This window comes from Rhinoraja longicauda, unplaced genomic scaffold (assembly GCF_053455715.1).
Source record: "Rhinoraja longicauda isolate Sanriku21f unplaced genomic scaffold, sRhiLon1.1 Scf000172, whole genome shotgun sequence".
Taxonomy (NCBI): domain Eukaryota; kingdom Metazoa; phylum Chordata; class Chondrichthyes; order Rajiformes; family Arhynchobatidae; genus Rhinoraja; species Rhinoraja longicauda.
In genome coordinates, this window is record NW_027601390.1 from 139454 (window position 1) to 204873 (window position 65420).

The 65420-nt window shown below is 48.0% G+C and overlaps 1 long non-coding RNA gene across 1 annotated transcript; it reads left to right on the forward strand.

The window, feature by feature from the left end:
* Positions 1-27699: 27699 nt before the first annotated feature.
* On the forward strand, positions 27700-59036 carry LOC144590383 (uncharacterized). Its single transcript, XR_013546343.1, has 3 exons — positions 27700-27809; positions 29507-29612; positions 57133-59036. It is a non-coding gene; the product is annotated as an uncharacterized LOC144590383 (long non-coding RNA).
* Positions 59037-65420: the final 6384 nt, after the last annotated feature.

Genomic DNA, 65420 nt, shown 5'->3' on the forward strand with positions numbered 1-65420 from the left:
ACTCTATGACTCTAAGTTGCAGAGATGTGGGGAAGGATAGGTTAAAGGAAAAATCAAAGATCCAACAAAGTGTTAAAAGATAAAAGTGTCTACTAAAACAAACACATATTTAAAAATTATGCCTATCAAGAATGGTTGAACAGGCTGGGGTTCTTTTCTCTTCATCCTGTCATTCCTCAACCTCAGGAAATCATCAAAATGATCAAACAGGTAGCTGTAGAGAAGACAACTCTATTTGCTGGAGAGACCACAACTTCAGGCCATTGATAAGTTGCTGATAAATCAAATTGGTAATTCATGACTCAAGAATGTTTCATTGTCATATATATCGGCAATAGAACAATTAAAATTCTTACTTGCTGCAGCTTTACAGGCTGCAGCAACTAAGATGACATATAAGCACACAGTATTCAAGAATATATACATGAATAATCAGTAACATCATGTCACCAAAGCCTGTGCAAAACCACAGTCCATAGTACAACCAAAAAGTCAACAGTGGTAAGTCCTCAGTTGGTGAGGTAGTGGTTGGTGTGCAGTGTTCAAGAGCCTGATGATTGTTCAGGAAGTGTTTTTCAATGCAACAACATGAACCCACTTGCTCAGAAAGAACAATTCTCTAGCTCGCCAGTTACCTGCTTAATTAGATGTGTTGAACATACTTTTATTTTTCACTAAATCACACTGACCCTGTCTTGTTCTATAATGAGGACATTACTGCCACCCACAGCTACTAGTGGCAGCTGCACATTAGGTCCTGCAGATATTTGCAACAGTCAAAATGCTGCCTGGAAGGGGCTGAGAATCAACAGATCAAAGTGTTGGATATCGAAACAGACCATGTTGACAAATGTTTTGTCCAATTCCTCATAAATCAAACTAAGGACTTCCTTTTTTGGATCCAACGAAAGAAGGAAACACCAACAGTGCCATGCAGTCTATCACACACGAAATCTTCACCCCGCATGTTGAAAATCACTGAACATTTATGGCTAGGGCAAGGTTATTCTGCCAACCATGTCTTTGCCAGTAGGGAAAACACGACCCAGTCTAATGCCACATTCTTGCCCTTGACAATACTCCAGCAGGTTATGGATCTAGACAAACGCGCTCATGGGTTTTATGAATTGGCTGGGAGTTTCTGTCTCTGCAACCCCTTCAACTGGGAAATTGTAGGTGTTACCCTCGAGATGAAAAAATGCACCTCCCCCCAATCTTTTCCAACAACAAATCTACTTCTGGTTTCTAACACCTCTGGTGAGGGAAAATAGATCTTTCACATTTAACCTCCCCATAATTCACCTCATCTCAATTCATTCAATCCTCAATCTGCCCAGTTCCAAAGAGAACATTTACAGTTTGTCATGTTTTTCCTTACAGCTAAGGTTTTCCTTTCTGGAAACATCCTAATGGATCTTACTTTTTACTTACTTGTCCTCTTCCTCATAAGGTCATAAGGAATAGGAGTAGGATTAGGCCATTCGGCCCATCGGGTCTACTCTGCCATTCAATCATGGCTGATCTGTCCATCCTAACCCCATTCTCCTGCCTTCGACCCAGAGCCTCTGACACCTGTACTAATCAAGAATCCATCCATCTCTTCCTTAACAATATCCACAGACCAGGTCTCTACAATCTTCCATGGCAGAAAATTCCACAGATTTACCACTCACTGACCAAAGAAATTGCTCCTCATCTACTTTCTTAAAGAACATCCTTTAATTCTGAGGCTATAACCTCTAGTTTTCGACTCTCCCACTAATGGCAACATCCTCGCCACATCCACTCCATCCAAGCCTTTCACTATTCAAGCTTTTCACATAAAATACTTATAAAATATCTTAGCTCCTTTTTCAATGTTACTGCCTCTATAATTTCATGGTTTCTTTGTGCTTTCCCAACTTCCCTCTAATTTCATCCTGGTACTCTCCACGTTCCTTCAGACTTTCAGCAATGTAGAGTTGCCATTGCCTGATATAGACATTTTCCTCTGCGTTATCTCTTCGTCCAACCACGCTGTCTTCCATTAAGAGCTTCCTATTTATGTTTGGGAACAGCCTGCAACCAGGGGGGATTGCAAAGTCCTCATAATTCTTTCCCTTGATTCTTCTAACAGGCCGGGGTGAATTTTATTTGAATGTGAAGTTCAACTGGGTCCAGAGGTTCCAAACACATTAATACCCCCGTCTTACTATGTTCATTCTTTCCAATATTTTTCACTTATTCGCATCAACCCTTCACTCTTATTTTGTAAAGGTAGTGGCAAATTATTCATTTGGAACATTACCCACATTCTCTGCCACTGCGGAATGGACAATTTTTGGTTCCATCGGACCTAACTCTTTTCGATATTTGTCATCTTCTTAATGTACTTGTGAAACATCTTTGCTTTTCTATTAATGTTACGGCCAATATATTTCAACACCGTGCTTTCCTAACTTCTCCCAAATTTCACTCTAAAATGTTCTACATTCATTCAAGCTTTGTGCAATTTTGGAATATCAGTGTCTGACAGAAACTTCCCTCATTGTGTTCCCTCACCCACTATACACCATGCTTCACATTGAATGCCTCCTGCTTGGTTTTGGAACATGTTCAAACTAAACCCAATGAACTTTCTCCTTGACGGTCTACCATTGCTCTGATGTGGATTCACTTTCTGGTCAGTTTCCTGCCCATTTTTACACACTCATGTCTCAGCCCAGTCAATACCGCAGCAAGATTCTGCTCCTTTCCTCCTATTCTATCTTTGTGCTTTTAATGATGATGGAAAGTCTTAGATTCCCACCGCCTCAGATGTTCCTTCCTTTCCCTCGGCTTCTTCCATATCCCTCCACTCGCCCCTCGGACACTTCTTGCACTCAGATCCTCCACATCCCCCTCAAAGCCTCCTTCCCCCTCTCAGGTCCCATCCTGCCCCTCAGTTCCTCCACCATTCCTCTCCATTCAGACTCTCCTCATTTCCCTTCAGAACCTTCTGACCGATATCCTCCTCTCACAACTCAGACCCTCCTCCCCTCGGTCCCTCACAGCTCAGTCGCTCCCTCCCTCCCTCCTCTCTCCTCCACCTTCCGCCCGGCGACTGGACGCCGCCAACCGCCAATGCACGCGCTCTCTCTCCCGCGCGCGGAGCCGGGAGCGTCGCCCTCGCGCGGTGACAGTTGGAAAAGTAGCGCACGCGCAGAGCGGCCCCGCGGCCGGCTGGAGACAGTGCGCCTGCGCACCGCGCCCCACGGCTTCCAACCGTCACCGCGCGAGGGCGATGCTCCCGGCTCTGCGCGCGGGAGAGAGAGCGCGTGCATTGGCGGTTGGGGGCGTCCGGTCACCGGGCGGAGGGTGGAGGAGAGAGGAGGGTGGAGGAGAGAGGAGGGCAGAGGAGAGAGGAAGGCGGAGGAGGGAGGAGGGTGGAGGAGAGAGGAGGGAGGCAGCGACTGAGTTGTGAGGGACCGAGGGGAGGAGGGTCTGAGTTGTGAGGGATTTACAGGAAGAGGGTCTGAGTTGAGTTCTGAGGGGAAGTGAGGAGAGTAAATGGAGAGGAAAGGAGGAGGGGAGGGGAAGGAATGAGGCTTTGATGGGGAGAGAGGAGGGTCTCAGCCTGAGGGGGAGAGAGAGGGAGGTGTTGTGATATTGCAAGGACTACTTTGTTTGCCCATGTAGTAACGTGTATATAAGAGAATGAGGTGATTAGGTGGGCACTCTGGTTCCAGGTGGCCATGGAATAAACAGCCTAGATCTAAGCTCTAGCTTTATAACCTTTTAAACACGTGTACTTGAGGTCCGTCCAGAGTCATAACAAAGGTATAACAGATACCGGACCATGAAGTACAACATGGTGGCAGCGGTTTGGTGATTAGCCTAGAAAGGTGAACCCAAGCAAAAAAGGTTAACAAGTAAAAAAAACAACAATAGAGCCCTGCAGAAGAAAAAGAAGATGAATGCTTTCCAGCTCGGTAAGGGATGCTAGGATTGCTTCTCAACAGGGCCAATATATGTATGTATAATTACCTGATGAGAAGTCAGCGCTGAGTTGCCGACGGGACGCTGCTAGCTGCTGAGGGAGGTGTGTGAAGGCCCAGCACCTGTGCAGGCCCAAGTTTGGAAACCTGAGACTGCTTCTCAGTGAGCCCGACACCCGCGGAGGCGCGGCGACCGGAGAGACCGACCATCCACGGAGGAGTCCGGCAACCGGAGGGACCGACACCCACGGAGGAGTTCAGCGACCGGAGAGACCGACCACCCACGGCGGCGCGACGGCCGGTAAGGCCGAGAGACTGAGTACTCATCCAGGCGCGGAGACTGGAGAGTCGGGGCGGCCCTGGGCCCGAGGTAGCGGCAGCGCGTACCGACAGTGAGCGGTAGCGGCCGGGAGCACCAGTGGGCGGGGCCAGCACGCACCGCAGCCGAGGCCTGATCGCACCGCGGTTACAGCAGCTGGGAGCTGCACAGTGCGAGCCCAGCAGTGCGAGCGAGCCCAGCGTTGCGAGGCAAATCATCGTGGTGGAGTAACAACCTTCACTCATCTAGAGTCTATACTTCGCTGATCTACACAGCAAGTCTGCTTCTTGAAGGGAAGATATGGACTAAAAATTAATAATTTGTGTAATTATCTGTAATATTCTGTGTGTATTACTAAAAGCTTAATGTTTTGCATTGGAAGCTCTGAAATATATATGTATACATATGTGGATTGCATATAGTTTATACAGTAATACTGATAGCAAGTGGTGTATAATCCTGTGATACGGTTGTTTTGGTTCTATATTTAATATTTCTAGTTACTGTGTTTACGCCGTATAGAGCAAGTAACATGCCTCGGTTACCTGAAATGAACTGGCAAGTGCTGGACATTGCCAATGAGTTCTCCCTGTTCAAGCAGAGGATGCAACTGTGCCTGCAAGACTTAGAAATCGCATCGGACTCTAAGCAGGCAACAAAGATAAAACTCGCTTTAGGAGTAGAGGGACTTCGTCGTTTGAATGCGTCAGGTCTGAGTGAAGAGGATCGGAACAAGCCAAAGGACATATGGACATTTTTTGAGGGCCAGCTGAGGCCAAAGGTAAATTTCAGAGTCCACAGGTTGGAGTTGATGCGGTATCGCCAGAAACCGGAAGAATTGCTCGATCAATTTGTGACCCGGTGTCGAGAAAAGAGTCTCCAGTGTAACTTCACTGATCCTGAGCTCAATGAAAGTGTCATGGAGTTGATAATTGCTTCAACGCCCTATGAAGGTCTACAGCGAGAGCTTCTACAGAAGCCTGCAGGATACACCATTCCAGAGGTGCTTACGTTAGGTAGGCAGTATGAGGCCATTGCAGCAGGCAGACAGTGCATTGCAAATTTAGAGCCCAGGTCTAGCCATATTGATGCTGTCAAGACAAGAGGGTCAACGAGGCAAAAGCCGCAAGATGAGAGACAAAACCCTTGTGGCAAATGTGCTTTGTTTCATAAGCCCAGGCAATGCCCAGCGTAACGCGACACATGCAAGAAGTGCGGCAAGAAAGGGCATTGGGCAAGTTGTTGCAGGTCTAAGATGGATCATATACGCCCATCTAAATTGTCAAGTGGCAAATACAAAGGAGTTGACAAGGTACAGCAACAGTCCCATGGAGGTGTTGCATCGTACTGTTACAGTCAAGAGGAAGGATCGAATATGTATTTCAATACCATCGCCATTTCGAGTATGGACAGGATGCCTCCAATAGGCGATGAGGCATTTGCGGTGTTGAACATCATATGCCCGTCAATGAAGGGGCAACATTGACTGAAGGTGAAGATAGACACCGGAGCTGGAGGAAATACCATTCCCCTTCGGGTCATACAAGACGTGTATCCAAATGACAAATATAAACAGCACCTACGACCATGCAAAGTCCGACTGATGGCATATAACGGGACAGAAATCATGTGTGTTGGAACTATATCCATTTCATGCCGATACAAGGGATCGAAGTGGTGTCCTCAAGAATTTTTCATGGTAGACGTGGCAGGATCCGATGTCATAGGCCTCCCAGGTATTGAGCAACTTTAGGTTGTCACGATACATGCTATGGGAACAGAAGAGCACCCATCAGACGCTCGGAAGGAGCAAGAAAGTTTCAACTCGGTGGGAGACCTCATGAAGAGATGGGCTAATCAGTTTTATAGGATTGGCAACTTCAAGGAGCCAGCCACTTTTCATCTCAAGGAGAAGGCCACACCACACATTCTTGCGCCAAGGAAATGTAGTATCCATCTCAAAGACAAATTGCGGGCTGAGTTGGACAAAATGGAGGATGATGGAGTCATCAGAAAAGTAACTCACCATACGGACTAGTGCAGTTCAATAACAACTTCCGCTAAGAAAGATGGATCAATCAGGGTATGCCTAGACCCAAAACGCTTGAATACAAGTCTCAAATGCTGCCCACACAAGATCCAAACACTTGAGGAAATCAATCCAGCTTTTGCCAATGGGAAATTGTTCTCCAAACTGGATGCAAAAGCGGGCTATTGGTCTGTCCGACTTGAGGAGGCAAGCCAGGAACTTACCACATTCCGCACACCTTTTGGCAGGTATTGCTACAGACGGTTACCTTTCTGTTTGTTGGTGAGTCAGGATATATTCCAGCAGCGTATGGACACAATCATAGAACAGGTTCCTGGATGCATCTGCATTGCAGATGATATTGTCATAGTGGGATCCACGGAACAAGAACATGACTGTAATCTGAAGAAACTGTTGGAGACAGCATCCTGGGAAGGACTCGCTTTCAACAGTGCTAAGTACGTAGTGAAGGCTAAGTCCATCAACTTATTCAAAACAATCTATTCAGACACAGGCAGACCAGATCTTGGTAAGGTGAAGGACATTCATATGATGCCAACACCACAAGATGAAGAAGATTTACAACGGTTCCTGGGGATGATGAATTTTTTATCACCCTACATCCCAAACTATGCTGACCTGGTCGTTATCTTGAGGGATTTACTGAAGAAAGATGTCCCATTCTTGTGGCAAGAAGACCACCAGATGGCATTCTGTAACCTGAAGAGCAGCATACAGGAGGACAGTGGGAGACTGTTAAAGAGGAGGTTCAGGGTAAACAATGTTTCCGAGAAGAAACAGGAGGCGCTTTATTGGTAACAAGGTGTCGAGAGGATGAGAGAACCCAAAGAGAATACAGCATTTTGTGCCGGACACTGAGGACTCAGCGGTGCGGAAAGCCTAAAGGAATGTAAAACATATTTGAGTGAAATTAGAGGGAAGCTAGGGGAAGCTTCCTTTTGTTCTCCGCGCTCCTCGGCCAACATGGTTCTTCCTCATCTTCGCCCTTCCCTCCCAGTGTAGCGATCCCTCCTCACTGCCCCTCCCACAGAACAGCATTCCTTCCTCACTGCCCTTCCCACAGAGCAGTAGACCCTCCTCACTGCCCCTCCCACACAGCATTAGACCCCCCTCACTGCTCTCCCACGGAGCAGCATTCCCGCCTCACTGCCCCTCCCACAGAGCAGCATTCCCTGCTCACTGCCCCCCACAGAAAAGCATTCCCTGCTCACTGGACCTCCCACAGAACAGCATTCCCTGCTCACTGCCCCTCCCACAGAAAAGCATTCCCTGCTCCCTGCCCCTCCCACAAAGAAGCATTGCCTGCTCATTGCTCCGCCCACAGAGCAGCATTCCATGCTCACTGCTCTTCCCACAGAACAGCATTCCCTGCCCCTTTGTCCCGCCACCCTGACATCAGTCTGAAGAAGGGTCTCGACCCGAAACGTCACCCATTCCTTCTCTCCCGAGATGCTGCCTGACCTGCTGAGTTACTCCAGCATTTTGTGAATAAAAAAATTCCCTGCTCACTGCTCCTCCCAGAGCAGCATTCCCGCCTCATTGCCCCTCCCACAGAGCAGCATTCACTGCTCATAGCCCTTCCCACGGTCCCACCTGTGGAACAGCGCTCCCTCCACACTGCCCCTCCCATGAAGTGGTGCTTTCTCTTCCTTACAGGTGACGGCATCAATGTTGAGGTCACGGGGCCCCATTGCTGAGTTGACGTGCACCCCGCTCCTGCCTGCAGTTGCTGTGATGACATTACAGAAGCAAGCTGTGTAGGCACTCGTCCCTGCTGTTGATACGGGGCCTGCTGGCCCTTCTGTTGGTTGCCCCGTTTCCGGAGGCAGGACGGGGACGAGGCCAATTACTCAGGCTCGGCCCCCTGCTCCCTGGTTTCCTGTCTCACAACCCGTTCAGCCTGCGCTACCCAGCGATGTCCGAAGCAAAGGAAGGCACAGTTTACTGGCAGTATCTTGGCCTCGCCAATCTCATGCCGAACCCCACACCTTCGCTGTATTCCGAGGCTTGTGGCCCGATGGGTAAACTGGGCAGCCACCACACCCTACAGGGTGGCTCCTTGACTTCATCCCAGGCCCGGACATCTGATTGGGGCATGTACATCTGCAAATCGGGTTTATCCACGCTGTCTGGGTGAGAAAGACGCATCGCTGATTCACGTCTCCCACCGGGAGTTGGGCTCGTCTACGCTGGTGAACAAAAGCCTGAGGTTTTCCCCGGGCTTCATGCTGGGCTCAGGGCGCATCATCCAGCTGCACATCCGCTGGGGAACCTGGCAGGACTGCGACGGGTGCGGGGCGGTGGGAAAAGGGAAAAGGGTGGGCTTCTGTTGCGCCACGTTGCGCGGAGAGGACGAAGAGGATGAGCAGGAGGTGGAAGGAGAAACCTTGCCCTGCAGCCTGATGAAACAGTACTTGGGACAGCCCTTGCCCCGACGCGGCGCTGAGCTTAAGTTTGAGATCTGCCGGCGGGCGTTCGGGATGGAAGGGGCGTTGGAGAGGACGGGCACCGTGGAGATGGCCGAGGATTGGTGATTGGTGGTGGAGACTGCTTTGGACTGGCTGGTGCCTCATTCGCTGTTGCTGGAGTTGGTTCTGCTGAATGTACACGACCATGCCCGTTTGACCTACCCAGGCGCTTGGTGTAGTTCTGGCAACACGACCCTACCTTAATAGGTGACGCTTCGGGTCAAGATCCTTCTTCAGATTTCCTTTTCTATTCCTTTCTTCTAGACATGCGATCGGACCCACGGTAGCGTTATGCCTGGTTGCAGTGGGAAAACACCTGCAATGGCAACACTGAATTCGCTACGCACACAGTAAGCTGCATTGGAAGACCTACACTCCACCTGAGGGACCGAGCTGTGGTAGAACTGACGTATATTTCAAACATTGCATCAGAGATGCAGCGGGGACCATTTAAGATTCCAAATTTGGAATGGGAATGGTAGAAGCTCTCTTTAAAAATTCCCGAGGTGGACATAGAAACATAGAAAATAGGTGCAGGAGTAGGCCATTCGGCCCTTCGAGCCTGCACCGCCATTCAATATGATCATGGCTGATCATCTAGCTCAGTAACCTGTACCTTCCTTCTCTCCATACCCCCTGATCCTTTTAGCCACAAGGGTCACATCTAACTCCCTCTTAAATATAGCCAATGAACTGGCCTCAACTACCTTCTGTGGCAGAGAATTCCACAGACTCACCACTCTCTGTGTGAAGAAATGTTTTCTCATCTCGGTCCTAAAAGACTTCCCCCTTATCCTTAAGCTGTGACCCCTGGTTCTGGACTTCCCCAACATCGGGAACAATCTTCCCACATCTAGCCTCTCCAACCCCTTAAGAATTTTATATGTTTCTATAAGACCCCCCCTCAGTCTTCTAAATTCCAGCGAGTACAAGCCTAGTCTATCCAGTCTTTCCTCATATGAAAGTCCTGCCATCCCAGGGATCAATCTGGTGAACCTTCTCTGTACTCCCTCTAAGGCTAGAATTTCTTTCCTCAGATTAGGAGACCAAAACTTTACACAATACTCCAGGTGCGATCTCACCAAGGCCCTGTACAACTGCAGCAGAACCTCCCTGCTCCTATACTCAAATCCTCTTGCTCTGAATGCCAACATACCATTCGCTTTCTTCACTGCCTGCTGCACCTGCACGCTTGCTTTCAATGACTGGTGCACCATGACACCCAGGACACGTTGCATCTCCCCTTTTCCTAATTGGCCACCATTCAGGTAATACTCTGCTTTCCTGTTCTTGCCGCCAAAGTGGATAACCTCACATTTATCCACATTATATTGCATCTGCCTTGCATTCGCCCACTCAACTAATCTACCCAAGTCACTCTGCAGCCTCCTAGCATCCTCCTCGCAGCTAACACTGCCACCCAGCTTCGTGTCATCCGCAAACTTAGAGATGTTGCATTCAATTCCCTCGTCCAAATCATTAATATATATTGTAAATAACTGGGGTCCCAGCACTGAGCCTTGCGGTACCCCACTAGTCACTGCCTGCCATTCCGAAAAGGACCCGTTTATTCCTACTCTTTGCTTCCTGTCCGCCAACCAATTCTCTATCCACCTCAACACTGAACCCCCAATACCGTGTGCTTTAAGTTTGTACACCAATCTCCTATGTGGGACCTTGTCGAAGACCTTCTGAAAGTCCAGATATAACACATCGACTGGTTCTCCCTTATCCACTATACTAGTTACATCCTCGAAAAATTCTATAAGATTCGTCAGGCATGATTTGCCTTTCATAAATCCATGCTGACTTTGTCCGATGATCTCACCACTTTCCAAATGTGATGCTATCACATCTTTAATAACTGACTCTAGCATTTTCCCCACTACCGATGTTAGGCTAACTGGTCTATAATTCCCCGTTTTCTCTCTCCCTCCCTTTTTAAAAAGTGGGGTTACATTAGCTACCTTCCAATCCTCAGAAACTACTCCAGGATCTAAAGGGTTTTGAAAAATTATCACTAATGCATCCACTATTTCTGAGGCTACTTCCTTAAGCACTCTGGGATGCAGCCTATCTGGCCCTGGGGATTTATCGGCCTTTAACCCATTTAATTTACCTAACACCACTTCCGACTAACCTGGATTACCCTCAGTTCCTTCATCTCGTTAGACCCCTGGTCCCCTGCTATTTCCGGCAGATTGTTTATGTCTTCCTTAGTGAAGACAGAACCAAAGTAGTTGTTCAATTGTTCTGCCATCTCCTTGTTCCCTATGATCAATTCACATGTTTCCGACTGCAAGGGACCTACATTTGTCTTAACTAGTCTTTTTCTCTTCACATATCTATAAAAACTTTTGCAGTCAGTTTTTATGTTCCCTGCCAGTTTTCTCTCATAATCTATTTTCCCTTTCCTAATTAAGCCCTTTGTCCTCCTCTGCTGGACTGAATTTCTCCCAGTCCTCTGGTATGATACTTTTTCTGGCTAATTTATATGCTTCATCTTTTGTTTTAATACTATCCTTGATTTCCCTTGTTAGCCACGGATGCACCACCTTTCCTGGTTTGTTCTTTTGCCAAACTGGGATGAACAATTGTTGTAGTTCATCCATGCAATATTTAAATGCCTTCCATTGCATGTCCACCGTCAACCCTTTAAGTATAAATTGCCAGTCTATCTTGAACAATTCACGTCTCATACCCTCAAAGTTACCTTTCTTTAAGTTCAGAACACTTGTTTCTGAATTGACTTTGTCACTCTCCATCTTTGTACACTATTAATGCTGCGAGACTGCATTAAATGTAAATTGAGCTGAAATGCATTGGCACACAAACTGATTCATTTGCATTGGATGAACTACGGTTAGCTGCATTGTAGGAAGAGAGCAAGGTATGAGACAGCTTTTCTGGACTGGTGGCGACAGGACTACCACTCTGGTGAGTCGCATTGAAGGCAAACTGGTTTAGATTCAGAGTCATGCAGCACGGAAACATGCTCTTGGGCTCAACTCAGCCATGCCAGTCAAGATGCCCCATCTCCCTTCATTCTTTTTGCCCATGTTTGGCCCATATCCCTTCAAACCTTTCCGATCCGTGTACCTGACCAAGTGTCTTTTAAATGTTGTTATAGTACCAGACACAACTACCTCTTTTAGCAGCTTGTTCTCTGAATGAAAAACTTGCTCGTCAGATTCCGATCAAACTGGGTTCTCTCACTTTAACCTATGGGCTCTGGTTTTTTGATTACCCTACTCTGGGTTAAAGGACTGGGCTTTCACCTTATCATCACCTTATCCTCCCTTCTCCGCTTCAAGGAATAAAGTCTTTGCCAACCCAACCTCTCTAGCCCTGGCTACATCCTTAGACATATTCTCTGTATCTTTCCAGATTAATGACGTCCTTCCTAGGGCAGGGTGATTAAGATTGAAAAGTGTACCCCAAAAGTGGCCTCACCAACTGTAACAGTGTCCCATCTTCGGTACTCAATACACTGACTGGTGAAGGTCAATGTACCAAAGGCATTCTTTACCATCCTCTTTACAAAGCTTTTCAGTGTACCTCGGTACACGTGACCATAAAACTAAACTGAAACCAAACTCATTTCAGGTGATCACAGCCGGGATTTAGGGAGGATCCCCTCCCATTTACAGTCTATTGTTTTAGAACCAGATGGGGCAAAGCTCTGGCCGGGACCGGGTAGAATTGTGAAATCTGCCCATTATTGAGACATTGTCCACTTCTTTGCACTTTCCAGGAGATGGAGTGTTGGTGGCGGGAAACGGCTCTCTCGCTCAGACGCCGCGGGATGTACGCCGGGTTGGGTTGGAGCGCGTTGGGGAGGTCCTCTGCTCTCCCAATTGGCCGGCGCCCGGCTGGCGTGGGGTGGGACCTTAGTAACTTGTTACCCTAACTGGCCGTGTCAGATCCTCTTTCTCACCAAAAAGCCAACCTCCTTTATCCATCCCAACAGACCGACCAGTCCCCGTGGCGTGGCTTCGGTCTTCTGTAACACCACAGAGACTAACACCAAGGCGGTAGTTCTCGTTGGAACGGGAGAGGAATCTCTGAAGGAGAACGCGCTGTTCTATCTCCCGGGCCGGTTACATGTTATCCTGGCCGCATCTAGTCATCAGGTCCGCCACCGTTCGGGCCTCAGGCGTCTATCTCTGCAGGTCGGGAAACAGGACTCTCGCTTACCACGAGGCGACATGCAAGATGCGGACAATATCCATATCTCGGACAAATCCATCGGCGTCTCCTCGCTTCCCAGTTGCTTCTTAGAAGTCGGAGACCAGCACTTGGAGTATTCACGGTCTGGAACACTTGGGAGGACTGCGACCGGCGCGGAGAGAAAGACGTTTGGGATTCTGTTACGCTAGTCCAGTCCTGGGCGACCAGAAACCCATGGCATCTGGTCTTTGGCGAAGCGGCAGTAACTTCCAGGACGGCCTCCCGAGATGGGATTGGAACCGTGCATCGTTCCCCACGTGACCGAATCCCCTTTGCAACTGTCCGGCGTTCCTCCTGATCGATACTCACTTGGTCAACGTCAACGGAACGGTAGCTTTAAGTGTCCCGGCGCCTCAGTCTGCACTCCGGTGACCTGGCGGAGAAATTCCAACGAGGTTTCGCGGGCATATCTCTCCCGACGACGAGGGAGCACTCAAACGTTGGACGATGTGACACTATAAGAGGAACTGGCCGGTGCCTTCCACCTGAGGGTGCTGGAACATAACGGAACAATGGCGGCGGCGGGCGGAAAGCAGGGCGCGCTTGGTTTGGTACATCTTGGCTGCCATTGCCTTCGTGTCTGTTTTGCTCATTTTCCTGTATTTTCTATTGCCTACTGCGCCCAGGTGCGGCTCACCAGGCCGTGCACTGGTAACGTCCACACGTTACAAATACACCTTCATATGCACTAATATCCCAGCAGGCCAATCAGCCCATTCAGATTATGCAGGTTCTGTTTGCCATCCCATTCCTTTCCCCTTTATTCTTTTTCCAAACATCCCCCCATTACATAAATTCATATGTCAGCATAATTAGGCCATTGGGCCCATCAAGTCTACTCCGCCATGCCATCATGGCTGATCTATCTTCCCTCTCAACCGCATTCTCCTGTTTTCTCTCCGTAACCCATGACACCTGTACTTGTCAACTAATTAAGCCCTTCTTATTCCCATTACCACTGCGGTGCGCACCCACTAACTGACAATCGAGCACACAGATCACCGCAGAACTCAGCATGTCTCGGACCTCCAGCCAGAATATATCCCTGCCCCCCACAACTCGCTGTCTTCGATGAATAAGCTAGTTCTGAATCCATCCGACTAAGTCACCGTGAATCCCGGACAATCCGTTGAATGTTCTGCTCTGGAAGCTGAGCGGCACTCTGTTGAGATGCATTGGAAACACATATTTGCTGCGTTGCATTAAAATGACACCGCACCAATGCAGTCAGGCTGGAGAAACAACAGCTGGCACTGGACCAAAGCGGACTAAGATGCACTGAATAGACTACATTCAGCTGCGTTGGTGGGAGAGAGTTCCAATCAAGCTGCTGGGCGGTATTAGAAGCACTGAGATTGAACCACAGGCGGCACGAAGTCCAGTGGTAGGACCAATGCATTAAAGCTGCCGATGCCACAGCGAATTAGTTGCATTGACAAAACCACATTTTGCTGCGTTGGTCTGCAGCACACAATCACCATTATGAACCACGGGATGGAAACGTTGCTGAGACATTCCTGATTGACTTGCAATGGAGAAGCTTCCATTGGCGTCTGCATCAAATAATTTATCGTGGAATTGTCTGGTGGGATTGAGTTGAGTTGAGTTGGAAACCCCTTGAACAACCAGGAGAGAGCTCCCATGGATCTGCACAGCCAACCGTGGGTACCAGGGCAGATTTGTTCTCAACAAAGGGGCTGCTTTGTGGTGGGGTAAATTTAAAAGATTAAGAATATATATTGGCATTCATGTATAAATGTAAGCAACTTTTCTGTATTATTGATGGAAGGCAGTGTGGCGGGGGCTGTGGCTGAGGGCGCATGTTGTGATGGTGGCAACTAATATAACGTAACTCCGATAATCCAGCATCCACCGGTCATAGAAATCCCGATTTATTCAAGAACTTGAGCCGGGAATGTGGAGCGTACGAACGGAGCCGGATTTTGGACTCTAGCCTCCCATTCTAACCAAACTAGCCCTTCTACAGCTAGTCCCATTTGCCTGCGTTTGACCCCTATCCCTCTCCACCCTTCCTTGCCATATACCTGTTCGAATGTATTTTCAATGCTTAGTAGTACTTCCATATCCCCAGCACTCAGTGAGTGATAAAGTTGCTCCTCAAGCTCCTTTTTAATCTTTATCACCTCAACGTATACCTTTGTCCTCTGGTTCTTGATTCCCCTACGCTGGGTAAAAACATGCTGTGCATTCACCTTATCTACAGTAAACCCTGGTGTTTCATTCCACGGCCTTCAATGCGACGAGGACCCTAATTTGTGTCGTTGTTTCAAAGCTCTGTGGAAACTGGCATCGGTAGTTTCCTCATCAACTGTGATTTCACAAAATTTGGGTTCAGTCACATTTTAAGTTTGCGTGCAGTTTTGTTTGGTTTCGTTTAGTTTGGCGTAGTTTAAAGATACAGCGTGGAAACAGGTCCTTCGGCCCACCGTGTCCGCTCCAATGAATTATTCCCCCTTACACTTGCACTGTCCGACACACCTTGGACAATTTACAATTTTTACCAAAGCCAATTTACCGTCAAAATCTGTACGTGTTTGGAGTGTGGGAGGAAACGGGAGGTCCCGGGGAGACCCACGCGGTTACGGAGAGAACGTTCAATGCCCGTACAGCAGCCGAGATCAGGACCGAACCCGGGTCTCTGGCGCGGTAAGGCAGCAATTTTACCGTCGCGCCAGCTTGCCGTCCATCCTGAGAAGCCTATTACAGGAAGGATGTGGAGGATTTGGAGGGACTTTAAGAGAAAGTCATCAGAATACTACCAGGGAAGGGTGTAGGGGTCAGAGAGGGTTACAGAGAGCCGGGGGGGGGGGGGGGGGGAGGGGGTTACAGAAGCAAGAAGGGGTGTAGGAAGGTATTGCTGAAACAGGAAAGGGTGTAGGAGTTGGAGGGGGTTACAAAAACAGGAAGTGGTATAGGGGTTGGATGGGGTTCGTAGACAGAGAGGAGTGTATGGGGTCACAGTGAGTTACATACGTAGGGGTTTAGAGGCAGCTGCAACGTTATATTCTGCCCTGTTTCCATTCTCTATTGTAAAACATGTTGCACACAGGCATGGTATTATTCGCCTCGATAGCACGCAACACAACGTTTTCCCTGTACACTTGACAGTAAAAAAAGCAGAAACAAACTAAGATAGGGAGAGATGAAGTAGCCGGTGAAGGTTGGAGACGGATAGGTTTGTAGGGTCTGGGTGTGGTTAAAGAGACAGACAGGGCTTTAAGTGCCATGGGGGATACAGAGACCAGGAATGGTGTCGGAGCCAGAATACTTTTGCATAAACCGCCTGTCTATTTGTGTTGTGACTTTGGACAGAGTTCGATCACAGCAATACTGTGTGGGGTGAAATACTGCTCTTTGAGCCCTGGACCCAAGGTGCACAACAACAGGCCCTTCGGCCCACCACGTCCATGGCGACATTTGTTGCACATCTATTGGTACAGATTTATATTTACCATGTGCACCAAGATATAGTGTTTGCATGCTGCCCAGGCGAATCGTACACTATGTGCGTACACCAGGCTGTGCAAAGTGATAAAATCTGCAGTGAAGAACATAGTTAGCGTCTTACAGAGCAAATGTCCACAGTCCTCTTGATGTAGGTTGGAACATCGGCTATATTCCTGGCCGTTGGAAGGATCGTTCAGCAGTCTGATAACAGGAAGGATGAAGCTGTTCCTGAATCTGGTGATTCGTGTTTTCTATGTTTTGTATCTTTTTCCCAATGGGGAGGGTACGAGAGTAAAGGGAGAGGGGATGAATGGTCCTTGATTATATTGTCTGCATTCCAGAGGCAGCGTGAAGTGTAAATGGAGCTGAGGGTGAGGGTGTGGGGTGGGTGGGGGGGATTGGGAAGCCGCTCTCTGTAATGCATTGGGCGACATTCACAACTCTCAGCAATTTATTGCTGTCTTGGGCAGAGTTGGTGCAAAACTAAGATGTGTTGCAATCTGTTAGTGTGCAGAAGTTGGTGAGAGACACTGGGGACATTTCGAACTTCCTTTCTCTTCTGCGGAAGACGAGGCATTGCTGTGCTTTCGCGGCCGGGATTTCAATGTGATTGTTCCGGACATGTTGTTGGTGTCACAGTAAACTCTCGCTCTAGCGGACCACACGTGGGAGATGTTTTCTGTTGTTACCGATTGTCCGAATAAGGGGGGTTAATATGCACAGTGCTAATGCCAATAAGAATACACTCCACAATAAACAGTAAAGGACCCAAGATACACAATACCTTGGGGCGGCATAGCGCCGAACCAACTCCGAGTAAGGGTATCGCAGTCTGCAAACTCTGATCACCCCAGATTCACTTAGTTTCTCAATAACAATAGGGCTTTTGACCACGACAAACACGGACTAAACGACGGGCTACGAAATGCCTTGGTTACACTTGAGACTTCGAGCTTTGAATTGACCCTAATAGATTTGAACCATCATTTGTTCATTATGTGTTTACAGATGTGTTTACAGATGTGTTATGCTGCTACAGATGTGTTATGCTGTACAAACAATTATTGCGTTTTCACTACATACGACAATTAAGATTTGTTTTAGATTTGGAGATAGAGCGCAGAAACAGGCCCTTCGGCCCACCGGGTCCGCGCCGCCCAGCCATCCCCGCACATTAACACTATCCTACACCCACTAGGGACAATTTTTAAAAAACATTTGCCCAGACAATTAACCTACAAACCAGTACGTCTTTGGAGTGTGGGAGGAAACCTAAGTTCTCGGAGAAAACCCACGCAGGTCACGGGGAGAACGTACAAACTCTGTACAGTACCTCTAGAATTTTTTCGAGGATGTAACTTGTAGAGTGGATAAGGGAGAACCAGTCGATGTGTTATATCTGGACTTTCAGAAGGCCTTCGACAAGGTCCCACACAGGAGATTGGTGTACAAACTTAAAGCACACGGTATTGAGGGTTCAGTTTTGAGGTGGATAGAAAATTGGTTGGCGGACAGGAAGCAAAGAGTAGGAATAAACGGGTCCTTTTCGGAATGGCAGGCAGTGACTAGTGGGGTACCGCAAGGCTCAGTGCTGGGACCCCAGTTATTTACAGTGTATATTAATGATTTGGACGAGGGAATTGAATGCAACATCTCTAAGTTTGCGGATGACACGAAGCTGGGTGGCAATGTTAGCTGCGAGGAGGATGCTAGGAGGCTGCAGAGTGACTTGGATAGATTAGGCGAGTGGGCAAATGCATGGCCGATGCAATATAATGTGGATAAATGTGAGGTTATCCACTTTGGCGGCAACAACAGGATAGCAGAGTATTACCTGAATGGTGACCGATTGGGAGAAGGGGAGATGCAACGTGACCTGGGTGTCATGATGCACCAGTCATTGAAAGCAAGCATGCAGGTGCAGCAGGCAGTGAAGAAAGCGAATGGTATGTTGGCATTCATAGCAAGAGGATTTGAGTTTAGGAGCAGGGAGGTTCTGCTGCAGTTGTACAGGGCCTTGGTGAGACCGCACCTGGAGTATTGAGTGCAGTTTTGGTCTCCTAACCTGAGGAAAGACGTTCTTGCCTTAGAGGGAGTACAGAGAAGGTTCACCAGATTAATCCCTGGGATGGCGGGACTTGCATATGAGGAAAGACTGGAAAGACTGGGCTTGTACTCGCTGGAATTTAGAAGACTGAGGGGGGGTCTTATAGAAACATATAAAATTCTTAAGGGGTTGGAGAGGCTAGATGCGGGAAGATTGTTCCCGATGTTGGGGGAGTCCAGAACCAGGGGTCACAGCTTAAGGATAAGGGGGAAGTCTTTTAGGACCGAGATGAGAAAACATTTCTTCACACAGAGTGGTGTGTCTGTGGAATTCTCTGCCACAGAAGGTAGTTGAGGCCAGTTCATTGGCTATATTTAAGAGGGAGTTAGATGTGGCCCTTTTTGCTAAAGGGATCAGGGGGTATGGAGAGAAGGCAGGTACAGGCTACTGAGCTGGATGATCAGCCGTGATCATATTGAATGGCGGTGCAGGCTCGAAGGGCCGAATGGCCTACTCCTGCACCTATTTTCTATGTTTCTATGTTTCTATGTTTCTCCTGTCTTGTTCGTCTGCTGCATTGAGCCCTTTGCCGAATCCATCAGGAAGGATGCGAGCATAAGAGCAGTGACATTGCCAGGCAGCGGGGGCACTCAGGTCAAGGCCTCCCTGTACATGGACGATGTCGCCGTCTTCTGCTCGGATCCAGGGTCGGTCCGCAGACTGATCAGCGTCTGCGACCAGTTTGAGTTGGCCACGGGGGCCAGGGTAAACCGCAGGAAGAGCGAGGCCATGCTCTTTGGCATCTGGCCGACCGATCTTCCATCCCCTTCACCATCAAGCCCGACTTCTTGAAGGTGCTGGGGATCTGGTTGGGGAAGGCTGAGGCGTGTAACAAGAATAGGCTGGAGCAGATAGCCAGGGTGGGGAAGAAGCTGGAGCTGTGTAAGCAGCGCTCCCTCTCCATCACGGGGAAAAATCTGGTGTGAGGTGCTCTCGGGGCTGCTGTACTTGGCACAAGTGTGGACCGTTCCTCCTTCCTACGCCACGGGGATCACCACTTCCACTTCATCTGGAGGTCGGCGATGGACCGGGTGCAACGAGCCACAATGCACAAGTCGGCAGAAAACGGGGGTAAAAGCGTGCCCAACGTCGCCCTCATCCTGATGGCCACCTTCGTGTGTGGCTGCATCAGGCGGAGCGTAGAGCCAAGGCACATGGGCACCAAGTGCCACTACCTGCTGAGGTTCTACCTGTCCCCGGTGTTGCGAAGGATGGGCCTGGCGCAGATGCCACTCAATGTGCCAGTCAGCTGGACATTGCCGAACCATCTGTCATTCGTGGAAAGGTTCTTCCGGACCAACACCTATGACCACAAGTCCATCGGGCAGTGGTCAGCACGGAACGTCCTGCAGGCACTGCAGGGGAATGACTCAATAGACAATAGACAATAGACAATAGGTGCAGGAGTAGGCCATTCAGCCCTTCGAGCCAGCACCGCCATTCAATGCGATCATGGCTGATCACTATCAATCAGTACCCCGTTCCTGCCTTCTCCCCATACCCCCTCACTCCGCTATCCTTAAGAGCTCTATCCAGCTCTCTCTTGAAAGCATCCAACGAACTGGCCTCCACTGCCTTCTGAGGCAGAGAATTCCACACCTTCACCACCCTCTGACTGAAAAAGTTCTTCCTCATCTCCGTTCTAAATGGCCTACCCCTTATTCTCAAACTGTGGCCCCTTGTTCTGGACTCCCCCAACATTGGGAACATGTTATCTGCCTCTAATGTGTCCAATCCCCTAATTATCTTATATGTTTCAATAAGATCCCCCCTCATCCTTCTAAATTCCAGTGTATACAAGCCCAATCGCTCCAGCCTTTCAACATACGACAGTCCCGCCATTCCGGGAATTAATCTAGTGAACCTACGCTGCACGCCCTCCATAGCAAGAATATCCTTCCTCAAATTTGGAGACCAAAACTGCACACAGTACTCCAGGTGCGGTCTCACCAGGGCCCGGTACAACTGTAGAAGGACCTCTTTGCTCCTATACTCAACTCCTCTTGTTACAAAGGCCAACATTCCATTGGCTTTCTTCACTGCCTGCTGAACCTGCATGCTTCCTTTCATTGACTGATGCACTAGGACACCCAGATCTCGTTGAACTCCCCCTCCTCCTAACTTGACACCATTCAGATAATAATCTGCCTTTCTATTCTTACTTCCAAAGTGAATAACCTCACACTTATCTACATTAAACTGCATCTGCCATGTATCCGCCCACTCACACAACCTGTCCAGGTCACCCTGCAGCCTTATTGCATCTTCCTCACAATTCACACTACCCCCCAACTTAGTATCATCTGCAAATTTGCTAATGGTACTTTTAATGCCTTCGTCTAAGTCATTAATGTATATCGTAAATAGCTGGGGTCCCAGCACCGAACCTTGCGGTACCCCACTGGTCACTGCCTGCCATTCCGAAAGGGACCCATTTATCCCCACTCTTTGCTTTCTGTCTGTTAACCAATTTTCTATCCATGTCAGTACCCTACCCCCAATACCATGTGCCCTAATTTTGCCCACTAATCTCCTATGTGGGACCTTGTCGAAGGCTTTCTGAAAGTCGAGGTACACCACATCCACTGACTCTCCCTTGTCAATTTTCCTAGTTACATCCTCAAAAAATTCCAGTAGATTTGTCAAGCATGATTTCCCCTTCGTAAATCCATGCTGACTCGGAACGATCCCGTTACTGCTATCCAAATGCTCAGCAATTTCGTCTTTTATAATTGACTCCAGCATTTTCCCCACCACTGATGTCAGACTAACTGGTCTATAATTACCCGTTTTCTCTCTCCCTCCTTTCTTAAAAAGTGGGATAACATTTGCTATTCTCCAATCCACAGGAACTGATCCTGAATCTATAGAACATTGAAAAATGATCTCCAATGCTTCCACTATTTCTAGAGCCACCTCCTTAAGTACTCTGGGATGCAGACCATCAGGCCCTGGGGATTTATCAGCCTTCAGTCCCATCAGTCTACCCAAAACCATTTCCTGCCTAATGTGGATTTCCTTCAGTTCCTCCATCACCCTAGGTTCTCCAGCCCCTAGAACATTTGGGAGATTGTGTGTATCTTCCTCAGTGAAGACAGATCCAAAGTAACGGTTTAACTCGTCTGCCATTTCTTTGTTCCCCATAATAAATTCCCCTGCTTCTGTCTTCAAGGGACCCACATTTGCCTTGACTATTTTTTTCCTCTTCACGTACCTAAAAAAACTTTTGCTATCCTCCTTTATATTATTGGCTAGTTTACCCTCGTACCTCATCTTTTCTCCTCGTATTGCCTTTTTAGTTAACTTTTGTTGCTCTTTAAAAGAGTCCCAATCCTCTGTCTTCCCACTCTTCTTTGCTATGTTATACTTCCTCTCCTTAATTTTTATGCTGTCCCTGACTCCCCTTGTCAGCCACAAGTGTCTCTTACTCCCCTTAGAGTCTTTCCACCTCTTTGGAATAAATTGATCCTGCAACCTCTGCATTATTCCCAGGAATACCTGCCATTGCTGTTCTACCGTCTTCCCTGCTAGGGCCTCCTTCCAATCAATTTTGGCCAGCTCCCGCCTCATGCCTCTGTAATCCCCTTTGCTATACTGTAATACCGACACTTCCGATTTTCCCTTCTGCCTTTCCATTTGCAGAGTAAAACTTATCATGTTGTGATCACTGCCTCTTAATGGCTCTTTTACCTCTAGTCCCCTTATCAGATCAGGATCATTACACAACACTAAATCCAGAATTGCCTTCTCCCTGGTAGGCTCCAGTACAAGCTGTTCTAAGAATCCATCTCGAAGGCACTCTACAAACTCTCTTTCCTGGGGTCCATTTCCAACCTGATTTTCCCAGTCTACCTGCATGTTGAAATCTCCCATAACCACCGTAGCATTACATTTTTGACACGCCAATTTTATCTCCTGATTTAACTTGCACCCTAAGTCGAGGCTACTGTTTGGGGGCCTATAGATAACTCCCATTAGGGTCTTTTTACCCTTACAATTTCTCATTTCTATCCATACTGATTCAACATCTCCTGATTCTATGTCACCCCTTGCAAGGGAATGAATATCATTCCTTACCATCAGAGCAACCCCACCCCCTCTGCCCACCTGTCTGTCTTTTTTATATGTTGTGTACCCCTGAATATTCAGTTCCCAGCCCTGGTCCTCTTGTAGCCATGTCTCAGTGATCCCTACAACATCATACTTGCCCATGACTAACTGAGCCTCAAGCTCATCCACTTTATTTTTTATACTACGCGCATTTAAGTACAACACTTTAACTTCTGTATTTACCTCCCCTCTCACATCGTTCACAATTGGCCCTGCCCTTAATTTCTTTTCCGCTCTAGAACTTATGTTCCCATTCTTCCGAGAGTCTTTTGCAATATCCCCTGTATTCCCTTTTACCTCATCTTCATATTCACAATTTGTTAACCCCTCCCCCCCACTACTTAGTTTAAAGCCACAGGTGTCACACTAGCAAACCTGCCTGCCAGAATGTTTGTCCCCCTGCTGTTAAGATGCAACCCGTCCCTTTTGTACAAGTCACCCCTAGCCCAGAAGAGATCCCAGTGGTCCAGAAATCTAAATCCCTGCTCTCTGCACCAGTCCCTCAGCCATAAATTCATACCCTCTATCTCTCTGTTCCTGGCCTCACCAGCACGAGGTACCGGTAGCAGTCCAGAGATAACTACCTTCGACGTCCTACTTCTCAGCGTTTTTCCCAACTCTCTAAACTCCCGCTGTAGCACCTCCTTCCTCTTCCGCCCGACGTCATTCGTGCCCACGTGCACAATGACTTCAGGTTGATCGCCTTCCCTCGCTAGGATTTTCTGAAGCCGGTCTGTGATGTGTTGAACCCTGGCACCAGGGAGGCAACAGACCATCCTCAAGTCCCTCCTGCTGCCACAGAATCTTCTGTCCGTCCCTCGGACTATGGAGTCACCGACCACTACGGCTCTTCCAGACTTCGGTCTCCCCTGTCGAGTATCCTTGCCAACAGGTCCGCCACTCGGACTGGAAACGTCTTCTGCCCCGACAGTTCCCAAGAGGGTATACCTATTTGCAATAGGCACAGCCACTGGGGTCTCCTGTAGTCCACGTCCACTCCCCCCGGAAACAGTCTCCCACCTTCGCTCGACCTGGACCCTTGGCGTGACAGCCTCACAATAGGTCCTGTCGAGGAAACTCTCGCATTCCCGGATGGCCCTGAGGTCATCCAACTGCCTCTCCAACTCCACCACACGTCCCTTCAGGAGCTGCACCTGGACACAGTTCTTGCAGGTGTATCCTGTGGCGTGGCTCCCAGAGCAGACTGCCCAGCTTGTCTGGCAAAATGCCTCATCGCCAGAACTCACCAACAAGCACCAAGACCTGGCTTGGCTGGCGGTGAGGGGAGCCCTCTCAGTCAGATCCTTCCTGCACCGCCGGAACCTCACTACCGGCGCATGCTGTCTTCGGGACGGTTGCTACGGAGAGGAGACGGTGGCCCACCTCTTCACAGAGTGTGGATTTGCAAAGAGAGTCTGGAGAGGTCTGCAAGGGTCCCTGTCACGATTCATTCCGAGCAGCTCCGTCACAGAGGACTCTGTGATCTACGGACTGTTCCCAGGGACGCATTCGGAGACTGACATCGAGTGCTGCTGGAAGGTCATCAACTCGGTGAAAGACGCTCTTTGGTCTGCCCGAGCTTTGTTGGCCTCCCGGCAGAGCGAGATGTCCGTCAAGGAACGTTGCCGACTGGCCCGCTGCAGACTGCAGGAGTACGTGCTGAGGGACGCACTGCAGCTTGGTGCAGCCAACGCCAAGGCCCTGTGGGGGAGGACAACAGTCTAGGGTCCTTCCGCTGCTGGACATGGGGGGCAGGGTGTGGTGGAGAGAGACGCCCCTCCAAATAAGGGATACTGGGTTAGTGTCTGTAAATGTAAGTAAATGTATGTAAATTTGGAAGTAAATGCCTGTATTGAATGTGTAACCTCCGGAAATGTCGGATGGGCTTGTTAAAAAAAGATGTTTTGTAAGTGATATTTATAACAGTATAACAGTATAACAGAGCTTTATTTGTCGTTCGGTACCGAAGTACCGAACGAAACTACATAGCAGTCATAGAAGAAAAAAAAGAACACAAGACACATAACCCCAACACAAACGTCCATCACAGTGACTCCAAACACCCCCTCACTGTGATGGAGGCAACAAAACTTCCACCCTCTTCCCCACGCCCACGGACAGACAGCTCGTCCCCGACCGACCCGCACAGTCCCCGCACAGTCCCCGCACCGGGCGCTGAAACGTCTCGCGGCCGAACCGGGCGATGAAAGGCCCGCGACCAAGCCTTGCGCAGCTAAGTCCCGTGGTCGAGCTGCACCGGGCTTGAATAAAGGATTTTTTGATATAAAAAAAAAAGAAAGAAAAAAAGGACCGAGCGCAGGTGTTCAGCGAAGCGATCGCCGAGCCTGCTCTTGGTTTCGCCGATGTAAATAAGTTGACATCTAGAGCAGCGGATGCAATAGATGAGGTTGGAGGAGGTGCAGGTGAACCTTTGTCACACCTGGAAAGACTGTTTGGGTCCTTGGATGGAGTTGAGGGGGGAGGTAAAGGGACAGGTGTTGCATCTTGTGCGGTTGCAGGGGAAAGTGCCCGGGGTTGGGGTGGTTTGGGTAGGAAGGGACGAGTGGACCAGGGAGTTACGGAGGGAACGGTCTCTGCGGAATGCAGAGAGGGGAGGGGATGGGAAGATATGGCCAGTGGTGGGGTCCCGTTGTAGGTGACGGAAATGTTGGTGGATGATATGTTGGATCCGCTGGCTGGTGGGGTGGAAGGTGAGAACGAGGGGGATTCTGTCCTTGTTGCGAGTGGGCGGAGGGGGAGCAAGAGCGGAGCTGCGGGATGTAGAAGGGACCCTAGTGAGAGCCTCATCTATAATGGAGGAGGGGAAGCCCCGTTTCCTGAAGAACGAGGACATCTTGGAAGCCCTAGTGTGATACACCTCATCCTGGGCGCAGATGCGGCGTAGACGGAGGAATTGGGAGTAGGGGATAGACTTTTTGCAGGGGACCGGGTGGAAAGAAGTGTAGTCCAGATAGCTGTGCGAGTCAGTGGGTTTATAGTAAATGTCCGTCACTAGTCTGTCTCCTGTGATGGAGATGGTGAGGTCCAGAAACGTGAGGGAGATGTCGGAGATAGTCCAGGTATATTTAAGGGCAGGATGGAAATTGGAGGTGAAGTGTATGAAGTCAGTGAGTTCTGCATGGGTGCAAGAGGTAGCACCAATGCAGTCATGGATGTAGCGGAGGTGGAGTTCGGGGATGGGGCCGGTGTACGTCCGGAACAGGGATTGTTCGACGTACCCGACAAAGAGGCAGGCGTAGCTGGGGCCCATGCGAGTGCCCATAGCTACGCCTCTGGTTTGGAGGAAGTGGGAGGAGTCAAAGGAGAAGTTGTTGAGGGTAAGAACCAGCTCTGCTAGGCGGAGAGTGTTGGTCGATGGGGATTGGCTGGTTCTACGGTCGAGGAAGAAACGGAGGTCTTTGAGACCATCCTTGTGGGGGATGGAAGTGTAGAGTGATTGGACATCCATGGTGAAGATGAGGGAGTGGGGGCCTGGGAACCGGAAGTTATCGAGGAGATGGAGAGCGTGTGAGGTGTCTTGGACGTAGGTGGGGAGGGATTTAACCAGGGGGGATAGGATGCATATGTTTTACCATCCGGACCGTCTGCCCAGGGGGCTGTGCTGTATGCCCTGGCTCATGCCTGCATATAGATATTGCCTAATATCCATACCGATTCTGCTCTGCGTTTGGGGTTGAACTTTGGGCAGTTATGGAAAAATAAAGCATTGATTACATCAACAGTCCTCAGGGATGGTAGAAAGAGCAAATGGGGAAATAAGTATGCCAAAGTTGGCCAAAGTATGTCCTTAAAGTAGGTTGTTGTGGCCAGACGCCATGCCCATAGTGAAGTATGCCCTAACAAATCAGAAAAATAGGAACACGGGCCTAACATCTCACCCGATTTTGATGGGGCGACCCAAAAACCACAGGGAACAGACCTCCGATGACTCCAGAGAAGGTAGCCCTGATATGGAATGATGAAAAATCCTTAAGATATGTTCAACTCATGTGTGGTCTCCAAATTTGAGGAAGGATATTCTTGCTGTGGAGGGTGTGCAGCTAGGTTCACTAGGTTAATTCCCGGAATGGTGGGACTGTCGTATGTTGAAAGACTGGAGCGACGGAGGCTTGTACATGCTGGAATTTAGAAGGATGAGAGGGGATCTTATTGAAACATATAAGATTATTAAGGGATTGGACACATTAGAGGCAGGAAACATGTTCCCAATGTTGGGGGAAGTCCAGAACCAGGGCCCACAGTTTAAGAAGAAGGGGTAGAAAATATAGAACGGAGATGAGGAAAAACTTTTTCAGTCAGAGAGCTGCAAATCTGTGGAATTCTCTGCCTCAGAAGGCAGTGGAGGACAATTCTCTGGATGTTTTCAAGAGAGAGCTAGATAGAGCTCTTAAAGATAGCGGAGCCAGGGGGTACGGGGAGAAGGCAGGAACGGGGTACTGATTGTGAATGATCAGCCATGATCACATTGAATGGTGGTGCTGGCTCGAAGGGCCGAATGGCCTACTCCTGCACCTATTGTCTAATGAACGGTTGGTAAAATCTGAGAAAGTTAAGCAGGCACAGGTCCTCCTGCAGAAGGAAATATGCGCCCGTTTAAGCCAGGAAACCATTTTGTTCCTCTGGTATCTTTGATTCGGACCAGGATCCACCTTCACCCGCTGCCCCGCGCTCCCCGCGGAATTCCATCTACGTCACAGGGCAGGTCGGCCAGGGGATTCCCATGACGTAACGCCGTCAGTTGGTCCCGACCTCCCCCTTACGTCACGCCGCCAGGTTGCCCGCAGGTTTTCTTTGTGTCACGCCGTCACGTGGTCCTGAGCCGCGCCGTATGTCATTACGTCAGGTGGCCCTCAAGCCCCGCCCTACGTCACCACGTCAGGCGGACCTCAAGCCCCACCCTACGTCACGCCGTCAGTTGGACCTCCAGCCCCGCCCTACGTCCACACGTCAAGCGGACCTTCAGCCCCGCCCTACGTCACGCCGTCAGGGAGACCGCGCGCCCCGCGATGATGGCGGTTTAACGGTCGGAGAGCGAGGGAGCGCCCGAGGGGACGGAGGATGGAGCGGGGAGAGACGACAGGTGGGGCCGGGTGGCTCAGGGTGGGTTAGAGAAGGGGAGGATGGGGGCGGGGAAGGGGGTGGGAGAGAAAGGGGATGTGGGGGGAGAGAAGGGGGTGGGAAGGAAAGGTGAGGGGGAAGGGAGTGAGAAGCGGGATGGGGATGGGGAGGGGGAGGGTGTGGGGAGAGAAGGTGAGGGTGTAGGGGGAGGGTGAGGGGTGTTGGGGGAGGGGGGAGGGAGAGGGGTGAGGGTGAAGGGTGAGGGGAGTGGGGGAGGGGGAGGGTGTGGGGAGAGGGGAGTGGGGGAGGGGGAGGGTGTGGGGAGAGGGGAGTGGGGGAGGGGGAGGGTGTGGGGAGAGGGGGAGGGTGTGGGGAGAGGGGAGTGGGGGAGGGGGAGGGTGTGGGGAGAGGGGAGTGGGGGAGGGGGAGGGTGTGGGGAGAGGGGGAGGGTGAGGGGAGTGGGGGAGGGAGAGGGTGAGGGGAGAGGATGAGGGGGGGGGTGAGGGGAGAGGGTGAGGGAGAGGGGTGAGGGGAGTGGGGGAGGGAGAGGGTGTGGGGAGAGGGTGAGGGGAGTGGGGGAGGGAGAGGGTGTGGGGAGAGGGTGAGGGTGAGGGGAGTGGGGGAGGGAGAGGGTGAGGGGGGAGGGTGAGGGGAGAGGGTGAGGGGAGAGGGGAGTGGGGGAGGGGGAGGGAGTGGGTGTGGGGAGAGGGGGAGGGAGAGGGTGAGGGGAGAGGATGAGGGGGGGGTGAGGGGAGAGGGTGAGGGAGAGGGGTGAGGGGAGTGGGGGAGGGAGAGGGTGTGGGGAGAGGGTGAGGGGAGTGGGGGAGGGAGAGGGTGTGGGGAGAGGGTGAGGGGTGAGGGAGAGGATGAGGGGAGAGGGTGAGTGGGGGGAGGGTAAGCGGTGTAGGGGGAGAGTGAGGCGTATAGGGGGAGGGTGTGGGGAGAGGGGGAGGGTGTGGGGATAGAAGGTGAGGGGTGTGGGGAGAGTGGGGTGGGAGGAGGATGGGCAGTGAGGGGCGTAGGCAGGGTGGGAGGGAGGACATGGGGCTGAAGGGGACGATGGTTGGGCAGGGACAGCAAGGAGGATGGAGAGGAGATAGCAAGGGTTATGGGAGTCAAGGGTGAGGAGGGGCAGAGGGGATGGTGAGGGTTTAGGACATGTGAGGCAGACACAGGGGGATTGATATTTGAACTGGGGAGGGGGACATTAGCAGGAGGGAGACACGGAGGGGGTTGGAGATGGAGCCTGGCCAGGGAGGTATAGGGAATGCAGACAGCCCCAGAGGTAATCTGTCTCTAGATCTGTTCTGCAGCATCCTGTCTCAATGTGCAAGACGTTAGGGAGACCACACCCGCTATGATATGTACAGTTCCAGTCACCCTGCTACAGGAAGGGTGTTAGTAAACTGGAAAAGATGCAACATAGATCGATTGATTACCTGGATTGGAGGGTTTGAGTGAGAAGGAGGAGCTGGATAGGCTGGGATTGATTTCCATGGAGCAAAGAAACTTAAGGAGATGACATACAGGTTTATAAAATCACGTGTGCACAGACCGGGTGAAGGTCTGAAACTAGGGTTTATAGGTTCAGTGTGAGAGGGGAAAATTTAAAGGGGATGTGGTGCTGCATGACTCTTTGTATTCCAACATTCATTAAAGTTCTAGCAGTCAGATTTTATTTCCCTGTCGCGCCCCTGACTGATGTCGCATTTGTTTCAGGAAGCGGATAGAGCGAGAACAATGGGCTCTACATGTCAGAAACAGAGGCAAGGTCTGGTGAAAGGCCGCAGGGAACAGTTGAGCAACAGACACAAGAAAGGCTGAGGTGAGGGAGCTGGGACTGGAAGATGGGTGTGTGTTTTGTTTTGCCTTACTCCTCATTATGATCGCACCTCCTCATTTATCTCTTTAGAAACATAGAAAATAGGTGCAGGAGTAGGCCATTCGGCCCTTCGAGCCTGCACCGCCATTCAATATGATCATGGCTGATCATCCAACTCAGTATCCTGTACCTGCCTTCTCTCCATACCCCCTGATCCCTTTAGCCACAAGGGCCACATCTAACTCCCTCTTAAATATAGCCAATGAACTGGCTTCAACTACCTTCTGTGGCAGAGAATTCCACAGATTCACCACTCTGTGTGAAAAAAACCATTCTCATCTCGGTCCTAAAATACTTCCCCCTTATCCTTAAACTGTGACCCCTTGTTCTGGACTTCCCCAACATCGGGAACAATCTTCCTGCATCTAGCCTGTCCAACCCCTTAAGAATTTTGTAAGTTTCTATAAGATCCCCCCTCAATCTTCTAAATTCCAGCGAGTACAAGCCGAGTCTATCCAGTCTTTCTTCATATGAAAATCCTGCCATCCCAGGAATCAATCTGGTGAACCTTCTCTGTACTCCCTCTATGGCAAGAATGTCTTTCCTCAGATTAGGAGACCAAAACTGTACGCAATACTCCAGGTGTGGTCTCACCAATGCCCTGTACAACTGCAGCAGAACCTCCCTGCTCCTATACTCAAATCCCCTTGCTATGAATGCCAACATACCATTCGCTTTCTTCACTGCCTTCTGCACCTGCATGCCTACTTTCAATGACTGGTGTACCACGACACTGAGGTCTCGTTGCATCTCCCCTTCTCCTAATCGGCCACCATTCAGATAATAGTCTGCTTTCCTGTTCTTGCCACCAAAGTGGATAACCTCACATTTATCCACATTATACTGCATCTGCCATGCATTTGCCTACACACCTAACCTATCCAAGTCACGTTGCAGCCTCCTAGCATCCTCCTCACAGCTAACACTGCCCCCCAGCTTCGTGTCATCTGCAAACTTGGAGATGTTGCATTCAATTCCCTCGTCCAAATCATTAATATATATTGTAAATAGCTGGGGTCCCAGCACTGAGCCTTGCGGTACCCCACTAGTCACTGCCTGCCATTCTGAAAAGGACCCGTTTATTCCTACTCTTTGCTTCCTGTCTGCCAGCCAGTTCTCTATCCACATCAATACTGAACCCACAATACCGTGTGCTTTAAGTTTGCATACTAATCTCTTATGTGGGACCTTGTCGAAAGCCTTCTGGAAGTCCAGATATAACACATCCACTGGTTCTCCCTTATCCACTCTACTAGTTACATCCTCGAAAAATTCTATAAGATTCGTCAGACATGATTTACCTTTCATAAATCCATGCTGACTGTCCAATGATTTCACCACTTTCCAAATGTGCTGCTATCCCATCATTAATAACTGACTCTAGCATATTCCCCACTACCGATGTTAGACTAACTGGTCTGTAATTCCCCATTTTCTCTCTCCCTCCCTTTTTGAAAAGTGGGGTTACATTAGCTACCCTCCAATCCTCAGGAACTACTCCAGAATCTAAAAAAAATTGAAAAATTATCACTAATGCATCCACTATTTCTGGGGCTACCTCCTTAAGCACTCTGGGATGCAGCCTATCTGGCCCTGGGGATTTATTGGCCTTTAATCCATTCAATTTACCTAACACCACTTCCCGACTAACCTGGATTTCACTCAGTTCCTCCATTTCATTTGACCCCCGGTCCCCTGCTATTTCCGGCAGATTATTTATGTCTTCCTTAGTGAAGACAGAACCAAAGTAGTTATTCAATTGGTCTGCCATGTCCTTGTTCCCCATGATCAATTCACCTGTTACTGACTGCAAGGGACCTACATTTGTTTTAACTAATCTTTTTCTCTTCACATATCTATAAAAGCTTTTGCAGTCAGTTTTTATGTTCCCTGCCAGTTTTCTTTCATAATCTATTTTCCCTTTCCTAATTAAGTCCTTTGTCCTCCTCTGCTGGACTCTGAATTTCTCCCAGTACTCTGGTAAGCTGCTTTTTCTTGCTAATTTGTACGCTTCATCTTTTGTTTTGATACTATCCCTAATCTCCTTTGTTAGCCACGGATACACTACCTTCCCTGATTTATTCTTTTGCCAAACTGGGATGAACAATTGTTGTAGTTCATCCATGCGGTCTTTAAATGCCTTCCATTGCATATCCACCGTCAACCCTTTAAGAATCAATTGCCAGTCTATCTTGGCCAATTCACGTCTCATGCCCTCAAAGTTTCCTTTCTTTAAGTTCAGAACCGTTGTTTCTGAATTAACTATGTCACTCTCCATCCTAATGAAGAACTCAACCATATTATGGTCACTCTTATGGTCAACCATATTATGGCCCAAGGGGCCACGCACATCAAGACTGCTAACTAACCTTTCCTCATTACTCAATACCCAGTCTAGAATAGCCTGCTCTCTCGTTGGTTCCTCTGCATGTTGGTTTAGAAAACTATCCCGCATACATTCCAAGAAATCCTCTTCCTCAGCACCTCTGCCAATTTGATTCACCCAATCTATATGTAGATTGAAGTCACCCATTATAACTGTTTTACCTTTGTTGCATGCATTTCTAATTTCCTGTTTGATGCCATCCCCAACTCTACTACGACTGTTAGGTGGCCTGTACACAACTCCCACTAGCGTTTTCTGCCCCTTAGTGTTTCGCAGCTCTACCCATATCGATACCACATCCTCCAAGCTAATGTCCTTCCTTTCTATTGCGTTAATCTCCTCTCTAACCAGCAACGCTACCCCACCTCCTTTTCCTTTCTGTCTATCCCTCCTGAATATTGAATATCCCTGGATGTTCAGCTCCCAGCCCTGGTCACCCTGGAGCCATGTCTCCGTAATCCCAACTATATCATATTCATTAATAACTATCTGCACATTCCACTCATCCACCTTATTACAAATGCTCCTTGCATTGAGACACAAAGCCTTCAGGCTTGTTTTTACAACCCTTATACAATTATGTTGAAAAGTGGCCCTTTTTGATTTTTGCCCTGGATTTGTCTGCCTGCCACTTTTCACCTTGCTACCTATTGCTTCTACCCTCATTTTACACCCCTCTGTCTCTCTGTTCATGCTCCCATCCCCCTGCTACATTAGTTTAAATCCTCCCCGACAGCACTAGCAAACACTCCCCCAAGGAAATTGGTTCCATTCCAGCTCAGGTGCAGACCGTCCTGTTTGTACTAGTCCCACCTCCCCCAGAACTGGTTCCAATGTCCTAGAAATTTGAATCCCTCCCCCTTGCACCATTTTTCAAGCCACGTATTCATCTGAAATATCCTCCTATTTCTACTCTGACTAGCACGTGGCACTGGTAGTAATCCAGAGATTATTACCTTTGAGGTCCTACTTTTAAATTTATCTCCTAGCTTCCTAAATTCACCTTGTAGGACCACATCTCGTTTTTTACCTATATCGTTGGTGCCAATGTGCACCACGACAACTGGCTGTTCACCCTCCCCCTCCAGAATGTTCTGCAGCCGCTCAGAGACATCCCTGACCCTTGCACCAGGGAGGCAACATACCATCCTGGAGTCTCGTTTGCGGCCGCAGAAACGCCTATCTATTCCCCTTACAATTGAATCCCCTATTACTATAGCCCTTCCACTCTTTTTCCTCCCCTCTTTTGCCACAGCGCCACCCACGGTGCCATGAACTTGGCTGCTGCTGCCTTCCCCTGGTGAGCAATCTCCCCCAACAGTATCCAAAATGGTATATCTGTTTAGGAGGGAGATGACCGCAGGAGACTCCTGCACTACCTGCCTACTGCTACGCTGGCTAGTGGCCACCTGTTCCCTTTCTGTCCGCTTGTCGTTTACCTGCGGTGTGGCCAACTCACTGTACGTGCTATTCACGACCTTCTCAGCATCTTGGATGCTCCAGTATGAATCCAACCGCAGCTCCAACCGTTCAATGCGGTCTGCCAGGAGCTGCAGCTGGACACACTTCCTGCACACGTAGTCATCAGGGACACCGACAATATCCCTGATCTTCCACATGTTGCAGGATGAGCACTCCACGGGGCCGATCTCAACTGAATTTAGATCATCCAGACATGGCTGATTAGACCCCCTGCCCAAGAATCACCTCCCAAAGCACTCTACGCTTTTGCACCACTACACGAAAGGGACAGAAGTGAGAGTGGGCCACTTGTCTCCTCAAACATGCCCCATAATTTAATGTGACCAGAGCCAATTTGCTCCACACCTCAACTCCTCTCCTGTGCCAACTGCACATAGCTTTGCATTCCATGATCTTTGAAAAACTGATCTGTGACCTCCATCGTCAACAATCTAACCTCCAGGGTGGAGAATTCCAGCGTCACCATGCTCTCCCTGAATGTGACTGAACAATTATGGTGTAATAATTACCATAATTTACAAATTCACGTACAAATTTAACTACACTGTCATCCAGATTGTTAATGTGGATAACAAACAACAGTGGACACAGCACTGACCTCTGCATCACTCCACTGGTCACAGGCCTCCAATGAGAAAAACAGTGCTCTAAAACTAACCATTGACTCTTTCATCCAAGCCACCTTGAATCGAATTGTCTAGCTCGCCTTGGATTCCATGTGATCTAACCTTCCACACTAGCCTACCATATGGCAACTTGTCAGTGGTGTTCTGAAGTCTGAAACTGTCCTGCTCACTGTCCTGGCCTCATCTTCGAAATATACTTGTTAGGTTTGTGAGATAGGATTTCCCATTGCCAAAGCAATGCTGACTATCTCTAAACTGACCTGGAGTCATACTGCACAGAAGCAGGCTCTTCTGTTCAATGAGCAGGCTCTTCTTCCTTCAGTCTACGCTAGTCCCACCTGCCAGAATGTGGCCCATAACCCTCTAAACCTTTCCTATCCAAGTACCTGTCCAAATGTTTTTAAATGTTTTTACAGCACCCGCCTTAACTACCTCCTCTGGCAGCTACTTCTATTTACCCACCCCCTGTTTGAAACTATCCTATGACTAAAGAAGTTGCTCCTTACCTCGTTTCTGAAAGAGCGCCCTTTCATTCTGTGGCTATAACTTCTGGTCCGAAACTCTCCCACCAGTGGAAACATGCTTTCCACATCCACTCTACAGCATTCCATTGTTCTGTAATTTTCAATGAGGATCCCCCCTCAACTTTCTAAACTTTGGCGAGTCGAGGCCCGGTGCTGTCAAACGTTCAGACGACATAGACAATAATATATACACCTTATGATCACCGCTTAGCCTCCTGAGCTCAAAGGAATAAAGCCCTAGCTTGCCCAACTCCCCCTTGTTAAAGAAAACGTTAAAACACAACACAAAGATCTGGCAAGACAAGCAAGAGTTTATTCCAAAGCGCCAAACACAGTGATCACTGGGAGCAATCGTAGGAGATTGCTCAACGAACAAAGATTCACCTGTTCCTTAAGTACAGGCTTTCCTTTTGATGTTTGGTTTGCCATAGCAAACACTTTAGAGGTTTTCCTTCCTCCAAATGATCTTATACAAATATACATTGTGCACCTCTCAAAGCGCAGCAGAGTAAACACAGCCATTACAGATAAGCAAATGTCCTGTTACCCTTTCAACTGTATTTTATTGTTTTATGATTGCCATTTGTCCTTTGAGAACAGAATCTGACTAAAGTAAACTGCAGTGAGTGTCAGCTGCAGATGCCCAGTTTCAACCTAATTTAAAACACAGACTTATTATCATGCATGAAGAGGACTTTAAACATTTTAAGCACACCAGGGCAGCGTAGATGGGGCATGTTGGTCGGCATAGGCAAGTTAGACCAAAAAGTCTGTTCCCACGCTGTGTAACTCTCTGACTCTAATCAGCCCATGTCTAACCAAATGCATGTATATCTCATCTCAGAATCCTCTCCAGTAATTTGCCTACCACAGATGTTAGGCTCACTGGTCTATAGTTCCCAGGTTTTTCCTTGCAGCCTTTCTCAAATAGAGGCGCAACATTAGCCACCCTCCACTCTTGCGGCAGCTCACCCGTGCCTAATGATGATTCATATATCTTAGCCAGGGATCCTGCAATTCTTCTCAAGCTACCTACAGTATTCTTGGATATGTCTGATCAGGCCCAGGAGATTTATGTACTTCCAATAACCTTAGGACATCCAGTACCTCTTCGACCATATTACAGACTTTCCTAACTGAGGACCTTGCCCGTCTCCTGCAGCATTTAGAGATAGCCATTTTGGTTTCTGGAGAACCCTATTCTCTCTCTATTTACCGTCTTTATCTTAATGTACATAAAATCTCTCTGGATTTTCCTTAATATTATTTCCCTATTTTATGCCCTCCTGATTTTCCCGAAACTTCTCCAGCGTTACACTTGATCCCAGCTGCCTACACAAGTTCTATGCCTCCTTTTTCCAGACCAGAGGCTCAATTTCTCTGATCATGCAGGCTTCCTTACTCCCACCTGCCTTGCCCTTTGCTCGAATTGGAACATGCATGTTCTGAGCACATGCCATCACACTTTTAAAGGCATCCCGCTTTCCGGATGTTTCTTTGCCTGCAAAGAACCTACTCCAATCAACTTGAGCAAGTTCCTGTCTCATACCATCAAAGTTACACGAGTCCCAATTTAGAATTTTAACTTGTGAGCCCACCCTCTCTTTAACATATAACATATAACATATAACAACTACAGCATGGAAACAGGCCTGTCCGGCCCTACCAGTCCACGCCGACTATTCTCCCTGACCTAGTCTCATCTACCTGCACTCAGACCATAACCCTCCAATCCCCTCCTATCCATATACCTATCCAATTTACTCTTAAATAATAAAATCGAGCCAGCCTCCACCACTTCCACCGGAAGCCCATTCCATACAGCCACAACCCTCTGAGTAAAGAAGTTCCCCCTCATGTTACCCCTAAACCTTTGTCCCTCAATTCTGAAGCTATGTCCCCTTGTTGGAATCTTCCCCACTCTCAAAGGGAAAAGCCTACCCACGTCAACTCTGTCCGTCCCTCTCAAAATTTTAAAAACCTCTATCAAGTCCCCCCTCAACCTTCTACGCTCCAAAGAATAAAGACCCAACCTATTCAACCTCTCTCTGTAGCCTAAGTGCTGAAACCCAGGCAACATTCTAGTAAATCTCCTCTGTACCCTCTCCATTTTGTCGACATCCTTCCTATAATTTGGCGACCAGAACTGCACACCATACTCCAGATTCGGCCTCACCAATGCCCTGTACAATTTCAACATTACATCCCAACTTCTATACTCGATGCTCTGATTTATAAAGGCAAGCATACCAAACGCCTTCTTCACCACCCTATCCACATGAGATTCCACCTTCAGGGAACAATGCACAGTTATTCCCAGATCCCTCTGTTCCACTGCATTCCTCAATTCCCTACCATTTACCCTGTACGTCCTATTTTGATTTGTCCTACCAAAATGCAACACCTCACACTTATCAGCATTAAACTCCATCTGCCATCTTTCAGCCCACCCTTCCAAAAGGCCCAAGTCTCTCTGTAGACTTTGAAAATCTACCTCACTATCAACTACTCCACCTATCTTAGTATCATCTGCATATTTACTAATCCAATTTGCCACACCATCATCCAGATCATTAATGTAAATGACAAACAACAGTGGACCCAACACAGATCCTTGGGGCACTCCACTAGACACTGGCCTCCAACCTGACATACAATTGTCAACCATTACCCTCTGGTATCTCCCATTCAGCCATTGTTGAATCCATCTTGCAACCTCACTATTAATACCCAACGATTTAACCTTCTTAATCAACCTTCCATGTGGAACCTTGTCAAATGCCTTACTGAAGTCCATATAGACAACATCCACAGCCTTGCCCTTATCAATTTCCCTGGTAACCTCTTCAAAAAATTCAAGAAGATTAGTCAAACATGACCTTCCAGGCACAAATCCATGTTGACTGTTTCTAATCAGGCCTTGATTATCCAAATAATTATATATATTGTCCCTAAGTATCTTTTCCATTAATTTTCCCACCACAGACGTCAAACTAATAGGTCTATAATTGCTAGGTTTACTTTTAGAACCTTTTTTAAACAAAGGCACAACATGCGCAATGCGCCAATCTTCCGGCACCATCCCTGTTTCTAATGACGTTTGAAATATTTCCGTCATAGCCCCTGCTATTTCTGCACTAACTTCCCTCAATGTCCTAGGGAATATCCTATCAGGACCTGGAGACTTATCCACTTTTATATTCTTCAAAAGTGTCCGTACCTCCTCTTCTTTAATCCTCCTAATTTCCATCACTACTCTACTTGCTTCGCTTACCTCACATAATTCAATATCCTTCTCCTCGGTAAATACCGAAGAAAATAAATTGTTTAATATCTCCCCCATTTCTTCCGGCTCAGCACATAGCTGTCCACTCTGACTCTCTAATGGACCAATTTTATCCCTCACTATCCTTTTGCTATTGACATATCTGTAGAACCCCTTGGGGTTTACTTTTACATTACTTGCCAAAGCAGCCTCATATCTTTTTTTCGCTTTTCTAATTTCCTTTTTAAGATTCCTTTTACATTCTTTATATTCCTCAAAAACCTCATTTACTCCCTGCCGCTTATATTTATTGTATATCTCCCTCTTTTTCCGAACCAAGTGTCCAATTTCCCTGGAAAACCACGGCTCTTTCAAATTATTATTCTTTCCTTTCCACCGAACAGGGACATAAAGACTCTGTACTCTCAAAATTTCACCTTTAAATATCCTCCATTTCTCTATTATATCCTTTTCATAAAACAACAATTTCCATTTCACTCCTTTTAAATCCTTTCTCATCTCCTCAAAATTAGCCTTTCTCCAATCCAAAATCTCAACCATGACTATTTTAAAGCTAATAGAACTGTGGTCACTCCTCCTAAAACGCTGGTATCACAAAATGCTGGAGTAACTCAGCGGGTCAGGCAGCATATCAGGAGAGAAGGAATGGGTGACGTTTCGTCCTCACCTTCCACCCCATCAGCCAGCGTATCCAACAAATCATCCTCCAACATTTCCATCACCTCCAACGGGACCCCCACCACTGGCCATATCTTCCCATCTCCTCCCCTTTCTGCGTTCCGTAGAGACCGTTCCATCCGTAACTCCCTGGTCCACTCGTCCCTTCCTACCCAAACCACCCCCTCCCCGGGCACTTTCCCCTGCAACCGCACGAGATGCAACACATGTTCCTTTACCTCCCCCATCAACTCCATCCAAGGACCCAAATCGTCTTTCCAGGTGAGACAGAGGTTCACCTGCACCTCCTCCAACATCATCTATTGTATCCGCTGTTCTAGATGTCAACTTCTCTACATCGGCGAGACCAAACGCAGGCTCGGTGATCGTTTCGCTCAACACCTTTGTTCAGTCCGCCTTAACCAACCTGATCTCTCGGTGGCTAAGCACTTCAACTCCCCCTCCCATTCCCAGTCTGACCTTTACTGTCATGGGCCTCCTCCAGTGCTATGGTGAGGCCCACCGGAAATTCGAGGAACTGCACCTCATATTTTGCTTGGTCATCTTGCAGCCCAGCGGTATGAACATTGACTTCTCCAACTTTAGATAGTTCCTCTGTCTCCCTCTTCCCCTCCCCCTTCCCAGTTCTCCCTGTGTCTTCCTGTCTCCACCTATATCCTTTCTTTGTCCCGCCCCCTGACATCAGTCTGAAGAATGGTCTCGACCCTGAAACGTCACCCATTCTTTCTCTCCTGAGATGCTGCCTGACCTGCTGAATTATTTCAGCATTTTGTGACACCTTCGATTTGTACCAGCATCTGCAGTTATTTTCCAACACCTCCTAAAACGCCCATCCACTGACATTTCAGGCACTTGCCTGCCCCAATTTCTAAAGAGAAGATCGAGCTTTGCTCTCTCCCATAGTGGCCTCTAATTATTGCCTGAGGAAACTTTCCTGAACTCATTTGACAAATTCCATGCCATCTCAGCCCTTGACACTCTGGCTGTCCCAGTCTATATTGGGAGAGTTAAAATCCCTGATGATGGTAACCCTATTAGTCGGCTGTCTGAAATTTCCTCGCACATTTGTTCTTATAATTCCCGTTGGCTATTTAAGGGCCTGTAGTACACTCCCAACAAGCTGATCATCCGTTTTTTAATTTCTGAGCTCCACTGATACAACCTCACTACAAGACCCATCAGAAATGTCATCTGATTACTGCTGTGACATTCTCTTTAATCAATCGAGCAACAACCTCTCCTCTTTTACCCCCATCTCTTGTACCTCTAGCACCTGTACCCTGGATCATTAAACTGCCAGTTCTGTACCTCTCTTAGCCATGTTTTTGTAATTTTTAAAATGTCCTAGTCGCATGTACCTATCCAAGTCTTACCCATCAGGCCTCTCGCATTAAATAGACGCTATTCAATAGAAACATAGAAACAGAAAATAGGTGCAGGAGGAGTTGGCCATTCGTCCCTTTGAGCCAGCACCGCCATTCATTGTGATCAAGGCTGATCATCCACAATCAGTCACCTGTGCCTGCCTTCTCCCATACCCTTTGATTTCGCTATGCCCAAGAGCTCTATCTAACTCTCTTTTAAATCCATCCAGTGAATTGGCCTCCACTGCCTTCCGTGGCAGAGAATTCCACAAATTCTCAGCTCTCTGGGTGATTCCACAAATTCACAACTGTGGGTGATTCCACAAAATCACAACAGTCCTACGTCACGTCCTGCTGTGCTATCCGGCCTAGTGAGCTTTCTTTATCATCCTCCATACCTAGTTCCAGCCTCTCACCTGCCTCAGTTCTCTCAGTTCTGCAGTGAACACCCCCCCCCCCCAACCAGCAAAGTTAATTTAAACCCACCCGACTACCAGCAGTAAACTTTCCGGCCAGGATATTGGTTGGTCTCCAGATCAAGTGTAACCCATCCTCCTTGTATGGATCAACTCTGCCCCAGAAGAGATTCTAATGGTTCAAAAATCCAAATCCCTACCCCCTGCAACAACTCCTCAGCCACACATTTATCTGTCCAAATTTCTTGTACCTACCCTCATTAGCACGTGGTACTGGAGTTCATGCTTTTGAACCTTTTGCCTAACTATGTATATTCATTTTGTGGGACCTCTTTCTTTTTCCTAAACTCATTTGTGCCAACATGCACAGCACTCACCCTCCCCTTGAGAATGTCCATGCCTATCGAAATGCTGGTAGATCCAGTCCCTCCAACTTCCCTCAAATAACCTTTGCGCCACTGATGTCAGGCTCGCTGTTCTGTAGCTTCCTAATTTATTCTTGCTGCCCTTTTCAATAATTCACTTCTTAAATAGCTTTGTTCAAAACTTCTCACAGTGGTGCAGCTCGTAGAGCTGCTGCCTCGGTTCTCCCATCATCTGGCTTCGAATGTGACCTCGGGTGCTGACTGTATGCAATTTACACATTCTCCCTTTCACCTTGTGGGTTTCCTCTCAGCTCCCAAAACATCAATGATGGTACTTTATTTTAATTCTATCTTTTACATTGTTCTGTGTTGTGAATGGAGCAATCTGGGTGGGCAGAATGGGAAGAGGAAGTGGGAAAGGGGGAGGGGGGTGAGGATGGGGGGATGGGAGAAGGGAGAGATTGAAACATATTTACCGAAACGGTGCAATGAAATTGTTATTTACAGCAGCCTAATACCTCTATAAAAGATAACATAAACACAAATAATGTTTTAGTTCATTAATAAAAACAATGTTGGTGAGAAACAAAGCAAGCCCAAAGATAAAATGGGGGAGAATAACTTAGTTGAGGTTTGGATTTTTTTTAATGGATGGTTGGTGTGGAGTCAAAGGTCCTGTTTCCATGCTGTTTGTCTCTGACTCTGTCCCACCATCTAGCCTGTTATATACATACATAGATATCTGCTGCCTTGGGCTCGTGTGTGGCTCATCCCTCATTTATCCCTTATCCTTGTCAACTCCAAACAACACAAACCAACATTTTTAGACATTTGTGATAATATAAAAGCGTTATCCCTGAAATTAGGTGAGTTAATCTCTTCTGGGCTATCTTCAATGCAAATATACTCTTAAATAACGAGACCAATACCACACATAGTATTTCAGGTTGAATTTAAACTCTGCAGTATCATCTCCAACCCCGCTTGCAATAAATCCCAATGTGCTGCTTATCTTCCTGATGTTTGTCACACCTTCATGTCGACTGTCAGGTGTCTCATGCACAAGAACACCTCGATCTGTCTGCACTCCACCATTTTCAATTTCCTCTGCCTTTTCATACTTCACACAAGTGCGTGACCTCACATTGCTCTTAATTAAGTTCCATTCACCAGGTTCAAACCCATTCTCTTGATCTGTGTCTGTCTGTGATGCCTTGACTTGAGGGGAGCACAGCTGAGTAAGGGAGGAGAGGGGGTGGGGGCTGGTGCACAGTGAGCAGAGATGGTGAATCAGAGGACAGACGTGTGAGAGAGGCATCATCTGCAGGATAATTTCCTCCCACACCAGCAGTGAGCTAATGTTGGCCCTCTGTTGTGTACTGGGATTTTATACTGAGAATGGATTGGATAATAAACATCTAGAAAATAGACACATCCCTCCCCAGGATAGCTCACTATTAATGTTGAACACTGAGCTTTGAATGTGTTGTAAAGTACGCAATGTTAGGAATGATGTTAGTTTAGACAGGAACAAAATTGCATGATTGCAGCAAGCGGGGATGGGCACATGGCATGGCTGTGATTTTAGCCTGAATTGGACATTCCTGCGTGGTAACATTTAATGTCTTCACAGCTGGCATAGATTTGAACAGCATGGAAACATGCACTTTGGCCCAACACGTCCGTGGTTTGCCCATGTCCCTGAGCAAGTGTTCCTCCAAGTGTTGGAGCAACACAACTGGACAGATAGCATCTGTGGAGGGAATGGACAGATGGTGTTCGGAGTCTGACGAGGGAGCCTGACCTGAAACATTGCCTGTCCATTCCCTCCACAGATGCTGCTTGACCTGCTGAGCTCTTCCAGCACTTGGAGATTTGTTCAAAATTGCAGAATATGCAGTTTGTTGTATCTCTCCCGACATCTTTATTGTCCAAGTGCCTCTTCAAATTTCTTTGAAACATGATAGTTGTACGTGCCTCAACCACTTGCTCTGGCTGCTCATTCCATATACTCACCATGCTCTGAAAAATGTGTCCCTCCTTAAACCTATGACTTTTATCATGAGAAAGAGATTGTGACTATACAGCTTACTTAGGAAAAAAAACTGCAGATGCTGGTTTCAATGGAAGGTAGACACAGTAACTCAGTGGGTCAGGTAGCGACTCGAAAAGTCACCCATTCCTTCTCTCCCAAGATGCTGCCTGACCCGCTGAGTTACTCCAGCATTTTGTGTCTGCATACAGCTTACTTACATTCCACATAAATTTATAAACCTCCATAAAGACACCGCTCAGGTTTTACCTTTGCTCCAGGGAAAATAGACAGCTTATCCATTCTCTCCCTTTAAACTCATTTAAAATCCGAACAACATTTTCTAGTCTTGGCTGTTTTGCAGGTGCCAAGGCTGTCCGCTCATCATAGTTCTCGAGCACTGACACCAATGTGGATGTTCCATTTCCAGTCCTCTCTGTTACTGTAGTCCCACCGCACAGCTGAGTGTCCAGAGCTGCCACGTTAGAGGAGGTTGACGTGGAATGTAAAACATGTCATGGAGCTGCTGGGCAGAATGGCGTGTTTCTGTGCAGAGACATAAACAATTCATTTTCTCTTCTGTGGCCATTGCAGGTCAAATGGAAACCCATGTCCTGGTCAATTCTGCCCTCTTCGACTATACCTGGCAAAATGAGAGCAAGATTCAGGTACTACAATTACTGGAATCTTGAACAAAATGCTGGAGTAATATAACGGCTCAGGCAGAGTTTGCAGAAGGAATGGAAAGCAGTTTGGATTCAATAGTCAATAGTAAATGGTCGTTTATTTGTCACATACACATAAAAGTGTAGTGAAATGAAACATTACCCGCAGTTGAAACACTAAGACCAATAAGAATAATCAATAAAAATGCAATAACACATACATTCATACACTAACACCAAACAAAAGAAACATCCATCACAGTGAGTCTCCTCCAGTCCTTTCTCACTGTGATGGAAGGCCAAAATGTCTTTTCTCTTCCCTGCCGTCTTCTCCCGAGGTCAGGCTGTTGAACTTGCCACGTCGGGGCGGTCGGGGCTCCCGACATTGGAGCGCCGCGCCGGACGGTGAAAGGTCCACGGCCAATTCCAGGCCGCGCCGGACGGTGAAAGGTCCGCGGCGGGCCGACCCAAGCCCCGCGATTCGGGGTGGGCGAACACGCTGCCTCTGCCGCTGCCGGTGCTCCCGATGTCGGCCCCCACCCAGGGGCCTGCGGGCTTCCGACATCCACGCGGCCCGCGCCGGAGCCTCCGGAGACGAGTCGCAGCCGCTCCCGCAGCATCCGAAGGCGGCCAGCGCCGCAGGTGGTGAGTCCGGGCCGCGGGCTCTGCGAACCGGAGCCCCAGGTGGTCCCAGGTGCATGGCCGGTGGTAGGCCGCAACGGGAACGGAGACACGACACAGAAACAAAGGTCGCGTCTCCGTTCGGGAGAGAGAATTTTTTTTACAGTTCCCGTTCCCTCCCACCCCCCCCCCCACATAACATACAAACACTACACCATATTAAAACTACAATTCATACAAAAACAACAAAAAACACAAAAGACCCTTCATCAGACTGAATAAAGTGCGAACAAGCAACTTTCAATATCAGGAGCGCAGGTAACATTGGTGAACGGAAGGCTGCAAACTGAGCAAAATTTGACACAAGGAATCAAGGGGACAGTTGGTGAAATGGGGACTGGAATATGAGGGAACACGAGAGAACGACGAGTGGGTGGACAGACTGAGAAACAGTATCCTTGGAAGCTTGAGTGAATAACTGATGATCCTTGTTTTCCAGTTTGTGCCATCTTATTCCACTATTTCCTCTGTGTTGAGCTCAGTCATGATGTTCTCATGCTGATTTTCAAACCGTTTAGTGGTCCTATCTGTTACCCTCTTTGCAGTACTCTCCATAATTTTTAATGGTCCAAGATATATGGCTGCTTCCAATTCAGTTCTTTCGATAAACTGATGTAATTTTTAGTGAGCGAGGAATGATTGTGTGAGATGCAAATGTGAGTGCTCACAATCACGATGCTCGAGACAATCTTGAGAAACAAGAATAGTTTATTTGCAAGTCTGCAGAGTTCGGTGCCTCCCCTCTCGAGGCACACCGAGGTCGGGAAAATCCCTTCTTTTTATTCACTTCAATTTACAATTGTTACACCTTTAATTCCTCCCCTTCGGGCTCCTTCCAATCGGAGCACTGAGGTGCACAATCTACCGTCACCGCCCCTGTTGCCTCCCACATCATACATCGCATGCGCATTTAAATGAGACATCTTGTCATGCTGGGCGTTTTTGTAATATTCATTTATCTCATTAGGCAAGCGCAGTACAGAGTAGTTCATGCCCTTCCTCTCCCCTAGTTCTCTGATTATTTTGCCCTTCCTCCTAGTTCTCTGATTATCTTCTAACACTTGTCCTTGGACTGTCACCATTTGTCCTTGCGGTTTTTTTTCTAGCCGAGCACGGTCGGGTCAGCTATTTCTCAGGGTCCCTTTTTTTTTCTAGCCGAGCACGGTCGGGTCAGCTATTTCTCAGGGTCCCGAGTCTAAATCAATTATCCCTTTTTTTTTTACCTCTCACAATCCACCCTTTTTCTTATGGCACGCTACTTTGATTTATACTATTTCTTCCTTTTCTAGTGCTAGCAGCAGAGTCTTTGCCTCTCTATATTCCTCCTGCTGGTCATGCTGTGTTCTAAAGGCCATCATGGCGATGTCGTTCTTTGTCAGAGCTGTCTCTATCAATCGCTGAGACAACCCCCGTATGCAGGGAATGATGCAACATCCGAATAGACACAGCAACCCCATCATAACTATCACTGATGTTAGGGCTGATGTAAAGATGTGCTTCCATTTCCCAAACCAGGAGTCTAGAAACCCGGTCCCGGTCTACTCCTGAGTTCTCGGCCAATTCGATAGACAGGGAGGTGAGACTCGCTAGGGCCCTTGACACGGACCCATCAGGAGCAGTGTTGTTGGGGATGAAGGTGCAACATTGTTCCCCAAACATTACGCACACCTCCCCTTTTTCAGCCAGCAGCATGTCCAAGGCCATGCGATTTTGCCAGGCCATTAGGCTGGTAGCTGTCAGTTCCGCTAATCCTTCAACCGCATCTCGAGTGTAATTTATAAAGCTTTGTTGATTGTAGTATAGGTAGTTGATCCAGTCCACATTTTTATTAATTGTGGACCACCAGAAGAGTATGGACTCAAAGCCAGCAGCTATCTGGTTTCTGGCTTTGAATTCATCGGGTATCCCTCTTGGCACCCCTATTGCATCTATTTGGATGTGTGTGTCGATCCTCTCACCTCTCTCCTTTGTCGTCGGCCTCCTTCATTGAGTTCGACCGCATGCTCTACTGCTATGGTGAAGGGCATCATCAGTTGTGTAAGGGTACAGGTTCCCGTCCATGACCCTGGTAGCCGGGGCCACAGGGTATCCTCTCCGCACCACCACCAGACATCGGCTCTACTGACTATCTGCTTTCTCAGCCAGGAGCTACTGAACAGTGACCCCTGTTCCTCAGCTGTTATGTTATACGTCTGATTGCAGTATAGCACCTCCCCCATTTCCTGTCCATCTGGGTTATATCTTGTATAGCACTCAAATCCCTCCTCCCCGAGGGGAATGGTGAATGGGGGAGGTCGAGGGTCTTTCCTTCAGCCCTTCGTGTTGTTGTTGCTAGCCGGGAATAAGTAATGGTAGCTCTGGCAGGTCTCATTCTTTGGTAGTATGGGATTCGTCAATAGTTGTAGTATACATGACATAGCCCCAGGTGTCCTATTCCAATTCAGGGGAAATGGTACTGGGACCAGCTGAGGCTTAGCTCCGGCACAGGCGTAGCAATTGGTTTGTTGCATACTTCTGGCCGTGTACATCATCCAGGTAAGCCAGGTGTTGGTTCCCTTTCCCCTGTTGGTATTCCCTCCCCATACAATTGCATTAATTCTATTTCTCCTGTTACTATCATTATCTTCAAATCCTTAGGCTCATATTCCGTGGTGACATTGCTGACTACCGGTGGTGCTGGGGTTGCCCAGGGATCCCTACTCTGACTGTCATCTATCCGGAACATTTCCCCCTTATCCTCATATTTTACTATATATCCGTCCCGTTCTACCTCTATTTCAAACCTCAGGCATGCGTCCTTCCCTGTTCTATCTGCACATATCCAATACCTACCACTTTCCTTTATTTGAACCCTCCTGAACCCTCTGTATGCTTACATATACACGTCCTGGCAATCCCTTGTTTGGGTTTTGATATACTCTCCACCTATCAGTTTGATAGGTGGACTTATGCCACCCTTCTCTGGATGAAGTGAATACCTCGCGCCAATTTTTACAGGGATGGGTGCATACATACATTCTATAACCACACCACCATTTTCCTTTATATACATCAAATGGGATGGTGGTGGCCCTTCTATTCTGTGGTATAGTGATTTTTATACATGCTACATTACTCACAAGCTGGGTAACCACCCAGCACCCGATCCACCAGCACGAAGTCTTCATTTTCCGTGCGGGGTTTTGGTGAATACCAAAGTCAATGGCTCCTTTCCTCCACGTACCGTCCACGGGCTGGTATTGTCTGGTGGGGCCTCCACGGGACCCTTAAATCGACTTGCGTGTGTCCACCCTTTTTCTTTTGTTCGTACTGCTGTCTCGGTGGTTAATAACACAAGGTAGGGTCCAGTCCACCTAGGTTGCAACTTTTCTTCCTTCCACGTTTTTATTAGTACCCAGTCTCCAGCCTTGACTGAGTGAATCGGAAAATCCAGTGGCGGGCTCTGGGCCAGTAATCCTTTAGTTTTTAGTTCTGCAAGAGATTGGGATACTGCCAGTAAATAGTTTCTTAGGAACACGTCGTTCCCTGGTATTGTTGGGACCCCTTCTATCTTTCCTAAGTACGGGAGCCCGAATAACATCTCATATGGTGATACCCCTATGTCTTTCCGAGGTGCCGTTCGGATTCTTAACAAGGCTATCGGAAGGCACTTAGTCCAGGGGAGTCTCGTTTCCTCTATTAACTTGGTGATTTGGGTCTTCAAGGTGCCATTCATTCTTTCCACCTTTCCGGAACTCTGGGGATGCCATGGTGTATGCAATTTCCATTCAATTCCTAATGCTTCACATATCATTTTATGTGTTTTGGAGGCAAAATGGGTCCCTCTATCTGAGTCTATTGTTTCCACAATCCCATATCTGGGTATAATTTGCTCCAATAATACCCTGGCTACCGACTGTGAGGTGGCAGTTGCTGTAGGGAATGCCTCTACCCATCTAGTGAAATGGTCTACTACCACTAACAGGTATTTCCATCTCTATCCGGGGCAACTCGGTGAAGTCTATCTGTATTCTTTGGAAGGGCCTTATTGCCAATCGTTGTCCTCCTCCTGGGACTGCTCTCATGATTTTTTTGTTGATTTGCTGACATATCACAACCCCCTATGACTTGTTTCGCCATGGTATACATCCCACGGCAAGCGTAGGTCCTGAGGAAGGTATCACAGAGGGCTTGGGTTCCCCAATGGCTTTGCCCGTGCAGCCTCCCTAATAACTCCCTTATAATTTCTTTGTTCAATAGCTGCTTTCCATCCGGTGTCCACCATTTCCCATTTGGGGTACGCCGGGCTCCCATTTCTCTCATGTGTTCCTGCTCTTTTTCACCAAAGATAGGTATCTTTTCCTCGGGTTCCTTTAAAGGTATCAATGACATAATTTCTACCGTCTGATCTGTGGCTGCTCTCTTTGCCACCTCATCCGCTGCCCTATTTCCTCGGGCTTCCAGGGCGTTACCCTTCTGATGCCCTGCCACATGTGCTATGGCTACCCGTTCTGGTTTCTGCAAGGCCTCCAATGTCTGTCCTATCAATTGCTCATGCGCTAATTCTTTCCCCCGAGCTGTTATCATTCCTCGCTCTTTCCAGATCTTCCCAAAGGTGTTTACTACCGCAAAGGCGTATTTTGAGTCGGTATACACTGTTCCTTCCTTTCCCTCCAATAGTTCCAAAGCTCTCATTAATGCATATAATTCACAAGATTGGGCTGACCAACCACCAGGCAGCCTGCCGCTTTCAATTTCCTCCATAGTTTCCCCATTCACTATACCGTATCCACTATGTCTTTTTCCATCTATACATCTGGAGGACCCGTCTATAAACCACCGGCTGCCCTCAGCCAGAGGTTGTTCTTCCAAGTCTTCTCTACTTTTTGTCTGTAAATCTATTATATTACTACAGCAGTGTTCTGGCTTCCCTGTCTCGTTTTCTCTTTCTTCGGGCGGGTACAGAAACTGAGATGGGTTTAAATTTTTGTCTGTAATCATGGTCAAATCGTCCTTTTCCATCAGGATAGCTTCATATTTTAAAATTCTAGAGTCCGTTAACCATCTGTTGGATTTCTGAGCCAATATTGTTCTCACCGTATGTGGGGTGGAGACCACCAAAACCCCCCCCGAAGGTCAATTTCCTGCTCTCCTCTACTAGGACCGCTGTGGCTGCCACTGCCTGTATACAGACAGGCCATTCTCGTGACACTGGGTCCAATATTTTTGATAAAAATGCCACGGGCTGCCGGTTTCCCCCCCTCCTTTGAGTCAATACCCCGAAGGCTATCCCATTTTCCGCATTTACAAACAGATGTTGGGCAAGGCGTTTCTCAGCCCCTCTAGGTCTCGGGTCGCCCAAGGAATATACTGGGTTTGTCCTGCCTTTTTCAAAAGTAATGGCATCATTCTCCCCCTCAGCTCCTGTCTCTCGTTCACCATCTCCTGTTGTGGTTCTATCCGTATACTTTCCCACCTCATTCTTCTCTGGGCGTACCCCTGGCTTTCCTTTCTTTTCTTTCCATATCTTTTTCCATCTCCCTTATCTCTATCTCTAAGCGCTTTATGGATGCCTCTATTTCCTTTCTACACTCCCTTGTTCTTTCCCCATCACTTTCTAATTCTGCTTCATTCTCACAGTTTTGCCTTCTCTCTGATGCCTGCTGATTACTCGCCTGTGTTTCTGTGTTGCTGTCTCCCTCATACTCCTCATTTGCTGCCTGACGGGTCCCATAAATCTTTCTGTCCCTGAGGTCCTGCAGCCTTTTGATGTCTGCTTCTAGTTCCCGTGCTTCTTGCTTCATCCTTTCCTTTTCTCGCTGCCCCCTTCTCTGTCTATATTCCTTTATGTCTTGCTCATCGTTCCAAGTTGTGACTTCTCCCTCTATCTCCACTATTCCCTTTTACCAAAGGGCAACAACAACGAAGAGCACATTACGAAACTTAAAAATCTAAGAGTGCTAAGAGAAATAAGAGAATTTCTCGAGCCTGCCCAATCAAGTAACAACGAGGAGGCGGGTCTCTATACCATACGGGAAGAGGAGGAGAGTATACCCGGTACCCCACTGGACATAAGACTGCGAAACATACAGGGAATTGAAGGAAACGCCAAGCCTGTGAACAAATATGCGGGATGGCGACAATGGGAGTTCGAGAAATGGACTAAGCTTTCGGCCCAGGGCCCCGGCATTCATTATTATAAAAACGATAAAACAGCAAATTCATGGCTTAACGGATTCCATTAAATGAAACAATCACAATTCATTAAAAGTGTACTGCTGAGGTGCAATCTATACCCAACTAGATGTACCCTTTCATACAGCCGCCCCAACATGGCCAAACTGTGCAGGAGGTGCGGACTGGCGAACGAAACATTGGCACACATCTCCGGACAATGTCCCGCGGTCAAGAACGCACGCATCAAACGCCACAACAAGATCGTGGAGAAACTTCAAGCACATGTTGGAAAGTACGGATGGTGTGTCCACATCGAACCAAGGTTTAGAACGGAGGACGGAAAACTATGGAAGCCCGACTTGATTTTTGTCAAAGGGCAGGACGTAGCGGTGGTCGATGTGACAGTGCGATACGAGAGCAATAACATGGAACTGGAGCGTGCAAGGACGGAAAAGACCAAGAAGTACGAGCATCTGAGGGGACAGGTTGCGGAAATGACCGAGGGGACATCGGTCCAATTCTTTGGATTCGTAATGGGTGCTCGTGGGAAATGGCATGAATTGAACGACACCCTAATGCAATACCTGAAGATCGAAAGGAACAAATCCTTCTCGAAAAAGCTGTCAGATCTGACAATAGCCCTAACATTGGACATATTGCAGATCTTTAACGATCAATAAAAATGGGCATGCAAAAAAAAAAAAAAAAGCACATCAAATGATGAAGAAGGGACTAAAACTAGCTACACGACGCGATGGCTCAGCTCCATCTCCCCGGCGAGGGTGAACTCCTTTGCTTGGCGATCAGAGAGCCGTCCTATGAAATCCATACTGAAATTCAAAGATCAAGACAATCCTCCCGACCACCTGGAACCAGGCCCTCCTTGGACCTGTGGTTTCTCGCTGGATATGACCACCGTGGACGAGCCACGTAAAGACTCAAAAAATACACTCATTTAATGGGATGCCTCCCAAGAGTGTTCTCAAATAGCCAAATGCCTCGTCATCTAATTAGTGACGCGCATGAATGGATGAACGAGATTCCCACTGTCCCTACCTACTATCTAGCGAAACCACAGCCAAGGGAACGGGCTTGGCAGAATCAGCGGGGAAAGAAGACCCTGTTGAGCTTGACTCTAGTCTGGCACTGTGAAGAGACATGAGAGGTGTAGAATAAGTGGGAAGCCCTCCGGGGCTGCCGGTGAAATACCACTACTCTGATCGTTTTTTCACTTACCCGGGGAGGCGAGCCCCGAGGGGCTCTCGCTTCTGGTCGTAAACGCCCGGGCGGCCGGGTGCGACCCACTCCGGAGACAGTAGCAGGTGGGGAGTTTGACTGGGGCGGTACACCTGTCACACCGTAACGCAGGTGTCCTAAGGCGAGCTCAGGGAGCAGAAACCTCCCGTGGAGCAGAAGGGCAAAAGCTCGCTTGATCTTGATTTTCAGTATGAATACGGACCGTGAAAGCGGGGCCTCACGATCCTTCTGACCTTTTGGGTTTTGCTTTGTTCCGTCCTGGCCGGAATAGGGAGGGGGATACCCAGGGTCCCATAGGCTGGGGTACAGAGTTGATTTTTTCTCCTGAAGCTCCTGACTTTCATGCTGTTTTGGGGGTCTCACCCTTGTTTGGGGTGGTATTCTTTTCCTGCTATGCTTTCCTCAGCCTTTCTCCTTCTATTCTAAACAATTTAAGTACGTCTAGTTCTTTTTCCTTTTTCGTTACTCGGGTTTCTGATTTATCCTTAGGCTTATGGTTCTTAATTAACACTCCCATTTCATCACACATGTTTATATCAAAATATAAATATATCAAAATTTATATCAAAATTTATATCATAATAATATCATTCCGTGGGCCATTTCGTAACCAATTTTTTCGTCCTTTTTTTTTTCTCCATTTCTCAGTGTTTTTTTAATATCCTCTTTGGATACGGGGAACTTCCTACTTAGTAGTTCAACTGCAGTTATTTTATTCATTGTATTCGTCTTATGTTATGTTAGTGCACTTGGTCAGTCAGTTTAAATGCAGTCCTTGTTCTCACTCCGTTCCGTCTCTATAGTCACTATGCTACCTATTACGCTATTTCTATCTTCTATAGTTCTACTATATTCCTTTAATATTTATTCCGAGGCATCGGCAAGCCTGTGATTCCTGTGATTCTTTCAGGATTTATTCTTCGCTTTCCCCTTACAAGCATAACAACTTTCCTCCAGATTAGGGGAAGCTTTTGAATTAACAAACACATTTAATGCCTGCCGTACTCAATCCTCATCGGAGCCCAGTCGTGGCCACCAGACTGAACTCCCTTTGATCGGGTATTTCTGCCACTCAAAATAACAGAGTTGAATCATTTTTGTCTTCTCCAGTCCCTGGGTTTTTCCCTGCCCCCAATGGCCCAGCATTCGCCCCAACGGACTATCAGGCGGAATGCGGGGGTTGGGCTTACCGCCCTTCCCCTCCCTTTTGGGCTTTCCGTTTTCACTGCCCATCCTCCCGATCGGAATTCCCCTCCGATCTTTTATCCTCCCGATTGGAATTCCCCTCCGATCTTTTATCCTCCCGATCGGAATTCCCCTCCGATCTTAGCTGTAATTGCCCGAGTAGTACTTAATAGTCAGTTTTCTTACCCGGGTCCTGTGCACAAGAATCACTCGATTTAGCTCCTCGCGATTTCCTGCTACTCCCACTTGTTTCTCGAGTCTCTGGTCCAGGTATCACTCGCTCAAACCGCTGATGGCAAGCAAGGAGTCTGAGACCGCTGAACTCAGCGGGGTGCACCGTCCCTTCTTCCGTATACTCCCGTCAGCCGGCTGGATTGGCGATCCCGGACGAGCCCCCAAGCTTGTGAGATGCAAATGTGTGTGCTCACAATCACGATGCTCGAGACAATCTAGAGAAACAAGAATAGTTTATTTGCAAGTCTGCAAAGTTGGGTGCCTCCCCTTTCAAGACACACCGAGGTCGGGAAAATCCCTTCTTTTTATTCACTTCAATTTACAATTGTCACACCTTTAAGTCCTCCCCTTCGGGCTCCTTCCAATCGGAGCACTGAGGTGCACAATCTACCGTCACCGCCCCTGTTGCCTCCCACATCATACATCGCATGCACATTTAAATGAGACATCTTGTCATGCTGGGCGTCTTTGTAATATTCATTTATCTCATTAGGCAAGCGCAGTACAGAGTAGTTCATGCCCTTCCTCTCCCCTAGTTCTCTGATTATTTTGCCCTTCCTCCTAGTTCTCTGATTATCTTCTAACACTTGTCCTTGGACTGTCACCATTTGTTCTTGCGGGTTTTTTTCTAGCCGAGCACGGTCGGGTCAGCTATTTCTCAGGGTCCCTTTTTTTTTCTAGCCGAGCACGGTCGGGTCAGCTATTTCTCAGGGTCCCTAGTCTAAATCAATTATCCCTTTTTTTTTTACCTCTCTCTCACAATTGTGTGGATGTTCCTTGTCCAGTCCCCTCTGTTCACTGCAGTCCCACGACACAGCTGAGTGCACAGTGCTTCCATATTGTAGGATGTTGGTGTGCAGTATAAAACAAGTCAATGTCGTTGGGCCGAATGGCCTGTTCCTCTGCAGTAACTTCCACACGAAACACCCTTGTTTTGGCAACCACTACATTACTAATGAGTTAACTCTGCCCTGCTCTATCATCCCTGTTTTTAACAGGAAATACATTGACTGAGAACAAGGGACTTTTCACACCAAGGAATCAGGTAACCATTGATGAATGGGCTCAGATGCAAATTGAGCAATAAGGAAACAGGAGAATTTATGGAAAAGGAGAGTGGCAGAGTGGTGGGAATAGAAGGAGGAACGGACAGATAGAGGCAGTTTTCATAGGAGTTTGAGTGGAGGGCTTCTGTATACCAAATTGAAATCTGCCATCATAACATTTCCAATGGAAACTCTGCAGATTAATTTGCATCCATTCCCACAATCCTGTTTGTAACAAGAAACACCTGGACGGAAAATAAAGTACTTTTCATATCAGGCACAGGTAACATTTTGTGAAAGGCCTCAGATGCAAATTAAGCCACAAATGACAAAGGGAGAGTTAGTGGAGTGGGGGGAGAGGGAGGCAAAGAGAGTTTTCAATGCAGTTTGAAATATTGGACTGTGCAGGAAGGAACTGTAGATGCTGGTTTAAACGGAAGATATACACAAAAAGCTGGAGCAAATCATTGGGACAGGCAGCATCTCTGGGGAAAAGGATTGGGTCGAGACCCGAAACGTCACCCATTCCTTCTCTGCAGAGATGCTGTCTGTCCCCTGAGTTACTCAGGCTTTTTGTGTCCATCTTTGAATTATTTTACTGGGTGGCCTGTTTCCGTGCAGTATCTTAATAATTCACTCTCACATATCTGGACATTGCAGTTCCAATGGAAATGCTCCACTGTTCAATTCTACCCTGTTCTGTTATCATATTTATAATGGCAGTTCAATGAGAACAAGGCATCTTGCACTTCAGGATCCCAGGTAACTGGCCAAATGTCACAGTGGCAAACTGAGCAAAGGTTGGAAATGTGGAACGAGAGAGGGATTGTCCAATGGAGAAGGTGAGGGGAGAAGGCATGAAAGAGACAATAGTTGGAGAGACACAGAGTGAGAGAGACAAACTAATGAATGGATGGGCATGAGAAGGAGGTGTTTGAGTTGCAGTGTTCGGGGGCAGTGAAAGGGGAGAGAAATGGAAAGTTTATTAGTTTGAAAGCAAAGGCAGAATTTTACCTATCATCATTTCCCTATTGCACCAATCTCATTCACCCGTTACTGCTGATCCCGGTCATAAAATTCATAACCTGGTTTTAAATGCCTTCCATGGCCTTGCCCCTTCCCAGCACATATGCCCCACCATTACCTTCAGTGGTTGTTTCTCTCAGCCACTCTAATTCTGACCTGTTATCCACAAATTTAACAGGTTCACAATTAATGTCTTTGTCTTCAGCTGCCCAGGCCCTGTGTGCCGTTAGCCCATTACTGATCCCGAACGCAGTGACCAATGTCTGGCACAGCGATTGTCCTATGGAAGTTTCCTATCCAATGCTCTATGTACATTGCATATCCACTGGCACGGTTCTTGTGTGTGCAAGTATTCAAAGGCAGGTTGGGTAACTAAATGGGGACTGCAACAGAAGCTCAGTGTGCTGGGATTAGATGAAGAAGGGTGGGAGGAGCTGGTGTCATTTTTAAGCATGGAATTGGTGGTGTTGGTTGGATTGGAGGATTCTGTGGTGGGCAGTTCGATTATAATTGTCCATTAAAATTATAGAAGATGCATTGCATTGCCCGTGGTGTTGTATGGATGTGTCCAGTAGATGTTCTTCCTCTGTCCATTTAAGATTCAATAGTTAGAACCCTCTGTCCAATGATGCTTCTTAGTATTTAGGAAGCTCACTGACTGAGAACAATGGACTCTCCATGTCTGAGGCAGAGAAAACAGCTGAGGAAAAATCACAGGAACAATCAGCAACGGTTGGAAGCAAAGCTGATGTGAGAGAGGGAGCCCGGACTGGGAGAGTCATAGATTCATACAGTGTGGAAACAAGCCTTTTGGCCCAACATGTCCACACCGACCATCATGCCCCATCTACATGAGTCCCATCTGCCTGAGTTTAGCCCTATCCCACTAAACCTAGTTTACACTCCTGAGCCATGTTATTTACAGTTTACACTCCTGGGCCCTGTCATTTATAGTGTTACTCTCCTGTGTCCTGTCATTTACAGTGTAACTCTCCTGGACCATGTTATTTACAGTGTTACTTACATTCCTGGGCCCTGTCATTTACAGTGTTACACTCCTGAGCCCTGTCATTTACAGTGTTATTTTCCTGGGCCCTGTCATTTACAGTGTTACACTCCTAGGCCCTGTCATTTACAGTGTTACTTACACCACTCCTTGACCCTGTCATTTAGTGTTATTAACTCTCGTGGGCCCTGTCACTTACAGTGTAACTAACTCAAAACGTTTCTTGTCTATATACCTTTCCAAATGTGTTTTACATGTTATCGTACCTACCTCAAGTATCTCCTCTGGCAGCTCATTCCAAATATCACTGTGAAAATGTTGCCAACCTGCCCTTGTAGCTCATGTCCTCAAATCCTGGCAACATTCTCATAAATCCTCTCTGCGCTCTTTGCAGCTTTGCACCACTTTCAGGGAACCTGGGGGGATCTCTTGAATATGATACTTTGGGTAGACAAAGTGGTGAAGACGGCATATGGCGTCGTTGCCTTCATTGGACAGGACATTGAGTCAAGAGTTAGGACATCACATTACATCTGGATAGAACATTGGTGAGACTATACCTCGAGTATCATGTGCATTTCTGGTCACCATGGTATTGGAAGTCTGTGATTGAGCTAGAGAGGCTGCAGAAGGAAGTTGCCGGGACAGAAATGCTCAAGATGTGAGGAGAGCCTGGGTGCGTGGGGGCTGTTTCTTTTTTGGAGTGAAGGAGGCCGAGGGGTGACCTTGCAGAGGTTTCATTAAATCACGAGGAGCATAGATGAGATTGATGGTTGCATTCATTTTACCAAGGCAGAGGTTGGAGGCCTCTTGGCTGACTAAAGCTGGAGGCAATGGGTTTAATGTCTGCCTGGATTATGGGCTATTACTTGTTGTGATATTGCTGGGACTACTTTGTGTATCCAAGAACTACTTTGTATGGCTGTGTATATAAGTGATGGGTGTGATTAGGCGGACACTCTGGATGCAGGTGGCCACGGAATAAACAGCCTGGAGTTGAGCTCCAGCAAAGTAACCTTTTAAACATGTGTACTCGTGGTCCTTCCAGAGTCACAACAAAGGTACAACAACTACCGGACCACGAAGTACAACATGGTGGCAGCGGCTTGGTGTTTCGCCTAGGGAGGGAATGAAGCATGCCCGAGCTGAAAACATTAAAAAGAAGAAAAAAAAGAAGAAGAAAAAAAGAAAAAAAAGCCCTGAAGGGAAACAAAACAAAAGAAAAGTTTCCAGCTCGGTACGGGACGTTTGGAGTGCATCCCGACAGGGCCAGTGTGAGTTGGTATAGTTACCTGCTCAGTAGTTGGCGCCAGTTGCCGACGTGACGCTGCAAGCTGCTGAGGGCGGTGCGTGTAGGCCCACGTCGCGCCACAGCACTTGTGTAGGCCCGAGATTAGAAGCCTGCGACTGCTTCGCGGGGGAGAGACCGGGAGACCCGACACACACGGAGATGTGCGGTGACCGGGGAAGACCGGGAGACCCGACACACACGGAGATGTGCGGTGACCGGGGAAGACCGGGAGACCCGACACCCACGGAGGTGTGCGGTGACCGGGGAAGACCGACACCCGCGGAGGTGTGCGGCGGCCGGGAGAGCCCCGGAGGAGACCGACACCCACGGAGGTGTGCGGCGACCGGGAGAGCTCCGGAGGAGACCGACACCCACGGAGGTGTGCGGCGACCGGGAGAGCCCCGGAGGAGACCGACACCCACGGAGGTGTGCGGCGACCGGGAGAGCCCCGGAGGAGACCGACACCCACGGAGGTGTGCGGCGACCGGAGGGACCGACCACCCGCGGAGGTGCGGCGGCCGGTAAGGCCGAGGCACTAAATACTTACCCAGGCGCGTCGACTAGAGTCGGGACGGCCCTGGGCCCGAGGCAGCGGCAGCGCGTTGGAATTGCGCGGCAGCTGCCGGGAGCACCTGTGGGCGGGGCCTGGAGCACCTGTGGGCGGGGCCGGGAGCACCTGTGGGCGGGGCCAGCGGCAGCGCGTTCGAAAAGTTGAACGGCAGCTGCCGGGGAGCACCTGTGGGCGGGGCCAGTGCGCACTGCAGCGGAGGCGCGATCGCACCGCGATTCCAGCAGTGGGAGCCCAGCAGTGGGAGCCCAGCAGTGCCAGCCCAGCAGTGAGAACCCAGCAGTGCCAACCCAGCAGTGGGAGCCCAGCAGTGCCAACCCAGCAGTGGGAGCCCAGCAGTGGGAGCCCAGCAGTGCCAACCCAGCAGTGGGAGTCCAGCAGTGCCAGCCCAGCAGTGGGAACCCAGCAGTGGGAGCCCAGCAGTGGGAGCCCAGCAGTGCCAGCCCAGCAGTGGGAGGCCAGCAGTGGCAGGCAAATCATGGTGGTGGAGCATCTAGAGCCTACACTGCATTTGATCTACACAGCACGTCTTCTTGAGGGGAAGATATGGAACAAAATGAATATTTTGTGTTTAATGACCTGTGTAGTGATCTGTGTACTGAAAGCTTAATGTATTATATTTGATGCTTTTGTATAAATGTATATATCTGTGGAGTGACCACACGGAGTGAGTGACCACCCGGAGATTAGTAACCACCCGGAGATGAGTGACCACCCGGAGATGAGTGACCACCCGGAGATGAGTGACCACCCGGCGATGAGTGAAATTCCGCAGAGGAGTGACCACCATGATGGCGAAAAAAGCAATTGTGTTTAGTTGTGTTATTGGTTTTGTTTGCAAATAGCAATGGTGTTTTGGTTTTGTTTGTTAAATATATTTTAGCCCTCGAATGGTAAAGAAAACAATTTTATATAAGACAAGGGGGATGTTGTAATATATAAGACAAGGGGGATGTTGTGATATTGCTGGGACTACTTTGTGTATCCAAGAACTACTTTGTATGGCTGTGTATATAAGTGATGGGTGTGATTAGGCGGACACTCTGGATGCAGGTGGCCACGGAATAAACAGCCTGGAGTTGAGCTCCAGCAATGTAACCTTTTACTTGTGGTCCGTCCAGAGTCACTAAAGGTACAACAGGTACCGGACCACGAAGTACAACATTACTTACAAGGAGAGGATAGCTGATAGAAGTATATAAAGTTACGAGAGGTATAGAGAGACTAGTCAGTTAGACCTTCTTTCCCAATGTGAAATTGACAAACACTAGAGGGAATAGCTTTAAGGTGAGAGAGACAAAGTTTAAAGGAGATGTGTAGGTCTAGTTTTTTTTACACAGGGTGATGGGTGCCTGGAACATCCTGCCATGGGTGGTGAGCAAGCAGATACAATAGTGGCATCGGAGAGGCTTTTAGATAAGCTCATGGAGCTGCAAGGAATGGAGGGATATAGACCATGTGTAGTCATGCAGCAGGGAAAAAACCCATTGGCCCAATTCATTCATGTCGGCTAAGGTATTCCCATTTGCCCGGGCTTGGCCCATTTCCTTCTAAACCTTTCCATGTACCTCTTTTTAATACCGTTATAGTCCTGCTTCAACTACATCCACTGGCAGCATGTTCCATTTACCCACCATCCTCTGAGTGAAAAAATTGCTCCCAGGTTCCTGTTAATTTTGTTCCCCTCTTACCTTAAACCTATGTCGTCTGGTTCTTGAATCCCCAACACTTGGGAAAAGACCATGCACGTTTACCCTTCTTATTGCCCTGATGATTTTTTCACCTCTATAATATCATATGCAAAGAGATATGATTAATGTTATCGTGCTGCATTCGACATAGACCTTGTGGATGATTCTGTGATGTGCTATTCTATGTCATAATGTGAGCAGGGAAAGATTTAAATAGGACATGAAAGACAGATTTTTTTCACACTGAGGGTGTTGGATGTGTGGAATGAATTGCCAGAAGTGGGAAAGGCAGGGACAATTATGACATTTAAATGCCTTTTGAACAGGTTCATGGATCGGAAAGGATTAGAGGGATAATTATGGTCAGGCAGAGGCAAACGGTAGTTGGGCCAAAGAGCCTGTTTGCAGGCCATAGTTGTGCTTCAGCTGCCAATGTCGTGTTTACAGTCTGCCTTTTCTGGGACCGGAGCACAGACACCAATATCTGATGCGACATGTTTTAGTACAACAGGAATGATCCTGCCAGTTTCTTTTTGCAGCCCTCTCTGTTCACTGTGAATCCACCACACAGCTCAATGCTGCCATGTGGGATGCTCCTGGAGTGGATGATAAATCAGATAAAATTCTCTGCAATTTCCTCTCTTTTCCAGTGCCCATATACACAGCTCAGTGTCACATACTGACCCAGTACTAATGTGGCTGGGATTTATTCTGGGGCTACATCCTCTCTAGCCCGCACTGTCCATTACATTTCCAATACACAGCCCACTGACAGTGTTAATAATACGACTACTCCGCCTGCTAACACCCTCTCCTCCCCCACTCCCTCCTCATCTCCCTCCTCCCCCTCCTCCCCACCCTCCCTCCTCCCCCCCACTCCATCCCCCTCACTCCCTTATCCTCCCTTTCTCCCACCTCCCTTTCTCCCCCCTCTCTCCCTAGGAGATAGATTTAAACTCTAAAATGTAAATAAGTTAAAAAATATAACACCAATTTCAATGAAACTTCTTCCATTAGCACCAAAGGGATGACGGTGAGTTAGGTGGGCCTAAAATTGTCGTGCTCTCGTGTACCGTTTTGGCTGTAGTTCAGGAACAAGCAAACAAGAGTTTTAGTATATAGATAGATGTTACAGCTTACACCCATCGTTGTAACAGAAAATTGGATCTATTCTCAACTAAATTGGATTTGTGGATAATCATTTTATCCTGTAATCCTAGTTTGTTATTGTCGGAGGGAACTTTGTGTTTTTTTTGTGCTGTATCCTATATCTGGCTTTACTCAGAAAGACAGAAAAACAAAATAAAACAACTCGTAGATTAGTGGTGAGTCAATCGAACAAGTCGCACTGGGAAACACTCGAGAGAACCCAAAAATGCACAGCACCTACTGGGATTGTTGCTTGAGGATTTGAAATAAGTCGTCATTAATCAATGCGTCTCGAACCCTTCATCTTTGTCTGTCCCTAAAGTGATCTATAACTTATGTTTCCTGTAATTTAGTGTGCCACTCTCTCCATTTGTACCAAAAATGTAATTATCCCTGTATGCAGAATTGATGGGGTCAGATGATTAAAAAAAGACTATTAATAGCTGGGTTCAGTGACAGAGCAGCTGTAATCTGAAATGTGCAACAGATAAGAACCTAAACAGAACTGCGGACAACTACCCCCACATAGATAAGCAAGCCTGCTTTTGAGCAGAGTGTATTAGTTTTCGCTATTATAACTAAGCTGTGCTGTGAAAGCTAAAAACATTTAAATAGCTATTTATTTCCTTCCTAAATTCCTCTGTTGACCATTTTTCCTATCATCCTTCCCCATTATGTCAATTCTGGGATTAAATAGACTATAACCTTATAATTTCCAATGATCTAATTAAGTATTTCTGTCACCTCCAACATGTAATCAACGTAGTTTGTCACCTAATTAAGTCTTTCTGTCACCTTCATTCTGTAATCAAGACCTAATTTAACTGTTAATCAGGTTTCAGTGTAATCTTGTTTGCGGAGAATATAAAAGCTGTACCAAAGTCGCGCTCAGGTCAGTTTTGTCTGGTCTCCTGGTGTGTACCAGTTTAAATAAGTTGCCAGTTACTTCGAACACCAACTCCAAGTGGCTTTTCAATGTACTCTCCAGCGTGTTTAAATGACTACCGACCGGTGGCCCTCACCTCGGTTGTCATGAAATGCTTGGAGAGGCTAGTCAAGAAGCACATCTGCGCCCTCCTTCCTCGCAACATGGACCCACTACAGTTCGCATACCGTCCGAACAGGTCCACGGATGATGCGGTCTCCCAGGTTCTAAACACCGCTCTCTCTCATCTGGACAGCCAGGGGGGCTATGTGAGGATGCTGTTCATTGACTTTAGTTCAGCATTCAACACAATAGTCCCCAGCAGACTGGTTGAGAAGCTGCTGGAACTGGGGCTTAGCACCCCTCTGTGTGCCTGGGTCCTGGACTTTCTCACTGCCAGGCCCCAAGTGGTCAGGATGGGGGAACACACATCTAGCTCCCTCACCCTGAACATAGGATCCCCCCAGGGCTGTGTCCTTAGCCCCCTACTGTACTCCCTGTACACACATGACTGTAGGGCCAGGTTCAGCTCAAACTCCATCATCAAGTTTGCTGATGACACTGGTGGTGGGCCGGATCTCCAACAACGATGAGAAGGCCTACCGGGAGGAGGTGGCTGATCTGGCACTCTGGTGTCAGGACAATAGCCTCCTCTTGAATGTCACTAAAACAAAGGAGCTGATTGTGGACTTCAGAAGGGCTAAACATCCAAGGACGTACACGCCACTGGAGATAAATGGGTCTATTGTGGATAGGGTGAGCAGTTTCAAATACTTGGGAGTCCGCATCTCAGAGGATCTGACGTGGGCAACGCACATTGCCGCACTGGTGGGTAAGGCTAAGCAGCGCCTTTACCACCTTAGACAACTGAGGAAATTCAGAGTGTCGCTGAGGATCCTTCATTGCTTCTACTCTGGGGCTGTAGAGAGCATCCTGTCCGGCAACATTACAGTCTGGTTTGGGAACAGCTCTGCCCAGGACAGGATGGCCCTGCAGAGAGTAGTGCGTTCGGCAGAACGCACCATGGGAACTACACTCGTCCCCCTGCAGGACCTATACATCAGGAGGTGCAGATCCAGAGCAAGCAAGATCATGAGGGACCCCTGCCACCCCAGTAACGGACTGTTCCAGATGCTACGGTCAGGCAAACGCCTCCGCTGTCACGCTGTGAAAACGGAGAGGATGAGACGGAGCTTCTTCCCACAGGCCATCAGGACTGTCAACTTTGATAACCCCAGAGACTAAATTTTTGTCGACACTTTTTGTGCTATGTTTAGTAACTTATTAACTTTATTTATATGCTGTAACTGTAATTATTTTTGTGCACAACCCGCAGGCATTGCCACTTTCATTTCACTGCACATCGAGTATGTGTATGTGACAAATAAATTTGACTTGACTTGACTTGACTTGACTTGAAATGGCCCAGAGTCAGAGGTTTAGAGTGGAAACGGCCATTCGACCGATCCTGACCACAGCAACCAACATATCCCACCTACATGAGTTCCATCTGCCAATGTGTGTCCCATATCCCTCCCAACCTATCTTAGCCATATATCTGTCTAATTGTTTCTTGAACGTGCAATAATCCATGCCTCAACTACCTCTGGCAGATCGTTGCATTTGTGCACAAAATTAGAGCACATGGTATTGGGGGAAGGGTATTGACTTAGAAAGAGAACTGGTTGGTAGACAGGAAACAGAGAGTAGGAATTAACGGGTCATTTTCAGAATGGCAGGCAGTGACTCATGGGGTGTCGCAAGTCTCAGTGCTGGGATCCCAGTTATTTACAATCTATATACTACAACTCTCGTTTGTTTGTTCCTGAGCTACAGCCAAAACGGTACACTATAGAGCAACAATTGTAGGCCCACCTTACTCACCGTCGTCCCTTCAGTACTAATGGAAGAAGTTTCATTGAAATCGGTGTTATATTTTTATAGTTATTCATATTTTAAAGTTTCAATCTATCTCCTAGGGAGGGAGGGAGTGAAGAGGGAGGGGGAGGAGGGAGGATTGGGGAGGAGGGAGGGTAAGGGGGGTGGAGTTGGGGGAGGGAGGGAGGGGATGGAGGGGGAGGAGGGAGGGAGTCGGAGGAGGGGGGAATGGGAGGGGGATAGGGGAGGGGGGAGGAGGGGGTGCTGCACCAACGCAGGAGAGGTTTGGGCCCAACTTGGTCTAGTATATATTAACGATTTAGACAAAGGAATTAAATGTAACATCTCCAAGTTTGTGGATGACACAAAGCTGGGTGACAGTGTGAGCTGTGAGGAGGATGCTATGAGGCTGCTGGGTTGAATTATATAGGTTGGGTGAGTGGGCAGATGCAGTATAATGTGGATAAATGTGAGGTTATCCACTTTGGTAACAAGAACAAGAAGGCACATTATTATCTGAATGTTGTCAGATTAGGAAAGGAGGGGGGACTAGACCTGGATGTTCTTGTACACCAGTCACTGAAAGTAAGCATGCAGGTACAGCAGGCAGTGAAGAAAGCAAATGGCATAGTGGCCTTCATAATGAGAGGATTTGGGTTTAGGAGCAAGGAGGTCCCACTGCAGTTGTACCGGGCCCTGGAATATTGTGTGCAGTTTTGGTCTCCTAATTTGAGGAAGGACATTCTTACTATTGAGGGAGTGCAGTGTAGGTTCAACAGGTTAATTCCTGTGATGGCGGGACTAACATATGATGAAAGATTGGATCGACTAAGCTTATATTCAATGGAATTTAGAAGGCTGAGAGGGCATCTTGTAGAAACATATAAAATTCTTAAAGGATTGGACAGGCTAGATGCAGGAAAAATGTTCCCAATGTTGGGGTTTCCAGAAGCAGGTGTCACAGTTTAAGAATGAGGGTAGGCCATTTAGGACTGAGAGAAGGAAAATCTTTTTTACCCAGAGAGTTGTGAATCTGTAGAATTATCTGCCACAGAAGGCAGTGGAGGCCAATTCACTTGATATTTTCAAGAGAGTTAGATTTAGCTGTTAAGGCTAAAGGAATCAAGGTATATGGAGAGAAAGCAGGTTACTAATTTTGGATGATCATGTTGATTGGCAGTGCTGGCTCGAAGGGCCGAACAGCCTACACCTGCACCTGGGGGGGGGGGGGGGGGGGGGGTGGGGGGTGGAATCTGGTGTAGGGGAAGATGGGGTTTGGAGAAGGGGAGGAAGAGTCTGGAGTTGGGGGTGGGGGAGGTCTGGAGAAGGGGGCTTCTTAGATAGAGTCTAAGGTTGGCAGAGGCTATAATGTTGGGTGGAGGGAGGGAGGGTGGGGTTTGGGAGGAGGGGTGGACTGGGGGTGAGGAGCGAGTGTGCAACAGGGTTGGTGGATGGGGTGGGGGGGAGGGAGCGACGTGTGAGGCTGGATGGAGAGCAGGTTGGGGACGAGGGAGAGTAGGGTGGGGGGTTTGGGGAGGAGGGAGAGCAGGATAAGGGAGGTCAGAGCGTGGGGAGGGGGAGGAGAGAGTGTGGTGTTGGGAGGAGTGTAAAGTGGGATTAGTAAGGAGTTAGGATTGAGGGGCTGGAGTGGGGGAGAGTAAATGCAAGGGGAGGTGTCAGGATACATGGTGCAGGAGAGGGCTGGACAACTGGGTTCACCAGAGGCTGGTGTTGCCGTGCACTTCGGTCTCCTTCCATCCCACAGAGCTGCTGGATTATTTCCCCACTACACTCACTGTCTGTCCATACTTTATTACAGATCCAGCCTCCGTAC